Below are 72089 nucleotides of genomic sequence, written 5' to 3'. Positions count from 1 at the left end.
TCACATGCTGCACTATCTCTACGTCTACGTACGTAATACAGCAAGTTTTAAACTTGAGACCAGCCACCCACCCTCACAAAGAACACTTTTTAACCTAGCACAGACTCCAGGAATTTGGCCACAGTATGAGGTGGGCCATATGTTAATGTGTTCGCTGTACGTAACCGGCACCTCAAATCCTCGATACTACTGCTATTATATACTACTACTTGGAGTACTAGTAGGGTGGCATGGGCCAGAACAAAGCATTCACGTCCAGGAGTACGACACACGCCACCAGCACGACTTCCATCTGACACCATATTTCTTGGAGTCCGTGCTACAGCTATCTCTTCAACCTTGTCGTTTCTCTAACTTAGCCATCGCGCGGCGGGCGAGGTGGGGGTTTGCCGATAGTCGGTTTCCTCAACTGCGGTCCCACTTGTAAGGCCAACTCCAACGCACGACCCCAAATGGACCTCCGTTTTGCCCGGATTCTGTTTGTTTGGGTAGGGCAATGGGGTCGTGTCCGGGCCATTTCTCGGATGCGGTGGCCGTGCGCCCAACACGTGGACGCATCCCGACCGCGTACATTTTTCTTTGCAAACACATATCTTTTTTTCATCATTGATTTTTGGTACATGGAAATACATCACCAAAATTTGACTAGAAAAGCAAGACCAAAGAAAACAAGAACCACAAGAATACATTTTAGAAGATATCCAACTTCCATAACTACTCCTGTAAGTTGGATTAGTGCCTTCTCGATGCATTCATTGTTGATCTACGGAAGCTCGATCTTGCGTGCTTATTTCTTTTTGAGTGTAAAGAAGTAGACGTTGCTTCCTCGCATCTAGTCTCATGTCTACCATCTATTCTATCAACAAGTGCACTAGTCTCATCTCTAGCCTCTATGCTAGCTAAAAGTGCTACAACATCTACTAAATTGTGCTCTATCAATATATCGATGTACTCTTCTTCCCAATACCAAAACTTGCATCCATTCTACACAATAAAATTTTAAGTTAGCACAACAAGTCTAATCCGAGAGCACAACCGAAGCTAAAGTAGCACATACCCCATCGGTTGAGCACTTGATGAACATCCATCCGGGATGTTCGGGCGTTGTAGACACGCGGTGCAAGACCTTCTTTGGGCAGTCGTCGCATGTAATGAGTGGCAACGGTGCACCGACGAGCTTTTGGGCCAGCACCAAGCCCGTCCGTCCGCCATTCATGTATCTGTCGACGGACCGCCGACGGTGTAGATCCGAGCGGCTAGAGGAGGAGTCAGTACCTGCATGCGGCCTTGCGGCCTTGCCAGGGCCTTCCAGCCCGGTGCCCGGCCAGTCCATGGCGCGGCGCGGCCTCCCACAACCGGGCAAGCTCAAACCCGACCGGATCCGCTCCAAATCCGGTCGCCGGGTGTGCAAAACACGTAGCCGTGGTTGGGTAGCTCCGGGGCATCGAGGGAAAGGGGGCTGAGCGAGCGCGCGTCCGAGCTGCACGCGCTGGAGTTGGCCTAGCGGCGTGGCGGACCAACCGTGTGGGGGTGCCAAGTGGCTTCGCTCGTGTGGGGGACGGAAGCCATCCCGTAGGGGCACTAGGTCTGAGAGGACGGCCTTGTCGTTAGTGTGTGACCTCTGTGGCAACCGTCCGCTCCCCACTAGCCTCTTTGTCGACATGTGGTCCCGTTCCCACATGTCAGTGAGACGACGGCTAGTCCTTTTGTACATTTCCGAACGGATGTCTATGTAGGCCGGGGTGCCTCTTCGTGTATCGTGGCATGGGCCATAACTAGCATTCACGTCTAGCAGTACGACACACGCCACCCACACGAGTCCCATCCGACACCAATTTTCTTGGAGTCCATGCTACAACCATCTCTTCTCCCTCCTGTTTTCTCAGCCATCGCGCGCTGGGCGGGGTGGGGGTTTGCTAATAGTCGGTTTGCTCAACTGCGGTCCCATTTGTAAGTGAAAATGCAACACAGCACGCATTCCCCCTTGAGCGGCGTGCCAGACCAACCGTGTGGGCAAAAGGTTGCGACGCGAACACGGCAAGCTAGCTTTTCCTTTTGAACTTGTAACTTGTAAAATTTGGTTCTGCTCCATGGTGCGACCGATAGATAGAAATAACAATTTTCCCTAGAGTAATGAGAAGTTAGGTTCTGGCGCGGTTCATGCATGGAGTACGTATAAAAATTATGAAGTTGATGCGAAAGGTAAGATAATTACTAGTAGTACCATATACTACTACATGGATTTGACGGAAAGATAAAGATACATACAGATCCATCAATGACACCCTCACGCCCTAGTGCGCCGGGTCACCAACCGACGTGTGAGGAGCAGTGGCGTTGGCGGCGAGCTCAATGTGCTTCTGAACAATGCCATCCAAGGTTGCCCTGCGGGTCAAGAAGGCCAGCGACCTATCATCCTCCTCTGGCACGTAGTAGTCCTTGTGGACGATTTGCGCGTAGACGTGGGTGATTATGTCGACGGTGTCTTGCTGTGCCAGGTGCTGCGCGGTGAGCGCGACCTCGAGGTGGACATTCTCCGGCGCGACGGTGGGCAGTCGCAGGGCCACCAGTGCGTCGAAGAGGTTGTCAGCATAGAGGCCGTTGAGGGTGGTGGGCATCACAGAGCCTGGGCGCGTGGGCTGGAGGCGTACGTCAAGGTCGTCCGCGAGCTTCTTGACGATGGTGAACTTGTCGAGGAAGCCGACGAGGACCTTGTCGAACAAGGAGACGAAGCTGTCGTCCAAGCGGCCTCTCACCCTGGCGGCCTCAAGCCCGACCTGGAGACGTTCCTCGATGCCGGGCCGCAGGCCGGCGTCGTGGACCATCTGGCACAGCCGGCTGATGCTCGCGCCCATCGCCTCCATGGGTCTAGCTTCTAGTCAACTGATCTTGCAATTGGAGTGATCACTCTTGCCCTTGGTTAGGGTGCGTAGGTGTGTAGGATTTCGTAGATTGGACTGGCGGGGAGCCTTTATATGAGAAGTGCAGACTGCGTTCAATTCACGTGCGTGTTGGCCATCTACTCCTCGGCCTCTACTGCTCCTCCCTTTGGCTGTATGACAGGCGAGCCAACGACCTATTGGGCCCACGTGTCATACAACCAAAGGCAGGTGCAGTAAGTCAATGAAGCTGCGTCCCCCTCCGTGCCGGTGCAGTATAGTCATCTCACTGGACCTCTAGTTGGGGCCAAACGAGAGAACTTTGATGTTTACTGGTTTATTGGTCCCCTTTGCATTTTGCGCCAAGTTTTGACCTTTGATTTAACTAATGTAGCGATCCGACCTCAGATGGTCAAGTCTCTGTGCTTAAGTGTCATCCCTGGATCGGTATGCTGACACACACAGTACTCGAGGATTTATAACAGAGGTAAATCACATGTATAAAGTAACGTAAATACTATTACCTCAATCCAAATAGCAGAAGTAACAATAAGGTTGTGGATTCCCATCAACACCAACGGCAAAGTTGAGTGTAGAAATCATAACCCTAACGTATCACTTACTCGTCGTAAGAATCCTGCAACATGAGACGTTGCAGCCAAGTAGGTCAGTACATTGAATGTACTGGCAAATTCACACTGTAGAGCAATGCTGAATAATGGCTATTAGTACATGCATATATGGCTGGTGGAGGCTCTATGGTTATAATGTTTTTGCGAAAAACCAATTTTTCCCTACATCAAAGGAATATATTTTATTTAACTACAAAATTGGTTGAAAAAATTATTGAGAAGGTTCCTCCAACTCAATCCCAAAATAATAATCATTAACCCAATCAAATTAATTAAATAAAGTGTTGAGATCAACATGATAATTCAAGAACCAGATACTCAAGATGTCCATAACCGGGGACACGACTAATCATGATTAGTTTGTACACTCTGCAGAGGTTTGCGCACTTTTCCCCACAAGACTCGACCTCCTCCATTGGATTTCTCGCACTACATGGTGTTTGAGAAACGGATGACCGAGACACAGTCTTTCAGAAACATTAACTCTTTACTCTGGGTGGACAGTTACACCTACTTTCCCCTACATCTGCTAGCCCACCACTGAAAGAGGTCATGCAATATACTCAACTATGCTAGAGGCCATAATAACTTGTGGCTGCTCACGGAAGTTTCTAGCATGAATAATCTTATGATTCCTTTGAGCCTGGGTGGCATTCCATAGGGTGATCACACGGGTCCTCCGGGATCCCCTTGGGCAAGCACTGGGTTCTCCAGGTGCCCGGGTAAACCACTGGGTGCTCCAGGGTGCCCCTACCATTCCACCCAGATGTGTATTAAAGTAGCCACCTTAAGTTAACCATTAATAATAACTCTCACATCTGTCATGAATCACTCAAACCCAATCCATGTCTACGAGCATAGCATGGCAATATAAGCATAACGTAGAAGTAACTCCCAGGGTTTGATAATAAACAAGGCAATAGGTTCTACCTCATCAACTACTTCCCAAAACCCACAAGTTAATCACATCCTAATCATGCAGTGTTTGAGGATTGTAACTAATGCATAAAAACTGGGTATGAAAAGAGTATGATCAATGTGTTACTTGCCTTGTACGGTTGATGAAGATGATTCGCACTCATAACTCCTGATAGTTCTACTCGTCACACTCCGGTCAATCTATCGTAAGCAAGCAATAGTAACCACACATAACCAATCACTCAAAAGATCGGGAAGAACGAAGAAGACAATTCGGAAAACATAAAAAACCAAGCAAATAACTCTTGAAACATAAAACAATTTCTAACAGTACCAAATTATGTGAATTTGGCCTTATCAGAAAGTTTAGGTCAAGGGATTCGATTTGCAAAAAGAATCAACTCAAACGGAGTTATAAAACTCAAGTTACGATCAAAAGAAGATTCAAATTCAAATATGTTTGAATTCAAATTTTAAACTTTCAAAAAACATGTTTAAGTTGTTTATCTGGATAGAGGGATCATAACGAAGAAGTGGGCGTTGGTTTCGTTGGATTTGGATAAACGAGTAAAAAGTTGTGATAAATTGAAGATCAGGGACTAATCTGCGAAGAAAATATTCATGGATGGGTCCCTGGCCGAAATTAAAAAGAAAAAGAAAAATCCTATCGAACGAACGTTTGCTACAGAAGCATAAGTGATGAATTCGTCCACTACAGAGGCTAAACTAATGAATGTTCGCTACATAAATAAACCTAAACAAAACCGGTTTTTATAAAAAAACGATCTAGGGTTTTTGAAAAGAAAACCTTAGAAAAAAACCAAAGGGGTTTATTACCGGTTCGGGTTTTCGGCGGCGGACCGGGTCGGGCGTCCGGCGGGTCGAGGTGGCGGCAAACTCCGGCAGGGCGGCAGCGTCCGGCGGGTCGAGCGGCGCAGCGGGATCAGCGGCGGCGGCTCTCCGGCGAGGCAGGGCGAGGTGGCGCGGTGGCGAGGGCGGCGCTACGCGGCGGCGGCGCGACGCGGCGAAGTGCGGCAGCGGCGCGGCAAGATCGGCGGCGGCTGGCGGCGGGGACGGGGCCCAGGGCCTTGGTATATAAAGGCGCGGGGAGGCGGCTTCTTGGAGGAGGGGCTAAGGCGAGGCGGTGGAGGAGACCGGGGCGGAGACGGCGGTGCCGGCGGAGTCGGGCGGGAGCCGGTCTCCCTGCTGGAGGTCGGGGGCGACCGGGGTGGGCCGTTGCGGCGCTGGGCTGCTGGGCCACGGCTGCGGTGGGCCTTGGGCCGGCCCAGTCGGCGGAGAGAGTTTTTTTAAAACATTTTTCTAGAAAAAATACTAAGCAAAATAAATAAGAATATTATATAGGCATATAATATATCAAAATTCTCAGAAAAATATTTTCTACAACCTGAACATTTTTCTAGCGTCGGATAAAATCTACAAAAATTCAAATAAATCAAACAATGCTACTGCTCTAATAAAATCCAGTAAAAATCATTTAAATAAATACCAAAATAAATTCAAATTTATTTCTCTCCAATTTTCTATTGTAGGGAATCATTTTACCCTATTTTCCGTATATTTTATTTTTTTGGAGAAAACTAATTTGAATAAAAACCAAATAACCCCAAATTGAAAATAATTCCAATGGGATTTTAAATTTGATTCTTTGAAACTTCCAACTCATATTTCGTATGATTTGAAGAAGTCATTTTATCTTCTCTCATGAAAATCATTGAGTTGCTTAAAGTTTCTGATTTTGAAAATCGTTCCAAATGAAATTCAAATATTTACAAATACCCTTTTCATTTAATTAAATGGAAGAAGTCATGTCATCTTCTCTCTTGGGTTTTGTATTTGAAAAGAATTTGAATTCACGGAGATCATAAAAGAAAATGAAAGTTTGGGAAAGTCCTTTTATTCCCTCTCATTTAACTTTCAAAAAGTCTCAAATTTCACTCACTTTCAGTCAATCAATCACACAACAATCAAACAATCAATAAAAACTATCTATTAAATATAACATTCCAAAATTTAGAATTTTGGGATGTTACAACTAATAAAATGTTAATGCATGTAACCAAAAATGTTGTGTAATCCCAAAACACTTAGGCACGGTAGATTAACTCCCTCCTCATTTCTTATTTCGTGACATATCAACCAATGAGAGATGTGGGACGTGCATGCTTTCAATAACTTGAGACTACCAAACATGACATGCAGTGGTTAGTTCATTGCATGTAATCCTATTAATTAGCAAAAAGACATTAAGTTCTCTCGCCGATAGGAATAAAACAATACACCATGTATTTATTTACAGAGGGAGTAGTACATTTTTGTGACATGCATTACTAGATATTGCTAGTCAAATACTAAATCTAGATGGACGTGGTAGTACTACTAAATCCAGACGGTGGTGCTAGTACTAGTAGTAGTACTACCAATGTACTAGTAGCACTGTACTACCCGTTGGTCAAATTATTACGTGCTGCTCCTCACAGTGAAGTGACAAGACCCTGCGCCGGAGATGACACCTGAGTATAGGCGCCGTGTTCGGCATACCATAGTCAGCCTCACCGTCTGCAGTCACTATCATCATGGCTATAGAGCTAGCCTGCTTACAACTAGCCGTGTTCGACATAATTTCCCGTGCGTAGATGCCCGTGCATTGCACGAAACACCAAGATTGGGGGTGGACGGCGCCGGCAGCGGCCATCGCGCCAGATTTTTCCATGGCCTTCTAGATGTGGTTGGGAGGAGATAAGGCTGATTGTGAGAGACAAGGAGTTGTTTGTAAATAGGGAACAAGTGCGGGCATATTTTTGCAAAACTGGAGAAGTTTGGTTTGTATGCGTCAGATCTAGATCCGACGGCTATTGGTGAAAGATGGCAGGCACAACATCATCACCAACTCAGGACCTCTTTGATTCGCAGGATTTTGAAAATGCAGGAATAGGACACGACAATATTACAAGTTTCAAACTGATATTACAAATGTTAGGAGTAATGCTGCACCTACAAAGAGGGAATTACTAGGAAGTTTATGTAAGAACTTTCGTTACTTTAGGTGGATGCAGCATTATCGTACAAACTAAAATCCACCGCCCTGACAAGTTAGTAATGGGCAAATAAATTTTCGAGTCTCTGGCCACTTGATGTTTCAAAAACAAATTCAGCTTCTGCGGAGACTTTGTCATTTAGGCTTACACGCTTGCGGTGATCAGCACGCCATTCATTGTTGCGCCAGAGAACGCCAAACCTCATTACCTTGAGCACACTTGCCTCCAGAACAAAGAACCTGGCCAATTTAATCTCATATGTGCTGCCTCGGTAGTTTATCAAATCAATTTCTGTAGGATGGAGATCAAGGCATTCGATGAGATTGTTATAGTGCAGCACATTTTTCACTTTTGGGTCTTTTTTATTTGCAAAAGAAGAGAACATATTAGAGCAGCTGGCTGTATAAGATTGCCGTGCCATCAAGAGGTACCAATATCATTCGCTCATATGATAGGGTTGGCTGGCTAGTGATATTTTTTCACTCTCTCTCTCTCTCTCTTTCTCTTTCCTCTCAGTTACCTAGGAGCACGTGAAGAGCTTGGGCATTTGTTGCCTTCCACTATGTGGCCGATGCCATATTTCTCAAAAGTATGCCACATAATACGCATCGATGTCAAATCAAAAGATTTTGGCACCGCTCTCGCGATGTAAGAGAGTTGGCACCGCTGTGCACACAGACCCACATGTATAAACAAATCAATCAAACCAACGACACCAGCCTCTCACTCTCCCAAACAAGTGTTTTGTTATTGCCTCAGTCCTCTCTCTCTCTCCCACGCAAGCGTTTTTTCATTGCGTGAGTTAATTTGGCACCGGAGCAAAGTAGGTGATCCAGATTGGGGCACCAGGTGAGCAATGGAGGGGCATCGATGCCAAATGCATCACAAGTGAATTTGGCATGTGTTTTGGCCTACATAGTGGAGGGCCGTTATAGCCCACTTTTGTACTACCTCCTATTTAGTGTAAAATTTTGACCATATATTTACCTAAGAAAATGCCAATGCATGTCACCAAAAATTATACCATTTTAAATTATGTTCAAATACGAATCCAACGATATAAGTTTTAGTGACATGCATTAACATTTTGTCAGTTAAATCTATGGTCAAATTTTGATACTACAAAATAGGAATAGTAAACCAGGATGGAGGTAGTACTTGCTCTTAGGGTAACCATAGAGTTACTAGTCTAAGTTACTTTCCACTATGACTAGCCTAGGCTACTATAGTAGTACAACAAAATAACGATGCAGGTGATCACGTGAGAAAAAGTACTAAAAACATTTCTTTCGGTGCACTGCGTAGATGCAATTTTGAACACTACACTTGTCATCGTAATTTGGGAAAATTATGAAAAAATCAAGCTACGTTGTGATTACCGTTTACTAATAGGAAAGAAGTTTCACCTCGATGAGTAGCTTGTCCGTGCACGGAAAGCATGTAAGGAATCCAACAACTTGATCCAGATTGGGGCCGATAGATTTTATTGCCAAGATCTTCACTGTGCGCATAGACTGGGTCAAGCTTGTGGGAATCATTTTCTGGAAGACGGTCGTAAATACATCAAGAAGAAATTTAAAAATGTGAATTTCAAGAAGACAGAGAAGAAGATGAGTGTTGTACCTGAACGATTACGGATCCAATAAAGAGTTCAGAGAATTTGGCAGCAAGTACACCAACGTTGTCAATTTCGGCGCGTCAATGACCCAGATTTTTGTTGGACCTTCTAGATCAGATACAAGCAATCTCTCAAGGAAAGGCGCATTCTCAATGACCATAACATGGAACAGCGGAGTGATCTCTTCCTAATTGATGTCTTGTTGCGGGGCAAGCAAGACACAAAAATCCATCGGAGATTCGTCAAGGCGATGTGGAGGCTAATGAACCCGTGGATCTGCTCAAGACGAAGGTACTCGAGCGCAGTATAGCTGCGGAGCAGGTGCTCCATAGCCTGCTTCGAGATGCCAACGTCGAAGAGGTCGAGCTACTTGAGTTGAGGGAGAAGAAGGGCGGGCGCGGCATTAATCTGGGAAGATAGCAGGAGCTGAAGCTGGCGCGGCGCAGCGTTGGCGTGAGGCGGAGCACGGACGGCGGCAGAGACCGACATCGTCCAGCTTCAAAGCTGAGCTCCTTGAGCTGATCTAGGGCGGGGGATAAGAACCACTCATCGAACTTGGCTTGGACCTTGCAGTTGGTACTGAACATGCGGATGTCAAGGCGTCTGGCTGGCCCAGGGTGCGATGAAAGGATCTTGGAGACTGTGGCCATGCGTTTGCAATCCCCGTCGCAGAGGGAGCTGTCAACGATGAGGTTGAGGGTGATGCGGCGCCAGAGGGGGCGCCACCGCCGGGAGAGCAGGGCGGTCCGCACGGCAGATTTGGTGGGGAGGAGGCCGATGATGACGAGCATCATGTCGTCGGGGAGGCTGCTGATGAAGTCCTGGCTCGCCGGATGCGGTTTTGGCTCGAGTCGCCTCTGCTTGTTGGCTGCCTCGCCGTCCATCTCAACCGGCGGCGACGCCGGTGTACAGGTGTGCTGGTCTATGTTGTGTGCTGGCCTGCTGGGTGTGCGCGAGTGCGTCCTTCTGTGCATGCCGTCGTGAAGTGGTGAATTGTGCGCGGGTGCGTCCTTCACGCGGAAGAAGTGTGTCCTCAATATGCTTATGGACGTGAGAGAGTCCCTAACTAGAGAGAGAGAGAGAGTGTGTGAAATAGAAAGAGTGAGTGAAAAAAGTGTGTGTGCGTGTGTGAAAGAGACATGGACAACACACAATAAAAGTAGAGAAAAGGTGTGTGTGTCTTATGCAAACATATCACACATGCATCTTCGACAACGGAAGCAAGGTGAGGAGATAGTGTGTGGTTGTTTGCAACCGAGAGAGAAGACTCCTAGCACGTGGCCAACAAGGGTCTGACAAGCAAAGGAGAGAGGTCGAGAGAGACGTACGGAGAAAATGCAGACATGGGGAGGAGAGAGTGTATGTTCGTGATAGAGAGATCCCCTGGAGATCGTGATGGGACTACATGGGTGGGAGATTGAGTGACAAGGTGTGTGCGTGATAGAAGATACCACGAGAGATATCGAGATAGACGTATGGATGGAAGGAGACAATACGTGTGTTCCTGATGGCTAGTGAGAGATAATTACACTTAGGGGGGGGAGTGTGTACGCCTATGATGGAGTGAGGGATTATGGTACTTAGGGGGGGAGTGTGTACGCCTATGATGGAGTGAGGGATTATGGTACTTAGGGGGGGTGCGTGTCACATAGAGAGAGAACAAGGGCGGAGAGTGTTGGATGGGTCTATATGTAGCGTGAGCGAGACATGTGTATGTGTGAACCAGGGAGATATAAAGTTTGAGAGAGATAGAGGAGCCCCAATAAGGCTGAGTGGTGCGTCAGATAGCTGAGAGGGGGAAAGAGATATTCCATCCGCTCGATAATGCAGTGCATGTAAATTTTTTTAGAAGTCGAACTTTGGAAACATTGATCAGGTTTACACAAATGTTATTTATATCTACAATACCAAAGATACATCATATGAAACTACATCTCATGATGAATCTAATGGTATATGTTTGTCGTTCTAGATGTAAATGTTTTTCTCCATGTACATGGTCAAACTTTGTGATGTTTGACTTTTCAATAAATCTATATGCTATGGACCGAAGAGAGTGCCTAAGTCGAGAGAGATCAAGTGCGTGTGAAGGAGAATGAGTGAGTGTGCAAAAAGAGTATGTGTGTGAAAGAGAAAGGGACAACAAACGATAAATTAGAGAGAGAGAGAGTGTTTTTTCGTTTCTTATGCAAACATATCACGCATGCATCTCCGAGATAGAAAAGCGAGGTGAGGAGATACACGAAGATAGCTAGTGCGTGATTGTTTGCAACGGAGAGAGACACCCCTATAGCACATGTCCAATAGAGGTCTGGCCAACAAGGAACAAAGGTCGAGAGGGACACATGGAGAACATGGACGCATGGGGAGGGAGAGAGGGTGTGTTTGTGATAGAGAGATCCCCTCGAGATCGTGAGGGGACTTATATGGGTGGGAGATCGAGGGAGGTGCGTGCGAGATAGAAAGATGCCCCGAGAGAAATCGAGATAGACCATGCACATGTTTGTGATGGAGACTAAGATTAGCTAGTCATATACATATAGGGGGGACTGCGTGTGCCTACATTTGAGTGAGAGACCATCATACTTGGCTAGGCATGAGATTGTGTGTATGTGCGTGTGAGATGGAGAGAGAACGAGGGAGAGAGATAAAGTTTTAGATGGGTCTATCGAGTGCGAGTGAGATATGCATGTTTATGTGTGACCCAGGTAGATGGAGAGTTTGAGAGAGAGAGAGGGAAGAGCTCTGAGACGACAGAGTGGTGCGTGAGAGAGTTACGGGCAACGAGCCAAGGAATTTGTGTGCGTATAATGAGTGCACCCAAGATATTTAGCTTGGACTAGAGAATCATACATAGTGTGCGAGAGAGACCTATAGATGGAGTATATATGCATGCGAACTAGAAAGATCCCCCCACACACACACAGAGAGAGAGAGAGAGAGAGAGAGGGAGAGACAGAGAGAGACGGAGAGAGAGGGAGAGGGACCAACAAGGTTTGTGTGTTGGATGCGTGCGACAAAATTGAAGATTGTCGACGAGAGAGAGAGAGAGAGAGAGAGAGAGAGAGCAGGAGTCCGGGAGAGGGGAGGTCACGTTTTATGCATCAAAGACTGATATAAACCATGTTTCCATAAAAACTTGCATTCAAATATTCAAATTGGAGAACATGTTGTCTGCAATCCACACATGAATGTAGATATGCGTATATCAAACAAGTTCATTAATTTGACTCTCAACATGTTCATGGAGTACTATAATACTGTACAACATGCTACTCGATTGAGGTGTTTAATTTTGGATTTAGTTCACTATTTTGACCTGGTGAATGAGCTATTTCATTGAATCGAGATATTTAATTTTGGGTTTGATTCCCGTTTTTGAGTGGGTCAACTATTTGTCATATAGTAAATCGCTAGCAACGAGCATGTAAAAACACATTACTCCCGAGCATCATCTCTCCATCTAAAAAAGAAGTGGCAAGCTAGAATTTCAAAATTTGATTCGAATCGACTTGGTAAGGTAGACGTGGATGCTCGTTCTCCCAAAATTTGAACGAACCGTTAAACACCCTCTGCTCGGTGGAATTCGCCAAGCAAATAAATGGGAGACGCGAAATTACCGGCCTATGTGGGACACACATCAATTGGCCCGTTGTACATCGAGGGTAGGTTCATAACTTCATCCAAGCGCGCCTTCTCCTCGGCCGAAATGACATGTGCCGAATAATTCATAAACCATGGTCGGCAAAACACCCTCTCCTCGCCTGAAATAGCTCGCGCTCATTGTTTCAAAACACGCTCTCCTCGCCCGAAATCACTCGCGCCCACTATATTTCAAAACACGCCCTCCTCACCCAAAATCGCTCGCGCCCACTATATTTCAAAACACGCCCTCCTCGCCCGAAATCGCTCGCGCCCAGTATATTTCAAAACACACCCTCCTCGCCCGAAATCTCTCGCGCCCACTATTTGGGAGAAGCAAAGTTACTCTACTATCCCCGACCCTCAGTACACAGACCCAAGCCGAGAAGCCTAAAGGCAGGGGTAGAACTGTAACTCCCCCCCACATTTCAGATAAATGTGTCCGTCAGACATGGTTCCCCCTCCCAATTCCCCATTCATACCTCGTGGGTGCCAAATCACCTTCTCCCCGGAAGCTCCCTTCTCCCGAGCCGCGAAACCTCAGCCCCTCCTCCATGGCGCTCCCACCGCACCAAATTCACAGCCGCCCTCCTCTCTAATCCCGGTGACGCTGTCCATTTGCCGTCATGCACTAGGCCGTGTGCCTCTTACTCCATGCTGCCGGAGCTGCCTCGACGACGGTCGCGTGAACCGTACCGGAGCCGACTCACCCCCGCCATTGTTCATGGCGTCGGAGCGGCTCCAACTTTGGACCCGTCCAGAGCCCCGGCGCTGCTTCCCCATAGCCGTCGACCATCACGACATCTCTACTTCCCTGCCGCCGGTAGCCACCGCAACCGCGCCGGCCTCACCGACTAGGCAGCTGGAGCTGCCTACTTCACCGGGCCGCTAGATAGGTCGCACCCTCATCTCAAATCACTTTATTTAGGCGTCAGTTGTCTGAATTTTTATTCTGGGCCAATCGATTCCCAATGGGAAGCAGCACCCCTCGAGCCGGCAGAGCTCCTAGGCTGCTGGTTGGCTGGTGTCTAACATAAGGGTGCGGGGGCGCAAGTTTGCCACGGAAGCAGTGCTTAGATGGCTATCTTAGAGTTGCGTGGGTTGAAGGTACTGCCGCCGCCGGATCTGGATGACGGCGATTCTTTGTGGATTGGCTCGGGGGCGGCGCAACCACGGCAGTGCGATGGGGCGGGGAGCGGGGTTTTGGTCGGGGCCACGGACGGCGGAGGCAGGCTGCTCTGCCGGTGGTCGCTGGCTCTTCGGGGAAGATTCCGAATAGTGTCAGCCGGGAGGCACAAGACGGCCATCAAGCCATCCGGCATAGATCGGACAATACCAAAATAAAATAAAATCATGTGACGCCAATTTAGTCTTCAGTGAACAGACGTGTGACCACTCTCGTACCTTGCTGTCGATCTCTTAGGGTATTTCTTCAGATCAGAGAGATGTGTCGTTCTTAACATTATGCGTTTTCTACATCTTCAGCCACACTGTCTTCCGACTCACCGCAGCTGCTCCAATAAGGGAAGCATGCACCAAAAGGGAGCTATAGTCCCCACTCAACAATTCCCTGCATCGAATGCGCGTGCCCGACATGGACAGCCACAACAACTGCAGGGCCATCGACAAGTCAGCAAATGATGCTCACTCCTATGGATGGCGGCCAGATAGGTTGTACCCTCATCTTACTTGTGTGCAACATTTATGGCTTTGTTGTTCATCTAAGCATTGAAAATAGATTATCACATTTCACTGTATATTCATGCTGATCTCTTACGGGTCTTGTTCAGGAGTTAACGTTGTTCCATAGTTCAGCTAAGAGACTTGTTCTTTAGGTAACGTTGTTCCATAGTTATCATCCATTAGCCAATGCTATCCCACAGGCTGGCGATTATAGTATTATACCACTTCTAGTATAACCTATGTTGTTCCTTAATACTTTTGTGTGCCATCTACTTAATCTCGAGTACAAACGATACATATTCTGTATCTTTCATATGTGTTCTCCCTTTAGTTTTTGAGACCTGTTGCTGCTAGTTAACCCTAGTCCTACTATTTATGTCGTCTCCTACAGGAACTCATTACATAAATCTAACTACTAGTTGTCTTCCATGCATGTCACATATAATTGCACACACTGATTTATCCACAAGAACCTCACGGAGCAATGTAACGGCCAACAAACTTGACATCAATGATACCAAATATGATGGAACATGTAAAGGCAGTTCTTCACAAGACTTGCAGAAAGATGATGAATCCTATTCACCCCATAAGGTCCTTGCTCTAACTTGGCCCTTGATATGGGTACAACATGCATATAATGTCCTGGAGTGCATCTACTCTGTTGCAATGCCTTGTGCTTAGCCTGCTGATCATGCATGTAAATATGGCATGCCTTCCTGTTTCTCAGTACCTATTCCATTCATGATAACATGTTTTCAAATTCAAGTACTATCATTCTACTCTATCGCAATGCCATATGCTTAGTTTGGACATCATGCTTCTCAATATCTTATGCATTGTTATTCATCAGTATGTACTTCATCTGTCTACCATACCATGTTTTTTTACATTGAAGTGCTGTTCTAGTGGTCTCTTGCAATGCCATCTTAGTTTCCCAATCATACACGCATATGTTGCCTTAGTGTTTTTCTGTATGTATTCCGCTAGCATACAGTTTTACATTCAAGTAGTGTTTTTTACACTGTTGTCCTGTCGTATCCCTAGCTCTTACATCATACTCCCTCCGTCCGGATTACATGTCGCGGAAATGGATAAAACTGGATGTATCTAGAGCTAAAATACGCCTAGACCCATCCATTTATTTCTGGATGGAGGGAATACATGTCAATATGTCATGCCTTTCTATTCTTCAGTACCTATTCCATCTCTGTTGTAGCATGTTTTATAATTGAAGCACCATTCTTCTATATAAGGCATGCAAGGCGAAGACGTCTATGTTAGAATTTGAAGGGTTACAAACCAGGTCTTTGCAAAAGATCCAAACGCCAGGAGATAATAAACCAACTCCAGTTTTCATAGATACCGCTCCAGGACAGAGAAACCCAACTCCCACTGATAATAAGCACACTCCAGTGGCCAAAGAACTAGTCCGCTCCAGCCCAGCAAAAATATGTCAACTCCATTCTAAGAAGCGTGTGCGTATCCTCGCATCATGAAATTTTATAGCCTTTTGATCATATTTTCTGTTTCTTACCCATCTTTCTTTTAGAAAATAAGCCTAAATGATAGAAGAATTTCTGCACTGGGATCGTATTCGAGGAAACTATCTTGCGGGAATTCTCTGTGCTCCAATGCTGATGTAAGTACCTGTTGAATATCACTATATTTTTACATCAGCATGTATTTTGTTAATCGGCATGAATCCAACCTTTATCTGATCTAAATTTAGTTGTAGCAAAATGTATAATTAAAGGCGACAATGTTGATTTTTGTAAGGAAAACTGCCTGGTAGTTTTGCATACTGAGCTGCATGAGTTTACTATCTCATATCATGCACATTACTGAATAGTAGTGCTGCTCTGGTTGCCCATTCATTCATTCATTGTGTCAATGTTGCTTTCGTATTACCTTACCTGGCTAATGATAGTTGTGCCATATTGTGTTAATTTGGTGTAGGCTGGTGTGGTCTGGTTGCCCAAATGTTCGTTGTGTCAATGTTGCTTTCCTATTATCTGACCTGGCCAATGATAGCAATGCTAGTGTGTTAATTTGGTGCAGGCTGCTGAAGATAAGAAGACAAACTCTGAAAACAGCAAGGCAGCCCCATTGTTTCTTTCCAATAAATCTAGGCCAAGTAATATGGTAATAACTCTTGATTAATCTGTTCGGTTCCCCTCCTAATTTATGTTATGATGCCGTGGTCAAGACACTCTCCACTATCAATAATACAAGCCTGCCAAAACCGCCATCTGAATCTGTTCAGTTTCCTCTGTCTCGAATGCCATGGAAAAAATGTATGTTTGTGAACCAATTAATGGCTGAAGCAATGATGGAAATGGTGGAGGAATTAGAGGTGCACATTCGTGCGCAACAACAACTGATCAATGTTTTCAGAGACAATGTAGCAAAGCAGCAAGAACTTGCCCACATGCTTATGGGCGTCCAGATCGTTAGGTTCTGTTCATTTATTTGCACTAGCATCAATCTTTGATTGCCCAGTGGATGTAATTTCCTGTAATATATGCTGGATGTGCAACGTGTTTTCCCGTATGCCGTACCTTTGCTTGATCGGTTTTGGTCCTGTGCATAATTGCTCGTCGTAATGGGCTCAAATTATCTAATTGGGCCTAAAGACATGTACGAACTTTAGTGGGCCCATTAAGTTAATGGGCCATTACCAGGCCGAAAGTTAATGGTCGGCCCTCTTACCTCCCGGGTCGTTAACAGGCCGACATCGAAGTGGGCAACAGGTGGGCCCATTTGATTGCACGGGCCGTTAACAGGTCGTTACTAAGGCCGGGCTACATATGGATGATAACCCACAAGTATAGGGGATCAATTGTAGCATCTTTCACTAAGTAAGAGTGTCGAACCCAACGAGGAGCTAAAGGTAGAACAAATATTCCCTCAAGTTCTATCGACCACCGATACAACTCTGCGGACGCTTAACGTTCGCTTTACCTAGAACAAGTATGAAACTAGAAGTACTTTGTAGGTGTTGTTGGATAAGTTTGCAAGAATATAAAGAGCATGTAAACAAAATCTAGGGGCTGAATAGATGAAGACACAACTAAGTTAGTTTTAGTAGAGAGCTTTTTTGTCACACAAGAAAGTTATTTGTCCCTAGGCAATCGATAACTAGACAGGTAATCACTATTGCAATTTCATATGAGGGAGAGGCATAAGCTAACATACTTTCTCTTCTTGGATCATATGCACTTATGATTGGAACTCTAGCAAGCATCCGCAACTACTAAAGATCATTAAGGTAAAACCCAACCATAGCATTAAAGCATCAAGTCCTCTTTGTCCCATACGCAACAACCCCCTTACTCGGGTTTGTGTTTCAGTCACTCATGCAACCCACTATAAGCGAATCATGAACGTATTGCAACACCCTACAGCAGGAATCCCTCACGCTTGCGCGACATGGAGAGCACCATAGGACAGCACCAATAATAAAACATGCAACTCAAAGCAATCACGATCATCAATTAACCCATAGGACAAACCAGATCTACTCAAACATCATAGGATACCCATACATCATTGGGAAATAATATATAGCGTTGAGCACCATGTTTAAGTAGAGATTACAGCGGGTAAAAGAGGGGTTACACCGCTGCATAGAGGGGGCAAGAGTTGGTGATGATGGCGGTGAAGTTGTTGGTGTAGACTGCAGTGATGATGATGGCCCTGGCGGTGTTCCGGCGCCACCAGAAGAGAGGGGGAGAGGGCCCCCTTCTTCTTCTTCTTCCTTGACCTTCTCCCTAGATGGGAGAAGGGTTTCCCCTCTGGTCCTTGGTCTCCATGGCATGGGAGGGGCGAGAGCCCCTCCGAGATTGGATCTGTCTCTCTGTCTCTCTCTGTTTCTGCGCTCTCAGATCTGGCCTTTCACCGTTTCTTTTATAGCCGGAGATCCGTAACTCCGATTGGGCTGAATTTTGGACACGATCTCTATCTAGATATTAGCTTTCTTGAGGCGAAAGAAGGGCTCCAATCGCCTTACGGGGTGTCCACGAGTGTTAGGGGCACGCCTGCCCCCTGGGGCGCGCCACCTGCCTCGTGGCCCCCTCAGGCATCGTCTCGCGTTGATTCTTCTTCCCAAAAATCATAAATATTCCAAAAAATCTCCGTCAGTTTTTATTCCGTTTGGACTCTGTTTGATATGGATTTTCTGCGAAACAAAAAACATGCAACAAAAAGGAACTGGCACTGGGCACTAGATCAATATGTTAGTCCCAAAAATAGTATAAAAAGTTGCCAAAAGTATATGAAAGTTGTATAATATTGGCATGGAACAATCAAAAATTATAGATACGACGGAGACGTATCAGCATCCCCAAGCTTAATTCCTGCTCGTCCTCGAGTAGGTAAATGATAAAAATGATAATTTTGATGTGGAATTCTACCTAGCATAATCTTGATCACATAATCTAATCATGGCATGAATATTAAGACACGAGTGATTCAAAGCAATAGTATATCATTTGACATTAAGACAATAATACTTCAAGCATAGTAACCAAGCAATTATGTCCTCTCAAAATAACACAGCCAAAGAAAGCTCATCTCTACAAAATCATATAGTTTGGCCATGCTTCATTTTCGTCACACAAAATGCTCCCATCATGCACAACCCCGATGACAAGCCGAGCAATTGGTTCATACTTTTTAACACGCCCCAGCTTTTTCAACCCTCATGCAATACATGAGCGCAAGCCATGGATATAGCACTATAGGTGGAATAGAATATGATGGTGGAGGTTGTGTGGAGAAGACAAAAAAGGAGAAAGTCTCACATCGACGCGGCTAATCAACGGGCTATGGAGATGCCCATCAATTGATGTCAATGTGAGGAGTAGGGATTGCCATGCAACAGATGCACTAAGAGCTATAAGTGTGTGAAAGCTCAAACTGGAAACTAAGTGGCTATGCATCCAACTTGTTGCTCATGAAGACCTTGGGCATTTGAGGAAGCCCGTCATCGGAATATACAAGCCAAGTTCTATAATGAAAATTCCCACTAGTATATGAAAGTGATAACTCAAGAGACTCTCTATATGAAGAACATGGTGCTACTCTGAAGCACTAGTGTGGTAAAAGGATAGTAACATTGCCCTTTTTTTCTTTTTTTTGCGGGCTTCTTTGGCCCCTTTTTTTATTTAGGCTTCTTTGGCCCCCTTTTTTATTTAGGCTTCTTTGGCCTCTTTTTTTGGGGGCAATGCTCTAATAATGATTATCATCACACTTTTATTTACTTACAACTCAATGTTACAACTCGATACTAGAACAAAGATATGACTCTATATGAATGCCTCCGACGGTGTACCGGGATGTGCAATGATCTAGCGTAGCAATGACATCAAAAAACGGACAAGCCATGAAAACATCATGCTAGCTATCTTACGATCATGCAAAGCAATATGACAATAAATGCTCAAGTCATGTATATGATGATGATGGAAGTTGCATGGCAATATATCTCGGAATGGCTATGGAAATGCCATGATAGGTAGGTATGGTTGATGAAGATATAATGAGGCTTATGTGTGATAGAGCATATCGTATCACGGGGTTTGGATGTACCGGCGAAGTTTGCACCAAATCTCGAGGTGAGAAAGGGCAATGCACGGTACCGAAGAGGCTAGCAATGATGGAAGGGTGAGAGTGCGTATAATCCATGGACTCACATTAGTCATAAAGAACTCATATAATTATTGCAAATGTTTATTATCCCTCGAAGCAAAGTACTACTATGCATGCCCCTAGGGGGATAGATTGGTAGGAAAAGACCATCGCTCGTCCCCGACCGCCACTCATAAGGAAAGCACTCAAAGAACACCCCATGCTTCAAATTTTTCACACAACGTTTACCATACGTGCATGCTACGGGACTTGCAAATCTCAACACAAGTATTTCTCAGTTTCACAATTACTCAACTAGCACGACTCTAATATCACCACCTTTATATCACAAAACTATTGCAAGGAATCAAACATATCATATTCAGTGATCTACAAGTTTTATGTAGGATTTTATGACTAACCATGTGAATGACCAATTCCTGTCATCTCTCTAAATAGATATAAGTGAAGCAAGAGAGTTTAATTCTTTCTAAAAAAGATATGCCCGCGCTCTAACAAATATAAGTGAAGCAAAGAGCATTCTACAAATGGTGGTTTTCTATGTGAAGAGAAACAGGCAATCCAAACTTCAAAAGATATAAGTGAAGCACATGAAGCATTCTATAAAGCCATACTCAAAAGATATAAGTGAAGTGCAATGAGCATTCTATACATCAACCATGGACTATCTCATACCAGCATGGTGCATAAAAGAAAAGTGAAAACTAAATGCAAAAGACGCTCCAAGATTTGCACATATCGCATGAACGAAACGAATCCGAAAACATACCGATACTTGTTGAAGAAAGATGGGATGCCTTCCGAGGCATCCCCAAGCTTAGACGCTTGAGTCTCCTTGAATATTTACTTGGGGTTACTTGGGCATCCCCAAGATTGAGCTCTTGTCTCTCCTCCTTCTCCTCATATCGAGACCTCCTCGATCTTCGAACACTTCATCCACACAAAACTCAGCAGAAAGCTCGATAAGATCCGTTAGTATAATAAAGCAAATCACTACTCTAAGTACTGTTGCAAACCAATTCATATTTTTTTTGCATTATATCTACTGTAATATAACTTTTCCATGGCTTAATCCACTGATATAAATTGATAGTTTCATCAAAACAAGCAAGCTATGCATCAAAAACAGAATCTGTCTAAAACAGAACAGTCTGTAATAATCTGAACATTCACCATACTTATGGTACTCCAAAAATTCTTCCAAAATTAGGAAAAATAAAAACTTTGTATATAAAGACAGTGCAAAATATTTCAGAACTATTTGACATTCCAGTAAAAAATGTAAAATCGCGCACTACAGCCAAAGTTTCTGTCCTGCACCGTACAAACCAACAAGTATTGTAAACATCCTAAAGGCAAACCTTGGCACATTATTTTTATTATACAATGGAATTGTACAAGGGGATAATTATTTTTGTTGAAAATTTTCTGTAATCAAGATTCACAAAGTTTCTGTGAGCATGAACAAAGTGCAAGGCTAGCTCCCACTTTAACAATGCTCGTCTTTCTCAGTTTCACTTTCCTTTTTTGAAAAAGTTTTAGGTTCCCCTCTTTATTTTTTTGGTTTTAAAATTTATAAAAGCACACAACAGAAATAATTGACTCTCTAAAACTTCCGGGTTGTCTCCCTGGCAGCACTTTCTTTAAAGCCATTAAGCTAGGCATATAGTGCTCAAGCAATGAATCCACCCGGATCCCAAGGTATATCAAAGCCAATTTTAATTAACAATGATTTGTAATTTAGTAGTGAGCACAAAGTAACATATATCATGTAATGACGAAGTCTAACTCTCTTCCTATGCATAGGCATGTCATAAAAGAACAATTCATGCACACCTAGTAAAGGCCAATGGATAGTATAAACAGTTTCTTGCAATTTTATCATATGGGAAACACAGAGAGGTGGACATATAGTTCCTCTCTCATAATAATTGCAAGTAGGAGCAGCAAGCACATGCATATTATATTCATCAAAATCATCATGTGTAGTAGTAAAACGCAACCCATCAATATAATCCTTAATAAGGGCAAACTTCTCCGATATAGTGTGGTTTGGAGAATTCAAAAAGATAATAGGACTATCATGCATGGGTGCAATAGCAACAATTTCATGTTTGACATAAGGAACTATAGCAAGTTCATCTCCATAAGCATAATTCATATTGGCATCTTGGCCACAAGCATAGAAAGCATCATCAAAAAGGGATATTTTAAAAGAATCTACGGGATCATAACAGTCATCATAGCAATCATCCTTCGGTAAGCACGAAGGGAAATTAAACAATGTATGAGTTGAAGAGTTACTCTCATTAGAAGGTGGGCACGGGTAGCTAATCCGCTCTTCCTCCTTTTGTTATTCGCTCTCCTCATCATCTTTTTCGTCCAATGAGCTCACAGTGTCATTAATTTCTTCTTCCATAGACTCCTGCAAAATATTAGTCTCTTCTTGGACAGCGGAGACTCTCTCTCAATAAAATCATCAATATCAGAATTGAATTCATAATTCTCATGGCAATATTGAAGGATAGCTAAATTTTCAGGTCTATAAACTGAATCATCAAAATTTTCACTCTTTAAACAGAGATTCAATTTCATAAGCACCCATAAAAGCAACGAATTCTTCTATTTGTTCCACATCATAGTAATCATATATACCATTAGCATAAGAAGCCAAGGTTTTATCATCATTACATTTGCATGAAAAGGGAAGGTGTGGAGCCTTCATCCTAGAGCAACAAGTATAATCATATCTCAAGCATAGTTCCCGAGCATACCAATGCAACATATGAATTTGATCCCATAATAATTTCCCTTTTTGAGTCAAGCGATAATCCCTAAAGTATTCACGTTGATCCAACATGTCTCCCATTACATAATTGAATGGGGTTTTCTCGGGATTATCAAAGTAGTACATAATATTTTTCACATAACTAGCATCGAGGATTTTAGGAGGTTCCCCATCTCCATGAGTAGCAAGTACACCTAAGTTTTTGGTATTTCGTGTTCCATATCCATAACTAAGGATAGAGAACAACTTAGACCAGCAAATAAAAATTACTTAGTGACAAAGCAAACAAGCACACACGAGAATATTCACCCCACGCTATGACTCCCCGGCAACGGCGCCAGAAAAAGGTCTTGATAACCCACAAGTATAGGGGATCAATTGTAGCCTCTTTTGATAAGTAAGAGTGTCGAACCCAACGAGGAGCTAAAGGTAGAACAAATATTCCCTCAAGTTCTATCGACCACCGATACAACTCTGCGCAAGCTTAACGTTCGCTTTACCTAGAACAAGTATGAAACTTGAAGTACTTTGTAGGTGTTGTTGGATAAGTTTGCAAGAATATAAAGAGCGTGTAAATAAAATCTAGGGGCTTTTTAGATGAAGACATAACTAAGTTAGTTTTAGTAGAGAGCTTTTTTGTCACACAAGAAAGTTATTTGTCCCTAGGCAATCAATAACTAGACCGGTATCATTATTGCAATTTCATATGAGGGAGAGGCATAAGCTAACATACTTTCTCTTCTTGGATCATATGCACTTATGATTGGAACTCTAGCAAGCATCCGCAACTACTAAAGATCATTAAGGTAAAACCCAACCATAGCATTAAAGCATCAAGTCCTCTTTGTCCCATACGCAACAACCCCCTTACTCGGGTTTGTGTTTCAGTCACTCACGCAACCCACTATAAGCGAATAATGAAAATATTGCAACACCCTACAGCGGGAATCCCTCACGCTTGCGCGACACAGAGAGCACCATAGGACAGCACCAATAATAAAACATGCAACTCAAACCAATCACGATCATCAATTAACCCATAGGACAAAACAGATCTACTCAAACATCATAGGATAGCCATACATCATTGGGAAATAATATATAGCGTTGAGCACCATGTTTAAGTAGAGATTACAGCGGGTAAAAGAGGGGTTACACCGCTGCATAGAGGGGGGGAGAGTTGGTGATGATGGCGGTGAAGTTGTTGGTGTAGATTGCGGTGATGATGATGGCCCTGGCGGTGTTCCGGCGCCACCGGAAGAGAGGGGGAGAGGGCCCCCCTTCTTCTTCTTCTTCCTTGACCTTCTCCCTAGATGGGAGAGGGGTTTCCCCTCTGGTCCTTGGTCTCCATGGCATGGTAGGGGTGAGAGCCCCTCCGAGATTGGATTTGTCTCTCTGTCTCTCTCTGTTTCTGCGCTCTCAGATCTGGCCTTTCACCGTTTCTTTTATAACCAGAGATCCGTAACTCTGATTGGGCTGAATTTTGGACACGATCTCTATCCGGATATTAGCTTTCTTGCGGCGAAAGAAGGGCTCCAACCGCCTTATGGGGTGTCCACGAGGGTCAGGGGCGCGCCTACCCCCCTGCCTCGTGGCCCCCTCGGGCATCGTCTCGCGTTGATTCTTCTTCCCAAAAATCATAAATATTCCAAAAAAAATGTCCGTCAGTTTTTATTCCGTTTGGACTCCGTTTGATATGGATTTTCTGCGAAACAAAAAACATGCAACACATAGGAACTGGCACTGGATCAATATGTTAGTCCCAAAAATAGTATAAAAAGTTGCCAAAAGTATATGAAAGTTGTATAATATTGGCATGGAACAATCAAAAATTATAGATACGACGGAGACGTATCAATGGCTCAACTATACTGTGGGCCTTTAGCAGGCCGGAAGAGACAGCGGGCTCGTACTGTACCATGAAGAGCATGGGCCGCTAAGAGGCCGAAAGTCAGGTCGTACTGTAAATGGCCCAACTGTGTTGTGGGCCTTTAGCAGGCCGAAAGAGAAACCGGGCCGGTATTGGACCATGAAGAGCATGGGCCGTTAAAAGGCCAAAACTCAGGTCCGAACACAAATGGCCCATATCATTTATGGGCCATCAACAGGCTGAAAGACACACCGGGCCGGGAATTGGCCCAACACTTAAATGGGTCGCTAAAAGGCCAAAACTAAGGTCCGACTACAAATGGCCCAACTCATTTATGGGCCGTCAACAGGCTGAAAGACACACCGGGCCGGAAATTGGCCCAACACTTAAATGGGTCGCTAAAAGGCCGAAAGATGTACATCCTGAAAATTGGCCCATCCCTTGAATGGGCCGTTAACAGGCTGAAATCACATCGGGCCGATATCGAGCCCAAATATATAGCGGGTTGTTAACGGGCTCGAACTGACGATGGGCTGCAATGGTGTCAAATCTTTAACGGGCCATTGACGGGCCGAATTGGTACATCTCGTATGGGCCATGGGCTTAAATGGACCTGACACAAGTAGGCCTTATATGGGCCGGCCTGCTAATTTTTACTGGGCCGGCCTTGTTCACCGGAATGGGCCATTGTTGGGCCGTGCCACGTGTCGACCTATCATAGGCACCTCCTGTCCAATGAATGGATGACATCTGTCCCAACGGTTAGCCAACACGTGTTTCCTCCGGCCAATGGGAATTTTACACGTGGAAAATCCTCATTGGTCCGGGCCGTTAGCGGGTTATCGGATCCAAAACCGGACTCGATAGCTTAACGGTGTTCCGTTACGGTGGATGCCACGTGTCGGTCACCCTTGACGAAAGCACTTCCATGACGCGTGATTTATCGTCATGGAAGCGGACACTTTCATGATGATAATTTTGGTAATATCATGGAACACTTCTACGACAGCACATGTATGCCTATCTTGACTCTGCCATAAAATTGTCATGGATGTACATGCATGATAGAAAACGTGACCTACTGCGACAAACACGTATCATCACGGAAGTGTCTTTTTTTTGTAGTGGGAGGATACCATACCATCATACTACATCACAATCATTTTAATGCAATGTTGATATCCAAGATAAATCATTACCCACTCCCAGCTACTTATGCATGGCATGAGAAACTATAATCTCTAATTGTCATTGCAAACATGTGTAATCATAATGGGCTAAATCATGAATACTAGGTTAAACATATTTACACAAACGGAACAAGTCGAGTTCATACCGGATTCTCTCTGCCACGACCAGTTCATCGTATATCGTCATTATTACCTTTCACTTGCACGACCGAACGATATGAAAATAATAATAGTGCAAGAGTGCCATGGACTAAGCTGGAATCTGCAAAACATTTTACTCAACAGGAGAAGACAAGGTAAAATGGGCTCTTTATTAGATCAACAATTACTCATATGAGAGCCACTCAACACTTTCATCGTGGTCTTCTCCTTGGTAAGACTCGAATAAAAAGAAAATAAATTCTGAGAAACACACTGAAATATTTTTGGGGTTTTTGGTTTTCTTGAAGAAAGCAAATAAAAGGGGAAAGCAAAAATGAGAAAAACTATGTATACGGGAAAGCTCCCAACAAGCAAAAGAAGAACAAGGAAATCTTTTTGTGTTTTCTTTTTAGTACTACAACTTAAGCATGCATAGAAAGTAAACTAACTACAACTATTTTTTCGTTTTTCTAAGGTTTTTCAAACACACAAGAAAAAAGCAAGAAAATAAATTTAAGCATGGATAATACAATGAGAAAGTGTGAGCACCGACAAATGGAAATAAGTGAACATGAATGTAATGTCGGTGAGAAACACGTACTCCCCAAGCTTAGGCTTTTGGCCTAACTTGGTAATCGATCAGTAGCCTGGATAGTGTTTGCATGGTAGCTCACGGAAGCTCTCAGTGCGGATGCCTCGACCTGTCGTGCTGCCTCCACTGCTGCGTTGTGATCTCGGGCCTCACTTTCAAGAACAAAGTATCTTCCTTTGCTATGATAGTCAAAAAGAGCAGGCGCAGGCAAATATGTGTGCACAATAGATTTTTGGTTAAACAACAGATTGTAAGTGAAATTATGGACTTTTCCTGTGAGGATCTTATGACTTTTCAAAACATCAAAGTCTAAATACTGCGTGGGTAGGATAGGGTCAAAGGGCAAAGGTGAAACACCCAATCCTCGTGCTAAGCGCGTGGCATATATTCCGCCATAGAAATAGCCACTGTTAGCATTATGTTGAAGTCTGCGTGCAACAATTGCTCCAAGATTATAACTCCTATCACCGGTGAGAGCGGTGCGTATGAGGCTCAAGTCTGGAGCACAGAGAGTACTACAATCTTGCTTGCCTACTATACATTTCCCGTTAAATAATGCAAAGTACTGAATTGCGGGAAAATGAATGCTCTTTATTCTACCTTGTGTCACTCCTGTCGCCTCACTGTAGCAAAGACTAGTCAAGAATGATTGGTACTCAGCCCTTGGCGGTTCTTCAAGCGAACCCCAGAACGGGAGTTTGCAGTGGTGAGCAAAACTCTCCAGTGAAATGGTAAATGAATTTTCATAAAGTTTAAATGACGCCCTAGCCTCTTGGGGATGGAATTTAAATCCTTTGACAAATGATTCAGTGAGAGTGTGGTGTTGTTCACCTCTGCAATGTAGGGACCGAGACCGACATTGTGAACATATTGGTCAAATTCCTCCATAATGCCCACACGCACCACATAATCATCGCAAGGCCATAAGCATGTTTTGGTGGCTGCATCTCAAATGGAACTTTCACTTGGTTCAACATAAGACCGGCGAGCGGAATTGTCGCTAGAAGATGCCTCCGAGGATCTCCTCCTCGAAGAACTCCTTCCAAATAGGTTCATCATGTTCGCGTACAATTTTTCTGAAAATTTTTGGGTGACAAAAATTTGTCAACAAAACTTTATTAAATTGATAGCAACTACTCATAGAGATACATAGAGGCCATAGGAAGCATTCAAACTACTTAGAACTCTAAGAATTCAACATGCAAGCTCATCTACAGCAGCACCAAGAGTAGCTAATTATTCAAAATATAAACCACTAAAACAAAAACTAATTGGACAAACAGTGGAGTCACATACCAAGCAACAATCCCCCGAAACAGTTTCGGAAACGGAGCGAGCAAAGAGATCGAAATCTGCGGGTTTGAGAGCAAGAACACGAGAGAGAGAGCAATGGAGATTTTTTTCTGGAGGTAAGTGATGATGTGGTGTAAAGAGATAAGTGAGGGGGCCCACGTGGGGCCCACAACCCACCAGGGCGCGCCTGGGGGTCCTGGCGCGCCCAGGTGGGTTGTGCCCACCTGGTGCACCTCCCTCTGATATTATTTGCACCAAAAATTCTTAAATATTCAGAAAAAACGTATTAAATTTTCAGAACATTCTGAGAACTTCTATTTTTATGTCATTTTTTATTGCACGGGAAATTCAGAAAACAGACAAAACATGGCATATTATTTTATTTAACTAATAAAACAGAAAACAAAAAGTAGGGACATAAGGTAGTGCTTACTAAATTCATCAACTTCATACCGCTAAAAAATGATTCATTAATAAGGTTGATCAGGTCTTATTAACAAACACTTTCGATTAGCATGAAACCGAAGAACTTTCGTAAATGACTAAGTTACCTCAAAGGGGATGTGAATATCACCAACAATAAGTATTTCATATTTCTTTTTGAAAGTAGGTAGAGGTATTTGAAAACTTCCAATAGTGATTGTCGGAGATTTTTCAATAACATTAATACCATTCACTTGAAATTGTTTCTTCGAAAAGTGCACCGTATGCTCATTACCATTGATATGAAAAGTGACCTTGCTTTTATTGCAATCAATAACAACCCCTGCAGTATTCAAGAAGGGTCTACCAAGGATAATCGACAAGTTGTCATCCTCGGGCATCTCAAGTATAACAAAGTCAGTCAAAATAGTAACATTAGCAACAACAACGGGCACATCCTCACAAATACCGATAGGTATGGCCGTTGATTTGTCAGCCATTTGCAAAGATATTTCAGTAGGTATGAGTTTATTCAAATCAAGTCTTTTATATAAAGAGAAAGGCATAACACTAACACCAGCTCCCAAATCACATAAAGCAGTTTTCACATAGTTTCTTTTGATGCAGCAAGGTATAGTTGGTATTCCCGGATCTCCAAGTTTTTTAGGTACTCCATCTTTAAAAGTGTAATTAGCAAGCATAGTGGAGATTTCAGCTTCCGGTATTTTTCTCTTATTTGTGATGATATCTTTCATATACTTTGCATAAGGAGGCATTTTCAAGATATCAGTCAAGCGAGTACGCAAAAAGACTGGCCTCAGCATTTCAGCAAAGCGTTCAAATTCTTCATCATCTTTCTTTTTTAGTTGACTTAGGTGGAAAAGGCATAGGTTTTTGAACCCACGGTTCTCTTTATTTACCGTATTTTCTAGCAATGAAGTCTCTTTTGTCATACCTTTTATTCTTAGGTTGTGGGTTATCAAGATCAACTGTAGGTTCTATCTCAACATCATTGTCTGGTTCTTTTTCATTATTTGGTTGAGTGTCTTCATGAACCTCATCATTATCTTTTTCATTATCAGAAGGTGAGTGTTCATTACCAGACCGAGTTTCAGCATCAAAGATAGAAGTTTCATTATCATTATCAGGAGGTTTTTCTATTTCAGGTTCACTAGAAGCATGCAAAGTCCTATCATTTTTCTTCTTCTTTTTCTTTTTAGAAGGACTAGGTGCATCAGTGTTAACTCTTTGTGAATCTTGTTCTATTCTTTTTGGGTGTCCCTCGGGATAAAGTGGTTCCTAAGTCATTTTACCTCCTCTAGTTGCAACTCTAACAGGAAAGTCATGTATATTATTATTCATTCAATCAAGCAATTCTCTTTGATATTTAGCAACTTGTTCTAACTGAGTTTGAACCACAGAAGCATGTTTTCCAACACCTCTAACATCATTTGAGATTCTAAATAACAAGTCACTCAAGCGAGCAATCATATCAGAACTATATTTCAATTGTTTCACAACATTTGCATTGAAGTGATCTTGTTTTCTAATATAGTTTTCAAACTCATAAAGGCATTGGCTAGGATGCATATTGCGAGGATTATCATTATCATTGAACTTCATTAAAGAATTTACCTCTACCACCTTAGGTAGTGGTGGTGTATTAAGCCCATGTATTTCTTTAATAGGAGGTAAATTTTTGACATCCTCAGCTTTAATACCTTTTTCCTTCATAGATTTCTTTGCCTCTTGCATATCTTCAGGACTGAGATATAATATACCCCTCTTCTTCGGAGTGGGTTTAATCGGTTGTTCGGGAAGAGTCCAATCATCATAATTTTTCAATATGTTATTCAATAATTCTTCAGCTTGCCCAACAGTTCGTTCCCTCAAAACACAACCAGCACAACTATCTAGGAAGTCCCTAGAAGCATCGGTTAGTCAATTATAGAAGATATCAAGTATTTCATTTTTCTTAAGAGGATGATCAGGAAAATCATTAAGTAACTGGCAAAGCCTCCCCCAAGCTTGTGGGAGACTCTCTTCTTTAGTTTGCACAAAGTTAAATATTTCCTGTAAGGCTGCTTGTTTCTTATGAGCAGGGAAATATTTTTCGGAGAAGTAATAAATCATATCCTCGGGACTACGCACACAACCAGGAGCAAGAGTATTGTACCAAGTTTTAGCATCACCCTTTAATGAGAACGGAAATAATTTGAGAATAAAGTAATAGCGAGTTTTCTCATCATGAGTAAAAAGGGTGGCTATGTCATTCAATTAATTTAGTAAGATGTGCCACAACAGTTTCAGTTTCATAACCATGGAAAGGATTAGATTCAACCAAAGTAATCAACTCTGGGTCGACAGAGAATTCATAATCCTTATCATCAATAAAGATCAGTGAAGTAGCAAACTTAGGATCATATTTCATAGCATTCAGAGATTTTTCTTTATACTTGCATAATAATTTCTCTAGATCATTTCTATCCTTACAAGCAAGAATATCTCTAGTTGTCTCCTCATTCATAACATAATCTTACGATACCTTAGGCAATTCATATCTATGAAGGCTAGTTCAAGCAGGTGTTTCAGGAGTTTCAGTTTCAAGCTCATCATCAGATTCAACAACATCATGTTGTATTATCTAGCAATTTGTTCATCAAGAAATTCACCAAGTGGCACATCATCATTATGAAGCAAGGTAGTAGCATCATCATAAGCATTATCCATAGCAGAAGTAGCATCATCAATAACTTGCGACATATCGGAATTGATAGCATGAGGTGGTGTTGCAAGTTTACTCACAACAGAAGGTGAATCTAAAGCAGAACTGGATGGCAGTTCCTTACCTCCCCTCGTCTTAGAGGGAAAAATCTTAGTCTTAACATCCTTCAGATTCTTCATAGTGATAAATTGATAATAATCCCAAGTGACTCAACAAATATAGCTATGCTCCCCGGCAACGGCGCCAGAAAAAGGTCTTGATAGCCTACAAGTATAGGGGCTTGCAACAGTTCTCGAGGGTAGAGTATTCAACCCAAATTTATAGATTCAACACAAGGGGAGCCAAAGAATATTTGAAGGTATTAGCAGCTGAGTTGTCAATTCAACCACACCTGGAGATTAATTATCTGCAGCAAAGTGATCAGTAGCAAAGTAATTTGATAGATTTGATAATAGTAGAAGCAAAAATAGTAACGGTAACAGTGATAGCAGTGATTTTGTAACAAGTGCAACAGTAGCGATAGCAGTAGTAACTTAGCAAGAACAATATAAGATAAATTCGTAGGCATTGGATCGGTGACTTGTTGGATGATATTCGTCATCAGACAGTTATAACCTAGGGCGATACGGCACTAGCTCCAGTTCATCAATATAATGTAGGCTTGTATTTCGTAAATAGTCATACGTGCTTATGGAAAGAACTTGCATGACATCTTTTGTCCTACCCTCCCGTGGCATCGGGGTCCATATTGGAAACTAAGGGATATTAAGGCCTCCCTTTAATAGAGAACCGGAACAAAGCATTAACACATAGTGAATACATGAACTCCTCAAACTACGGTCATCACCGGGAGTGGTCCCGACTATTGTCACTCCGGGGTTGCCGGATCATAACACGTAGTAGGTGACTATAACTTGCAAGATCGGATCTAGAACATGGATATAATGATGATAACATAAACGGTTTAGATCTGAGTTCATGGCACCCGGGCCCAAAGTGACAAGCATTAAGCATGGCAAAGTCATAGCAACATCAATCTTAGAACATAGTGGATACTAGGGATCAAGCCCTAACAAAACTAACTCGATTACATGATGAATCTCATCCAACTCCTCACCGACCAGCGAGCCTAGGAAGGAATTACTCACTCTCGGTGGGGAGCATCATGGAATTGGCGATGGAGAAGGGTTGGTGATGATGAAAAACGAAGATCCCCCTCCGGAGCCCCAAACGGACTCCAGATCTAGCCTCCCGATGAAGAACAGGAGGTGACGGCGGTTTCGTCTCGTGGATCACGATAATTCTTTCTCCCTGATTTTTTCTGGAAAATAGGATTTTATAGCATCGGTTTCAGGGTCTGCGGGGCCACCAGGTGGGGACAACCCACCTGGGCGTGCCAGGAGGGGGGCGCGCCCTGGTGGGTTGTGCCCACCCAGGTGCCCCCTCCGGTGGGTCTTGGCTCCAGAAATTCTTATTTATTGTATAAAAAATCCTCGCAAAGTTTCATTCCATTCCGAGAATTTCTATTTCTGCACAAAAACAACACCATGGTAGTTTTGCTGAAAACAGCGTCAGTCCGGGGTTAGTTTCATTCAAATCATGCAAATTAGAGATCAAAACAAGAGGAAAAGCGTTTGGAAAAGTAGATACGTTGGAGACATATGAACTCACATTAAACTCGGCTTCATAGAAAACTTGAAAAGCATAAGTTAAGCAATTTCATACATCTCAATGATTCATAGAACATAACAAACATATACTAGTTCACAGCAAAGGACAAAGTTGTGAGAGGGTTTACAAATCAGGAAAAAACAAGCAAGGCTTCTCTGAGCAAAGGGCCTCCCGGCAAGCTTAAATTTCCTAGAGTTCACTCTGGTTTTTTCTTGTTGCCACCATACAGGGTTAGGTTCTCTCATTCTAGAATAAACAATTATAATTGTGTTCTCAGCTGGAATGCCGAACTGAACCATGTAGTGTACTGAACATCTGAAACCTTGTGCATTCCACTAAATTTAAGCACCGCTATTTGCAGAAATAAGCAGACCACAATGCCTCTTGTCCGACCTGTCCCAAAAACCTCCGTGCAGCCATGCCAGCTAGTCCTCGGTCCATGGATGAACTGGTATAACGTGCATTCTGGACTAGGATGCAGTTGTTTTCGCTCGTGCCTGCACTGCAATCCGGAAGTAAAACATACGAATCAACTTCTTTTAGATTGCGTTGGTCATTCTACATAGTTACTACCAATGTAGGAATACCTGGAAGACGGGTGGTTAGAGGACGACAGCTAGGAATAGCCATCTCATTTTGTGTAGTTGTACTAAAACTAAGGTGTGTACTTTTGATTGCACAGATAGAAACGATATGGAGACAGACATCCCTGTTTGCGCAAATACGAAATACGGTTATTTAAACAGTGACAGTTATTTGTAGTGGCGTATAATTAACAGTAGCACCTATTGTGTTATAGTTGGCACGACATTGATGATGTCTACTACGCAACCTTCTTATTATAGACGTTGTTGGGCCTCCAAGTGCAGTGGTTTGTAGGACAGTAGAAAATTTCCCTCAAGTGGATGACCTAAGGTTTATCAATCCGTGGGAGGCGTAGGATGAAGATGGTCTCTCTCAAACAACCCTACAACCAAATAGCAAAGAGTCTCTTGTGTCCCCAACACACCCAATACAATGGTAAATTGTATAGGTACACTAGTTCGACGAAGAGATGGTGATACAAGTGCAATATGGATGGTAGATATAGGTTTTTGTAATCTGAAATTATAAAAACAGCAAGGTAACTAATGATAAAAGTGAGCACAAACGGTATTGCGATGCGTTGAAACAAGGCCTAGGGTTCATACTTTCACTAGTGCAAGTTCTCTCAACAATAATAACATAACTGGATTATATAACTATCCCTCAACATGCAACAAAGAGTCACTCCAAAGTCACTAATAGCGGAGAACAAACGAAGAGATTATGGTAGGGTACGAAACCACCTCAAAGTTATTCTTTCTGATCGATCTATTCAAGAGTCCGTAGTAAAATAACATGAAGCTATTCTTTCTGTTCGATCTATCATGGAGTTCGTACTAGAATAACACCTTAAGACACAAATCAACCAAAACCCTAATGTCACCTAGATACTCCAATGTCACCTCAAGTATCCGTGGGTATGATTATACGATATGCATCACACAATCTCAGATTCATCTATTCAACCAACACAAAGAACTTCAAAGAGTGCCCTAAAGTTTCTACCGGAGAGTCAAGACGAAAACGTGTGCCAACCCCTATGCATAAGTTCACAATGTTACGGAACCCGCAAGTTGATCACCAAAACATACATCAAGTGGATCACGTGATATCCCGTTGTCACCACGGATAAACACATGCAAGACATACATCAAGTGTTCTCAAATCCTTAAAGACTCAATCCGATAAGATAACTTCAAAGGGAAAACTCAATCCATTACAAGAGAGTAGAGGGGGAGAAACATCATAAGGTCCAACTATAATAGCAAAGCTCGTGATACATCAAGATCGTACCACCTCAAGAACATGAGAGAGAGAGAGAGATCAAACACATAGCTACTGGTACATACCCTCAGCCCCGAGGGTGAACTACTCCCTCCTCGTCTTGGAGAGCGCCGGGATGATGAAGATGGCCATCGGTGATGGATCCCCCCCTCCGGCATGGTGCCAGGACGGGTCTAGATTGGTTTTCGGTGGCTATAGAGGCTTGCGGCGGCGGAACTCCCAATCTAGGTTTCTTTCTGGAAGTTTGGGGTTATATAAGAGGTGTTGGAGTCGGGAACAAGTCACGGGGGTCTCCGAGGCGGCCACGAGGCAGGGGGGCGCGCCCAGGGGGTAGGGCGCGCCCCCACCCTCGTGGTGGCATCAGGGACTCTTCTGGCCCACTTCCGGTACTCCATGGGCTTCTTCTGGTCCAAATATGATCTCCGTCAAATTTCAGCTCAATTGGACTCCGTTTGGTTTTCCTTTTCTGCGATACTCAAAAACAAGGAAAAAACAGAAACTGGCACTGGGCTCTAGGTTAATAGGTTAGTCCCAAAAATCATATAAAATAGCATATAAAACATCCTAGAAGGATAATATAATAGCATGAATACTTCATAAATTATAGATACGTTGGAGACGTATCAACATCCCCTAGCTTAATTCCTGCTCGTCCTCGAGTAGGTAAATGATAAAAGAAATAATTTATGAAGTGTGAATGCTAGCAGGTGCACAAGTTTGATCAATGATAATTTCAATCACCTTTTCTAGCATCATTATATGTCATAACAGTAGCTCAAATCATAAAGCTTCTGATGATCAAGTAACAAGCTATTCACATGTTAAAGTATAGATCATAAACTTTCTTGAAAACTAACAAACAGTTCTCAGTCATCAAACAATTGCAATTCATATTATTTTCAGGAAGGATCTATATGTAAGAGCTTTGATTTAGCAAATCCCACATACTCAACTATCATATAGTCTTCCATGATTGCTACCACTCAAAGCATATTTTGAGAACAAATAGCATCCATCAAACACAGAGAAAGATAGGGGCTTCACATTTCGCCTCCCAACTTATTTATCATATAGATAATTGTCAACAATAATAATTCATGATCAAATATATTTGAATGGCCATATATGCTTAGATCTTTCTCCACCACATGATGCTTGCCAACTAAAAAGTAGGTTGGAATGAGAAGGAATACTACTGACTCTTGCATAAAAGTAAAAGATAGGCCCTTCGCAGAGGGAAGCAGGGATTTGAAGAGGCACCAGAGCTCGAAGCTAAAACATAGATGAAAATAATTTTGAGAGGTATGCTTTCATTGTCAACATAACGACCAAGAGTTCCCAATATCTTCCATACTAGATACATTATAGGCAGTTCCCAAACAGAAAGCTAAAGATTTTACTCCCCCTCCACCAACAATCACACTCCACGGCTTGTCCGAAACAACGGGTGCCGTCCAACTATCAACAATCCCGGGGGAGTTTTGTTTAAATTAATTGCAAATTTGTTTTTGATCTTTTGATCATAGGACTGGGCATCCCAGTTACCAGCCATTTTCTCGTGAATGATGAGCGGAGTCCACTCATCGTGAGAATAACCCACCTAGCATGGAAGATACTGACAGCCCCTAGTCGCTACATGAGCGATTTGGGCATACAAAACAGATTATTATTTGAAGATTTAGAGTTTGGCACATGCAAATTTACTTGGAACAACAGGTAAATACCGCATATAGGTACATATGGTGGACACTCATGGAATAAACTTGGTTCAAGGAATTTGGATGCACAAGCAGTATTCCCGCTTAGTACAGATATTTTGGCTAGCAAAGGATTCTAAATAGCAAGCACCACATGTTAGAGGATCCATAAGAATATAACTTCTATACAAATATACCCAAGCATAACTCATTATGTTGTCTTCCTTGTCCAACTTCAACTAATTTGCTCAGGTTTGAAAATAATTAATGGGGATCACAATCATAGAAGATGTCCAAGATAGTATATTTATATGTGAAATCTCTCTTCCTTCAATATTCTTTCATGAATTGTTCAAGTGACCAATACAATGTTTGCTAACCTTCAAAAAATTTACCACCTCTACTTCTTATATGTGAAGGCATTACTCCCCATGTGAAAGTCATATGAAACATATATAATTTCAGATTTATGACATTCAAATCATTCAACCATTTACTCATAGGATATAAGTGAAGCACACGAGTAAATAACAAACTACTCCAAAAAGATATAAGTGAAGATCAAGGAGTAGTCATATAATTATTTAGCTATGTGAGGACTCTCTCTCTCATTTAAGAATTTCAGATCTTCGTATTTTATTCATACAGCAAGCAAAACAAAAGAAAATAAAATGACGCTCCAAGCAAAACACATATCATGTGGTGAATAAAAATGTAGCTCCAAGTAAAGTTACCGATGAACGAAGACGAAAGAGGGGATGCCATCCTGGGCATCCCCAAGCTTAGGCTTTTGGTTGTCCTTGAATATTACCTTGGGGTGCCTTGGGCATCCCCAATATTAGGCTCTTTCCACTCCTTATTCCATAGTCCATCGAATCTTTACCCAAAACTTGAAAACTTCACAACACAAAACTTAACAGAAAACTCGTAAGCTCCGTTAGTATAAGAAAACAAATCACCACTTAGGTACTGTTTTGAACTCATTCTAAATTCATATTGGTGTAATATATACTGTATTCCAACTTCTCTATGGTTCATACCCTCCGATACTACTCATAGATTCATCAAAATAAGCAAACAACACAATGAAAACAGAATCTGTCAAAAACAGAACAGTCTGTAGTAATCTGTATCAAACGTATACTTCTGGAACTAAAAAATTTATGAAATAAATTGGTGGACCTGAGGAATTTGTATATTAATCATCTGCAAAAATAATCAACCTAAAATCACTCTCCAGTAAAAAATGGCAGCTAATCTCGTGAGCGCTAAAGTTTCTGTTTTTTACAGCAAGATCACAAAGATTTCACCCAAGTCTTCCCAAAGGTTCTACTTGGCACAAACACTAACTAAAACATAAAACCACATCTAAACATAGGCTAGGCGAATTATTTATTACTAAACAGGAGCAAAAAGCAAAGAACAAAAATAAAATTGGGTTGCCTCCCAACAAGCGCTAACGTTTAACGCCCCTAGCTAGGCATGATGATTTCAATGATGCTCGTATAAAAGATAAGAATTGAAACATAAAGAGGGCATCATGAAGAATATGACTAGCACATTTAAGTCTAACCCACTTCCTATGCATAGGGATTTTGTGAGCAAACAACTTATGGGAACAATAATCAATTAGCATAGGAAGGCAAAACAAGCATAACTTCAAAACTTTTAAGCACATAGAGAGGAAACTTGATATTATTGCAATTCCTACAAGCATATGTTCCTGCCTCATAATAATTTTCAGTAGCATCATGAATGAATTCAACAATATAACCATCACATAAAGCATTCTTTTCATGATCTACAAGCATAGAAAATCTACTACTCTCCACATAAGCAAAATTCTTCTCATTCGGAATAGTGGGAGTATCATAAGAAACTCGAATACTATAAATTGTTTCCACATTGAAAGAATAAAGTTCAGAAAAAGGGTAATCATAATCATGACAAGTTCTATAAATATAATCATCAATACTTTTTATAGCATATGTATCATGACAATAATTATCATAAATAGCAACTTTGTTCTCATCATAATCGATTGAAACCTCTTCCAAGATAGTGGAATCATCACTAAATAAAGTCATGACCTCTCAAAATCCACTTTCATATTTATCACAATAAGATTCAACATCCTCCAAAATAGTGGGATCATTACTTCCTAAAGTTGACACTCTTCCAACCCCACTTACATCAATATAATCATCATAAGTAGGAGGCATGCTATCATCATAATAAATTTGCTCATCAAAACTTGGGAGGCTAAAAAAATCATCTTCATTAAACATAGCATCCCCAAGCTTGGGACAAACATTAATTGCAGAAAATATATTCTCAAACATGTCATTCTCATCAAACATAGCATCCCCAAGCTTGGGCCTTTTCATATCATAAGCATAATCACTCTCATCATTAATAGTATGGATAGCACCAATAGTATAGCAATTATCAGCATCACAACGAGTAATAGTAGCAACATCATTTGGGAGGGATACCTTTCTACCTTTGCTTCTCCATCTTTTCTTTTTCTTCTTCACATCATGTGTGGGTTTAACCCTCTTTTTGGAGCTCCTTATTAATGAGATTGGTTGAATAGAAAACTCCTCCTCGTCACCTGATTCATCATAAGAAAGAATAGGAGGATATTGGGAAATCTCTTCCCTTTCATTAGTATTCTATTCATCTTCTATTTGTTTCATTTTCTTTATGTATGGAAATAAAAGGATTTTCAATGCAATTCACCGCACAATACATAAAAATTTCTTCTAGATCAAAATCAAGAACTTTATCAAGGACAAATTCTGGCATATCCTTAGTTATACGTTTCATTTCTTCATAACCCAAAAGCAAACTAAGTTCATTATGATGTGTAAGGGAAATCAAGTCATCACAATTTTTGGACACGATACGATCATGAAACAATTTGCATTGGGGATTTAAATGATCACGTTCATTGCAAAGTTCACAAGGATGGCAAAGAAATTTTAAATTTTCACACAGGCATCTAGCCTCTCTTGCAACCATTTAGTTTCTAAATACTTATGCCTCTTGCAAAATATATCTTCCCTATTTGGTGTGTACTTGCTAACTCTATGCACTCCACAAAAATTGACATGCTTATAAGAGACATTTTCATCATGACTAGTGCAATCATCATTAGTACTATGGATATTCAAAGAGTTCATACTAACAACATTGCAATCATCCTCATCATTCAAAGATTCAGTGCCAAACATTCTAATGCATTCTTCATCTAGCAATTGAGCACAATTATCGGAATCCTTATTTTCACGAAAGATATTAAAATCATGAAGCATATGAGGCACCCTCAATTCCATTTTTTGTAGTTTTCTTTTATAAACTAAACTAGTGATAAAACAAGAAACCAAAAGATTCGATTGCAAGATCTAAAGATATACCTTCAAGCACTCACCTCCCCGGCAATGGCGCCAGAAAAGAGCTTGATGTCTACTACGCAACCTTCTTCTTGTAGACGTTGTTGGGCCTCCAAGTGCAGAGGTTTGTAGGACAGTAGCAAATTTCCCTCAAGTGGATGACCTAAGGTTTATCAATCCATGGGAGTCGTAGGATGAAGATGGTCTCTCTCAAACAACCCTGCAACCAAATAGCAAAGAGTCTCTTGTGTCCCCAACACACCCAATACAATGGTAAATTGTATAGGTGCACTAGTTCAGTGAAGAGATGGTGATACAAGTGCAATATGGATGGTAGATATAGGTTTTTGTAATCTGAAATTATAAAAACAGCAAGGTAACTAATGATAAGAGTGAGCACAAACGGTATTGCAATGCGTTGAAACAAGGCCTAGGGTTCATACTTTCACTAGTGCAAGTTCTCTCAACAATAATAACATAACTGGATCATATAACTATCCCTCAACATGCAACAAAGAGTCACTCCAAAGTCACTAATAGCGGAGAACAAACGAAGAGATTATGGTAGGGTACGAAACCACCTCAAAGTTATTCTTTCTGATCGATCTATTCAAGAGTCTGTAGTAAAATAACATGAAGCTATTCTTTCCGTTCGATCTATCATAGAGTTCGTACTAGAATAACACCTTAAGACACAAATCAACCAAAACCCTAATGTCACCTAGATACTCCAATGTCACCTCAAGTATCCGTGGGTATGATTATACGATATGCATCACACAATCTCAGATTCATCTATTCAACCAACACAAAGAACTTCAAAGAGTGCCCCAAAGTTTCTACCGGAGAGTTAAGACGAAAATGTGTGCCAACCCCTATGCATAAGTTCACAATGTTACGGAACCCGCAAGTTGATCACCAAAACATACATCAAGTGGATCACGTGATATCCCATTGTCACCACGGATAAACACATGCAAGACATACATCAAGTGTTCTCAAATCCTTAAAGACTCAATCCGATAAGATAACTTCAAAGGGAAAACTCAATCCATTACAAGAGAGTAAAGGGGGAGAAACATCATAAGATCCAACTATAATAGCAAAGCTCGTGATACATCAAGATCGTACCACCTCAAGAACATGAGAGAGAGAGAGAGATCAAACACATAGCTACTGGTACATACCCTCAGCCCCGAGGGTGAACTACTCCCTCCTCGTCATGGAGAGCGCCGGGATGATGAAGATGGCCACCGATGATGGATCCCCCCTCCGGCAGGGTGCCGGAACGGGTTTAGATTGGTTTTCGGTGGCTACAGAGGCTTGCGGTGGCGGAACTCCCAGTCTAGGTTTCTTTCTGGAAGTTTGGGTTATATAAGAGGTGTTGGAGTCGGGAACAAGTCAGGGGGGGGTCCCCGAGGCGGCCACGAGGCAGGGGGCACGCCCAGGGGGGTAGGGCGCGCCCCCACCCTCGTGGTGGCCTCGGGACTCTTCTGGCCCACTTCCGGTACTCTGTGGGCTTCTTCTGGTCCAAAAATGATCTCCGTCAAATTTCAGCTCAAGTGGACTCCGTTTGGTTTTCCTTTTCTGCGATACTCAAAAACAAGGAAAAAACAGAAACATGCACTGGGCTCTAGGTTAATAGGTTAGTCCCAAAAATCATATAAAATAGCATATAAATGCATATAAAACATCCTAGAAGGATAATATAATAGCATGAATACTTCATAAATTATAGATACGTTGGAGACGTATCAATTGATTGTATGAAAGTGCCATTAAGTAAGTAGCATCACATCACATCAACACTGGCACTAGATTAACATGCAGAACAATAGCATTAGTATTACTGTCATGAGAGTAGCACATGGTCAGTAAATGTGCAATCAAATTTGTGGAGTTCCACTGGGATGAAGCAATGTTAGCGGTGTGAGATTTAAGTGTAACAAAAACACAATTCATGGGAAATAAAGCAAGATGGAAGCACTTCATAAAATGGTGGTGGCATTGCTTCAATTTATCGACGGCACTAGACCATTACTTATAGTGACATTAGGTGGCATTGCTTAATGCTTCATGTGATTTTACATTAACGGTAGCGATATGGGCGTAGGGACAGCAGGGGCATAAAGTGGTGAGGCAGATGTGGTTGCCGAGAGCGGCAAACACTCAGGCATCATGTCTGCATTTGACCCATTTTTTATCTCCTCGGCGACATTTTCCTATGCGAGCATAGGAAATCTAGACCTGCTCATTCTCATTTGCATTGTCCCCCAACACCCCTCACTTTCTTTCCTTTTTCGACCAAGAGACAGGTCCACATACCCTACCCTTCGCCATCCACCATGCTTTCTTCGCCTTTTCAACCAAGAGACCGGTTGGGTAGCCAGTATCTACTACTTTCCCCCGTTTCCTCTTAGAACCAAGTCCTAGATTCATGCTACAGCTTTCCCACTTTCTTCCTTGTTTGAACCAACTCTTAGATTCGACTGTATGAACTAGCTTTACCTCTAATAATAGTAAAATTCTAGGTGGCTTTGGAACAGCCGACGGAAGTAGAAAAAGATCCACACGCAGCCACGTGGGGAGCTAGGGCAGTAGAGCAAGGCAGGTTTTGAAGGAATATATACCTGAGGGTCGTCGGCATGTGGCAAAGACGGCGTCGGGAGGCTGCATCTTGGCCACAATACCGCAGGGACGAAGAAGTGGTCGGAGGCTCTCCCGAGCCGGCGCTCTCTCGGAGAGAACGGCACGGCCGCCGATCGGGACGCACGGGCAGCCGTTGGTCTCCTCCCTCGCCGCCGACGACAGCATGAACGATGCACCTACACCCCTGCCCCAGTCGAGGTAGTCCGGCCGGATTTGTGACCAGCCATGAGCAGACAGAGAGTGTGGCCACCTATGTCTTGCTTAGATCTGGAGAGCATGAGAGAGTGAAAGAGAGGAACCCTAGTAAGCAAGCGCTAAGGCTCCTGCTTATATATATAGTGGAGTGATTTTTTTGTACCAGCTTCAAAAAAATGCGCTCCTACGTGTACCCGCGAGTCGGTGTGAGAGAACTAGTTCGTGCGTGCACCGCTTCTCTTCGTGAGAGTACAATATAATATGCCCAAAGAACGTTTGCCACAAGAGTAATAGTATAAGTATGTGACGTGTGAGTTAAAATAAAAAGTGCGCGACGTCTTTTGTTTTTAGAAGTTCTGAGGGTAGGATGTGAAGAGCACATATGTGTGTGACGTCTACCTGCAGATAGATGGTGGGTGCGAGAGGACTCGGGAGAGTCGTGACTCGTGAGGGTGCGTGTGTGCGTGAGAGAGAGAGAGGGGGCACGTATCAATGTAATGCATGTGTCCGTAAATCATTATTCGACAAACGTTCACCACAAGCCATTTCCTGACGAACGCCGTAAGACCCGTTAGATCGGCATCCGACAATGTCAGTTTGGTGATACGTCTCCAACGTATCTATAATTTTTTATTGTTCCATCTATTATCTTATCTGTTTTGGATGTTTAATGGGCTTTATTATACACTTTTATATTATTTTTGGGACTAACCTACTAACCAAAGGCCTAGTGCAAATTGCTGTTTTTTTTGCCTATTTCAGTGTTTCGTAGAAAAGGAATATCAAACGGAATCCAAATGGAATGAAACCTTCGGGAGAGTGATTTTTGGAACAAACGCAATCCAGGAGACTTGGAGTGGAGGCCAAGAAAGAAACAAGGAGGCCACAAGGCAGGAGGGCACGCCCAGGGGGGTAGGCGCGCCCCCACCCTCGTGGGCCCCTCGTGGCTCCCCTAACCGACTTCTTTCGCCAATATATACTCATATACCCCGAAAACATCCAAGAGCACCACGAAACCCTATTTCCACCGCCGCAACCTTCTGTACCCATGAGATCCCATCTTGGGGCCTTTTCCGGCGCTCCGCCGGAGGGGGAATCGATCACGGATGGCTTCTACATCAACACCATAGCCTCTCCGATGATGTGTGAGTAGTTTACCATAGACCTTCGGGTCCATAGTTATTAGCTAGATGGCTTCTTCTCTCTCTTTGGATCTCAATACAAAGTTCTCCTCGATCTTCTTGGAGATCTATTCGATGTAATTCCTTTTGCAGTGTGTTTGTCGAGATCCGATGAATTGTGGGTTTATGATCAAGATTATCTATGAACAATATTTGAATCTCCTCTGAATTCTTTTATGTATGATTTGATATCTTTGCAAGTCTCTTCGAATTATCAGTTTGGTTTGGCCTACTAGATTGATCTTTCTTGCAATGGGAGAAGTGCTTAGCTTTGGGTTCAATCTTGCGGTGTATTTTCCTAGTGACAGCAGGGGCAGCAAGGCACACATTGTATTGTTGCCATCGAGGATAAAAAGATGGGGTTTATATCATGTTGCTTGAGTTTATCCCTCTACATCATGTCATCTTGCCTAATGCGTTACTTTGTTCTGATGAACTTAATACGCTAGATGCATGCTGGATAGCGGTCGATGTGTGGAGTAAAAGTAGTAGATGCAGAATCGTTTTGGTCTACTTGTCACGGATGTGAGGCCTATATACATGATCATGCCTAGATATTCTCATAACTATGCACTTTTCTATCAATTGCTCGACAGTAATTTGTTCACCCACCGTAATACTTATGCTATCTTGAGAGAAGCCACTAGTGAAACCTATGGCCCCCGGGTCTATTTTCCATCATATAAGTTTCCAATATATTTTACTTTGCAATCTTTACTTTCAATCTATATCATAAAAGTACCAAAAATACTTATCTTATTATCTCTATCAGATCTCACTTTTGCAAGTGGCCGTGAAGGGATTGACAACCCCTTTATCGCGTTGGTTGCAAGGTTCTTATTTGTTTGTGTAGGTACGAGGCGACTTGCGTGTAGTCTCCTACTGGATTGATACCTTGGTTCTCAAAAACTGAGGGAAATATTTACACTACTTTGCTGCATCACCCTTTCCTCTTCAAGGGAAAACCAACGCAGTGCTCAAGAGGTAGCAAGAAGGATTTCTGGCGCCGTTGTCGGGGAGATCTACGCCAACTCAAAACATACCAAGTACCCATCACAAACTCTTATCCCTCGCATTACATTATTTGCCATTTGCCTCTCGTTTTCCTCTCCCCCACTTCACCTTTGCCTTTGCCTTTTCTTCGCCCTCCTTCCATTCGATCTTGTGTTACCATGTACCTTCTTTTTGCTTGCATCTTTGCTTGCTCAAATTTTATGGATCCCCATCCCCTTGCTAATCTTTTTAAGAGATCCAATTATGATGAACCAATTTCTAGTGATTTGAGTGCACTAGATTATCTTTATGAGGTTTTGCTTGAAATTCGTGAATCTGGAAATTGTGATGAAGAAATTTATGAAGAGATTCACGATAGCTCCTTGAATAAAAAGCATGATTGCAATGATGTTATTATAAATTATCTTGATGTCAATTGTGCTAATAATATGCAAAACCCTAAGCTTGGGGATGCTAGTTTTGCTATGTCTACTACTTGTTGCAATGATCATGATTGGGGTGATTCTTCTTATGATCTTGAAAATTTATTTAAGCCCCATGATGAATATGAGATTGATAATAATGTTTGCCATAATATTGAAAGTGGGTTTGGAAGAGTGTCAACTTTAGATCCCACATATTTGGAGAATGTTCAATCTTATGAAGTTTTTGATAAAAGTGGGTTTGGAGAGGTCATGACTTTAGTTAATATTAATCCCACTATTTTGGAAGAGTGTCAACTTCGCATGCATGTGGATCGTGTTGAAAATATTTTATGTGAGAACTATTTTGTTGAATTTGCATATGATCCCACATGCAATTATTATGAGAGAGGAAAATATGGTTGTATAATTTTTCATGTTACTAAATTACCTCTCGTTATGTTGAGATTGCTATTGTTTCTTTCCGCTTCCTTGGATAGGCTAGTTTTTGCTTGCTATGATAATTTGTTTGCCTATAAGATGCCTATGCACAGGAAGTATGTTTGACATAGATGTGTTTATCATGTGTTTCATTATGCTCTCTTCACGCTTCAATTCTTGTCTTTCATGTGAGCATCAACGAAATCTCAATGCCTAGCTAGGGGCGTTAAACGATAGCGCTTGTTGGGAGGCAACCCAATTTTATTTTTGTTTCTTTTTTTTGGTTCTGCTTAGTAATAAATAAGTCATCTAGCCTCTGGTTAGATGTGGTTTTATGTTTTAATTAGTGTTTGTGCCAAGTAGAACCTTTGGGAAGACTTGGGTGAAGTCTTTATGATCTTGCTGTAAAAAACAGAAACTTTAGCGCTCACGAGATTAGCTGCCATTTTTTACTGGAGAGTGCTATTAGGTTGATTATTTTTGCAGATGATTAATAGATAAATTCCTCACGTCCACCAATTTATTTCAGAATTTTTGGAGTTACAGAAATATACCTTTGATACAGATTACTACAGACTATTCTGTTTTTGACAGATTCTGTTTTTCGTGTGTTGTTTGCTTATTTTGATGAATCTATGGCTAGTATCGGGGGGTATGAACCATAGATAAGTTGGAATACAGTAGTTTTAACACCAATATAAATAAATAACGAGTTCATTACAGTACCTTAAAGTGGTGGTTTGTTTTCTTGCACTAACGGAGCTCATGAGATTTTCTGTTGAGTTTTGTGTTGTGAAGTTTTCAAGTTTTGGGTAAAGATTTGATGGATTATGGAATAAGGAGTGGCAAGAGTATAATCTTGGGGATGCCTAAGGCACCCCAAGGTAAAATTTAAGGACAACCAAAAGCCTAATCTTGGGGATGCCCCGGAAGGCATCCCCTCTTTCGTCTTCATCCATCGGTAACTTTACTTGATGCTATATATTTATTCACCACATGATATGTGTTTTACTTGGAGCGTCTTGTATGATTTGAGTCTTTTCTTTTTAGTCTACCACAATCATCCTTGATGTACACACCTTTTGGGAGAGACACACATGAATCGGAATTTATTAGAATACTCTATGTGCTTCACTTATATCTTTTGAGCTAGATAATTTTGCTCTAGTGCTTCACTTATATCTTTCAGAGCACGGTGGTGGGTTTATTTTATAGAAATTATTGATCTCTCATGCTTCAATTATATTATTTTTCGAGTCCTTCAGAACAGCATGGTAATTTGCTTTGGCTATAAAATTAGTCCTAATATGACAGGCATCCAGGATTGGTATAATAAAAACTTTCATAAAAAGTGCATTGAATACTACGAGAAGTTTGATACTTGATGATTGTTTTGAGATATGAAGATGGTAATATTAGAGTCATGCTAGTTGAGTAGTTGTGAATTTGATAAATACTTGTGTTGAAGTTTGCAAGTCCTGTAACATGCACGTATGGTAAACATTGTGTAACAAATTTGAAACATGAGGTGTTCTTTGATTGTCATCCTTATGAGTGGCGGTTGGGGACGAGCGATGGTCTTTTCCTACCAATCTATCCCCCTAGGAGCATGTGCGTAGTGCTTGGTTTTTGATGACTTGTAGATTTTTGCAATAAGTATGTGAGTTCTTTATGACTAATGTTGAGTCCATGGATTATACGCACTATCACCTTTCCATCATTGCTAGCCTCTTCGGTACCGTGCACTTCCCTTTCTCACCTTGAGAGTTGGTGCAAACTTCGCGGGTGCATCCAAACCCCATGATACGATACGCTCTATCACACATAAACCTCCTTATATCTTCCTCAAAACAGCCACCATACCTACCTATTATGGCATTTCCATAGCCATTCCGAGATATATTGCCATGCAACTTTCCACCATTTCATGTATTATGACACGCTTCGTCATTGACATATTGCCTTGCATGATCATGTAGTTGACATCGTATATGTGGCAAAGCCACCATGCATAATTTATCATACATGTCACTCTTGATTCATTTCCCATCCCGGTACACCGTCGGAGGCATTCATATAGAGTCATATTTTGTTCTAGTATCGAGTTGTAATCATTGAGTTGTAAATAAATAGAAGTGTGATGATCATCATTAATAGAGCATTGTCCCAAATAAAAAAATAAAAAAGGCCAAATAAAAAAAGGAGGCCCAAAAAAGAGAAAAGAAATAAAAAGGGACAATGCTACTATCTTTTTTTCCACACTTGTGCTTCAAAGTAGCACCATGATCTTTATGATAGAGAGTCTTTGTTTTGTCACTTTCATATACTAGTGGGAATTTTCATTATAGAACTTGGCTTGTATATTCCAACAATGGGCTTCCTGAAATGCCCTAGGTCTTCATGAGCAAGCAAGTTGTATGCACACCCACTTAGTTTCTTTTGTTGAGCTTTCATACATTTATAGCTCTAGTGCATCCGTTGCATGGCAATCCCTACTCCTTGCATTGCCATCAATTGATGGGCATCTCCCTAGCCCGTTGATTAGCCGCGTCCACATAACCCCCATCATTATACTCTATTCCACCCATAGTGCTATATCCATGGCTCACGCTCATGTATTGCGTGAAGGTTGAAAAAGTTTGAGATTACAAAAGTATGAAACAATTGCTTGGCTTGTCATCGGGATTGTGCATGATGAGAGCATTCTTGTGTGACGAAAATGGAGCATGACCAAACTATATGATTTTGTAGGGATGAACTTTCTTTGGCCATGTTATTTTGAGAAGACATGATTGCTTAGTTAGTATGCTTGAAGTATTATTATTTTATGTCAACATTAAACTTTTATCTTGAATCTTTCGGACCTGAACATTCATGCCACAATAAAGAAAATTACATTGAAAAATATGCTAGGTAGCATTCCACATCAAAAATTCTGTTTTTATCATTTACCTACTCGAGGACGAGCAGGAATTAAGCTTGGGGATACTTGATACGTCTCCAACGTATCTATAATTTTTGATTGTTCCATGCTATTATATTATCTGTTTTGGATGTTTAATGGGCTTTATTATACACTTTTACATTATTTTTGGGACTAACCTACTAACCAAAGGGCCAGTGCCAATTGCTGTTTTTTGCCTATTTCAGTGTTTCACAGAAAAGGAATATCAAACGGAATCCAAATGGAATGAAACCTTCGGGAGAGTGATTTTTGGAACAAACGCAATCCAGGAGACTTGGAGTGGAGGCCAAGAAAGAAACAAGGAGGCCACGAGGCAGGAGGGCGTGCCCAGGGGGTAGGCGCGCCCCAACCCTCGTGGGCCCCTCGTGGCTCCCCTGACCGACTTCTTTCGCCAATATATACTCATATACCCCGAAAACATCCAAGAGCACCACAAAACCCTATTTCCACCGCCGCAACCTTCTGTACCCGTGAGATCCCATCTTGGGTCCTTTTCCGGCGCTCCGCCGGAGGGGGAATCGATCACGGAGGGCTTCTACATCAACACCATAGCCTCTCCGATGATGTGTGAGTAGTTTACCACAGACCTTCGGGTCCATAGTTATTAGCTAGATGGCTTCTTCTCTCTCTTTGGATCTCAATACAAAGTTATCCTCGATCTTCTTGGAGATCTATTCGATGTAATTCTTTTTGCGGTGTGTTTGTCGAGATCCGATGAATTGTGGGTTTATGATCAAGATTATCTATGAACAATATTTGAATATCCTCTGAATTATTTTATGTATGATTTGATATCTTTTGCCAGTCTCTTCGAATTATCAGTTTGGTTTGGCCTACTAGATTGATCTTTCTTGCAATGGGAGAAGTGCTTAGCTTTGGGTTCAATCCTGCGGTGTCCTTTCCCAGTGACAGCAGGGGCAGCAAGGCACACATTGTATTGTTGCCATCGAGAATAAAAAGATGGGGTTTATATCATATTGCTTGAGTTTATGCCTCTACATCATGTCATCTTGCCTAATGTGTTACTCTGTTCTTATGAACTTAATACTCTAGATGCATGCTGGATAGCGGTCGATGTGTGGAGTAATAGTAGTAGATGCAGAATCGTTTCGGTCTACTTGTCACGGACGTGATGCCTATATACATGATCATGCCTAGATATTCTCATAACTATGCACTTTTCTATCAATTGTTCAACAGTAATTTTTTCACCCACCATAATACTTATGCTATCTTGAGAGAAGCCACTAGTGAAACCTATGGCCCCCGGGCCTATTTTCCATCATATAAGTTTCCAATCTATTTTACTTTGCAATCTTTACTTTCAATCTATATCATAAAAATACCAAAAATATTTATCTTATTATCTCTATCAGATCTCACTTTTGCAAGTGGTCGTGAAGGGATTGACAACCCCTTTATCGCGTTGGTTGCAAGGTTTTTATTTGTTTGTGCAGGTACGAGGCGACTTGCGTGTAGTCTCCTACTGGATTGATACCTTGGTTCTCAAAACTGAGGGAAATACTTACGCTACTTTCCTGCATCACCCTTTCCTCTTCAAGGGAAAACCAACGCAGTGCTCAAGAGGTAGCATTTTGCCATGTCATTTAAGAGAACAGCCACTCCTCCTACACACAAATCTTCCACGTGAGTGTTAGCAACTGCCGTATGCTCCTCCCTCCGTTCCCAAATGCAGTGCATAAAGCTTTATTGAAAATTTGAACCTCACAAACTTTTACCGAATTTTCGTGTACCAAAATGCACATATAGAATACCCGGTATATATCATTTGATTCATCTTCGAGAGGTAACTATAAAGATGGGGGAGGAGTCTACAAAGAAAGACCGTCGTATCACCTGCAGCAATTTCAACCATCCTTTGGTGTGGAGGAATATCATAGGAACTCTATATGATATGATTTTCATAGGATTTTTTTCCTTTAGAGCCAATTGGTTCATAGGAATAGATTCATATACTCCACATTTCAAAGGAAATAAACATGATATCATTTTTATAGCTTTAGAGCCACTTGGTTCATATGAATGGATTCCTATACTCCCATAATTTCAAAGGAAAATAAACATTAGCATATATTCAATAGAAAAGTTCCTATGATGTGAACCAAATGACATATATTTTCTAATCCCTCCTCATAGGAATTGAGATACATGTCATCTCTAGATTCAATAGAAAAGTTCCTATGATGTGAACCAAATGACATTTCTTTTCCAATCCCTACTCAGAGGAATTGAGATACATGTCATCTCTTTCCCTACAACTTCCATGTATACATCTTCTATTCCTAAATAGCTAGTACAACCCACTAGTAGCTTTTTTCCTAGACATGCAACTATGGCACAAGAACACGTCATGCATGCAAGTCATAAATCACATTGTTTTTGTACTCTATGCATGCAAGCACCACATCATCAATCCGTGCATGTTACTCATAATCTATTTCTTGCATTAGATTTTGTATTGACAATGTATGTGTTGGTCACGTGCACACATATGTAGTTCACATTTTTGTTAGAAATGTCATTCTTTTAACTGCAATTCATTTTTTCTCTTTGTACTCCCTCCGTCTAGGTGTGTAAGTCATCTTCCGAAAACCAAATAATCCCAAAACACTTAGGCACGATACATTAACTCCTCCTCGTTTCTTGTTTCGTGACATATCAACCAATAAGAGATGTGGGCCGTGCATGCTTTCAATGGCTTGAGACTTTCAAACATGACATGCAGTGGTTAATTCATTGCATGGAATGCTATTAACTAGCAAAAAAAACCTAAGATGACTTATACACCTAGACGGAGGGAGTATTACATTTTCATTTTAAGCATACATTCACTTCCCATTAGTTATAGATGTTTTTGGAGGAACTTTTATGCATTATTTTGAGTAGAGTAGCAAATTTCACGCGGCCGCGGGTATATCAAAATGCAGGGCCCATGCATCATTGCCTTTCGGTTGAACCTACGTCCACAATTTGTTGTACGTATATCTCCACTGGTCCCCGAACCCAAAACGCTCCCTCATTTCCGTAAAACCAAGCGGCCCACACATATTAAGGCATTGACTCGAACTCAATCCCTCTCTTGTTTACTATGACGTGGCCCGCACGTCGTAGTACTCCTACAAACCCTAACGCCACATGCATCATCGGTTTTATTCAAGAGGACGAGGGAGAAGCGGATTTGTAGTGGAGGCGCTTTCAAAAAAAGGATTTGTAGTGGAGGCCCCTACCCTAGGGTGCCCTAGGTAGCTGCCGCACGCATAATTGGTTTTCTCTTTTCTTTATGCTCTTGCGCCCTAGAGTGAAATGATGGTTGCTTCGTCCGTCCAGCTTAATGCGGGAAAGGTGGGGCTTTGTGATTTGACCCCTCATCGCTCATTTAGTACTACTGCGGTGCTACGACCGGGGTGCCTCCAAGTCCAACCGCTGCTCCAAACTGTAATTTGGTGCATTGCACGTGGAACAAGACGGTGGATGAGCCACATGTCGGCCAAAGGGGTGCTGTTAAGTGTGTCGCCATTTCGTGTGCGGACTGACCCTGCTTGAGTTGCTACGCCAACACAACAGGAGCAGCCTACCACTTGGTTTTTCTCCTTGGTGAATCCCGACTATATTGATCTAAAAAGATACTACCCTCTCCGTCTCGGTTTATAGGGCATGCACGTAGTTCTAGGTCATCCATTTGACTAACTAAATACGAGTTACTATGTCACAAAAAGTATATCATTGGATTCTTAAGCGGATATAGTTTCTAAACATATAATGTTCATCACATATATAGCTAGTTAAATTCTCAACCTAGAACGACGTGCATGCCCTGTAAACCGATACAGAGGAAGTAGTAAAAATGAGGTGATTTTACCGAGCGATGGGCGGGGGAGCATGTCCTGTCATGCGGTCCCACGTGTCATGATGTACCAAGGCGATGCGCGTCCCTCTTGAGGCAGAACAATGGCAGAAGCAATACGTGGTTTTCTTGAAGGAGATGATGGTGAAGCGAAGTGTGAAATAATGGTTGCTTCGTTCGTCTGGGAAAGTGCGGCATTGTGATTTGACGTCTCATTGCTCATTACTACTACTAGCGCGGTACGACTGGCGTGCGTCCCCCTACTGTTCTGCACAGTTATTTGGTGCATGACACGTCGACCCAGTTGCTATTTGTCCCACATGTCGGTGAGAGGAAGTACATAATTCATGAAAGCGAGCGTCGACGGAGGAGTACAAGACACGACTTGGTTTTTGCTGCTTCGTGCGATCCATCGATACAAACCCGGACTAAAAAAGGCGAGGGCGGGTCTTTTCCCGCGCGGCAGGTAGGGGAGTTTGGCATAGTCTGTTTGAGGCAACGAGGCAGGAAGGGAAACAAGCAAATAAAGGTTGAGCGACTTAGTTTTGGGAAAATCTGATTTTACAGAGTACGTACCCACTATGGAGGTAGTACTACTTACTACTCCCTCCTTTCCGGTTTATAGGGCTCATCTAAAAAAAATCGTTTTTCCATTTTATAAGTCTCAATTCTACTAGTAGTAGTAGTACCATCACATGTTTGAATTTCGAGGTGCGTTAAATCACCCGATGCAAGCAGTGTCAAGAGAAAACTCACCAATGCATGTAGAAGTTCATGGAAATTTAGTGGTCATGCATGCATTCATTCTAATTAATGCCTCTGTAAACATAACTTCTTGCGAAAAACGAGCGTACTAATTACTTGTGCAAACTACGAAATTAATTCCACCACTCACCGTCTACCTTGGTTGGAGAGATTTTGAAATTGAGCCATAAACCGGAAAGGAGGGAGTAGTAACATAGCCTAGGGTAGCTTGCTGCACCACGGACTCCAAGGAAATTGTTGTAGTACTACTCCTATTGTGACGCCGGTATACTTAAGCTACAATGAACCTCTGCTAATGATGCCATGTCACCTCGATTACTATTGCTAATCTCGCGTTAGTTCGAAACCGATTTGAATCCAAATTAAAAATCAGGCAAACAACAAAAGTTTTCAAATAATGAAACTAAAATGTTCGGGTCATGCCGGATAACGCATAGGTAATATTGGTTGATAAACCACACTTTTATAAAGTAACTAAATGCTCCAAACTAAATAAACAGTAACTAAAACAATTATGTAGATGCCCCTTGCTAATTAAAATTTCTGTAAACTATTTAGTTAACTACCAAAATTTATTGTGGCAGTGGAATGTTTGGTGTTACTAGTTTAGGTGTAGTTCTTGTAATTTATAGAAATAAAAATAAAATGAAAAAGAAACTACAAAAGGACAAACCCCCTCCCCTTGGTCCATTCGGCCCATTTGGCCAACATCCAGCTGGCCCACTTCCCCTGGCCTATATGGCCTGCCCCACCACCTAACCCTAATCCCCTCCCTCACAACCCCCCCCCCCCGATCCAGTCCCCTTCCCACTCCTCCCACTCGCGCCCCCACTCTCCCTCTCCCCCGATCCAATCGGGATCGGGCTCGAACGTCGCCGCCGCCTGGAGCCATATAGCCGCCTGGAGCCACATGGCCGGAGCCCCGTGCCATCCCGACCCCGTCGCCTCGTCCCCGCCGTCGTCGACCCCATCGCCGTCCTCCTCCTCGACCGCCTCCTTGCGGGACCTCGCGTCTTCGCCCTCTTCCCCGCCGGCCGCTAGCAAGCCTCGGCGCCCCCTCTCCCCATCAACGCCGGTGAGGCCCCCCTGGCCTCTCCTCCTCTCTCTGCCATCGCACACGACCGCGGCCATCACGCCCCGGGCCGCGTCCAAGCTCGTCGCCCGCGTCGTCCCGCTGCCTCACGCTCTGGCCTTGCCCTCCTCGCCGCTGCTCCGCCCGGTCACCACGACCCCGTCCCGCCTGGCGTGTCACCTCGCGCGCTCGCGCCCGTGCTGTGGCCGGCTACCGTGTGCTGCTGCTCCTGCGGCTGCGCCGCCCCCGCTTCTCACGACCACCAGCGTGCCATCACCCCCGCCTCACCCGCCTGCTCCCCTCGCCCGTGCTGGCCTCGCCCACGCCGGCCTGGTGACCTGCCAGGTCCGCCGCCCTCCCCCGCGCCCCTGGGCATACACCTGCTCGGGCCGCGCCCAGCGCCCGCGCCCGCGTCGCCTGTTCGGGCAGCCCCTGCGGCACCCGAACCCACTATGGCCCTTAGGGCCTATGACATATGGGCCCCGCCCACCTAAGAACGTTTTATTAAAAAAAGAATTAAATAAATAAATAAATATATAAGTAAATAAATAATTAAATTAATTAATTAATTAAGTTAATTAATCATGTTTAATTAATCTAATTAACTAGTTAGTTTAATTAAACCATAATTAGATTAGTTAAACCCTAATTAGACTAAATAGTCAATGACGAACGGGACCCACACGTCAGTTGACCAGTCAACTCCTCTGTTGATTGCTGACGTCATGCTGATGTCAGCGTGCACTGTTCTGGATAATGTTGTTTTAAAATAATTAAATAAATCCTAAAAATGATTTAAATCTTTTAAAATTAATATAAATTAAACCGCAGCTCGGATGGAAAAACTTTGTACATGAAAGTTGCTCAGAACAACGAGACAAATCCGGGTACGCAGCCCGTTCGCCCGCCACACATCCCTAGCATAGCAAACACGCAACTTTCCCCCTCCGATTCATCTGTACGGAAACGCGAAACACCAGGGATACTTTCCCGGATGTTTCCCCCCTTTCCCGGTACCACCTCCTACCGTGTTAGGGCACACCTAGCACCACGCATTGACATGTCTTCCATCGTCATGCTTATGTTTGCATTATATTTATTGTTTCTTCCCCCTCTTCTCCGGTAGACTACGAGACCGACGCCGCTGCTGGGGCCCCGGCCGACTACGCTGTTGACGACCCCCCCTTCTTGCCAGAGCAATCAGGCAAGCCCCCCCCCCTTGATCACCAGATATCGCCTATTCTTCTATATACTCTTGCATTAGAGTAGTGTAGCATGTTACTGCTTTTCGTTAATCCTATTCTGCTGCATAGCCTGTCCTTGCCACTACTGTTGTTACCTTTACCTGCAATCCTACATGCTTAGTATAGGATGCTCGTTTTCCATCAGTGGCCCTACATTCTTGTCCGTCTGCTGTGCTATACTATCGGTCCGTGATCACTCGGGAGGTGATCACGGGTATATACTATATACTTTATACATGATACATGTGGTGACTAAAGTCGGGTCGGCTCGTGGAGCACCCGCGAGTGATTCACGGATTGGGGGCTGAAAGGACCTTTGTCCCGACGGCCCTCTGGGTGGATCTTTGTGGCGGAGCGACAGGGTAGGTTGAGACCGCCTAGGTGAGAGGTGGGCCTGGCCCTGGTCGGTGTCCGTGATTACATCAATTAACACGCTTAATGAGATCTTGGTATTTGATCTGAGTCTGGCCATTTGGTCTATACGCACTAACCAACTACGCGAGAACAGTTATGGGCACTCGACGTCGTGGTATCAGCCGAAGCCTTCGTGACGTCAGCGACTGAGCGGCGCGCCGGGTTGGACCGCGTAACGTGACTTCCTTTGAAATGGAGGTTGCTAGGTCTGCTCTCCGGCCGCGTACGCAACATGTAGGTGTGCAATGGGCGATGGGCCCAGACCCTTGCGCGCATAGGATTTAGACCGGCGTGCTGACCTCTCTGTTGTGCCTAGGTGGGGCTACGACATGTTGATCTTCCGCAGCCGGGCATGACCCAGAAAAGTGTGTCCGGCCAAATGGGATCGAGTGTGTTGGGTTATGTGGTGCACCCCTGCAGGGAAGTTTATCTATTCGAATAGCCGTGTCCCTCGGTAAAAGGACGACCTGGAGTTGTACCTTGACCTTATGACAAGTAGAACCGGATACTTAATAAAACACACCCTTCCAAGTGCCAGATACAACCTGGTGATCGCTCTCTAACAGGGCGATGAGGAGGGGATCGCCGGGTAGGATTACGCTATGCGATGCTACTTGGAGAACTTCAATCTACTCTCTTCTACATGCTGCAAGATGGAGGTGGCCAGAAGCATAGTCTTCGACAGGATTAGCTATCCCCCACTTATTCTAGCATTCTGCAGTTCAGTCCACCGATATGGCCCTTTACACATATATCCATGCATATGTAGTGTAGCTCCTTGCTTGTGAGTACTTTGGATGAGTACTCACGGTTGCTTTTCTCCCTCTTTTCCCCCTTTCCATTCTACCTGGTTGTCGCAACCAGATGCTGGAGCCCAGGAGCCAGACGCCACCGTCGACGACGACTCCTACTACACCGGAGGTGCCTACTACTACGTGCAAGCCGCTGACGACGGCCAGGAGTAGTTTAGGAGGATCCCAGGCAGGAGGCATGCGCCTCTTTCGATCTGTATCCCCGTTTGTGCTAGCCTTCTTAAGGCAAACTTGTTTAACTTATGTCTGTACTCAGATATTGTTGCTTCCGCTGACTCATCTATGATCGAGCACTTGTATTCGAGCCCTCGAGGCCCCTGGCTTGTGTTATGATGCTTGTATGACTTATTTATGTTTTAGAGTTGTGTTGTGATATCTTCCCGTGAGTCCCTGATCTTGATCGTACACATTTGCGTGCATGATTAGTGTACGATTGAATCAGGGGCGTCACAAGTTGGTATCAGAGCCGACTGCCTGTAGAAATCCCCCTTCCAAACTCTTTGGCCGAAGTTGGGTCTAGACATTGAAAAACTTTTACTAACATGGCTGTGCGGCTTACGGGCCCACGTTGCCATTGGGTGGTATTAGGATCTTTTATTCCTCGTCTATACTCTGGAACTCTTATCTCTCTTCTACTCGGGTCAAATGGTTTTACTAACTCTAACTCTAGGTTCTCGTAACTACTTCCTCCCGGAGAGCCACTCGATACAGATGATCACTTGATGCACTAGAAGATTCCGAAGTTACTCTTCGATGTTCCCATGATACTTTGTGCCATCGGTTTTGCAATTCCATTCCATCGATAAACCCCAACGGATAACCAAGTACACTTTCCATTCATACAATCATTCCCCGTTGATCTTGTTATTATGAAATTATCTCTATTGTTCCGGGTATACTTTGTGCCTACTGCCTTGCAGTTCCTTGCCACCTGAATACCCCTACGGATAATTTCTCGCCCTTATCGAGTATCCGTTCATCCCCAGTTGTTCATGTGTTTCACAATGGTCTTCGAAATACTATTCGATCCTCCAAAAATCCTTAGTAGCTTATTGCCCTGCAATACTTGTCTGCTTGCATTATGGATGCTTTCCATATGTCTGGCAATATTCGTTAGTATCCTTAGGCATCGTCATTTTGATCCTATTGATTCAACATGAGTGCGAATGCACGCAATCATCAGTTGATCCTTTTAAATTATCTTTCCGGTTCAGACGTCATTTTAAACATGAGCTTGTTCTCGACCAATCTATTTGCCGTCAATTGTACCCTTAGGTCTATTGAACTTATCCACCCTTGATCAGAGCGTCCTCTTCTGATCCTTCGATTTGGAAATCATAATTCCTTTGATATCTAAGCATCGAATCATTCAGATGTTCTAGAATATGATGTCCTTGCATTCTTTCTTCAACTGGGTGTGTGCCGATGCTCACATCAGCTCCGCTATCGACCGTCAAATCCTTGGTTGGATTATTATTCGGCAATGTCCTTCATATTTAATCGCCTTGTGAATTCTTCCTTGATACATAATGCCATTAGTAAATCCTATTCTCTGATTTGGCCAACCCTGCTCTGCTTTCGAGCTGGTGATATTTACTCTTGGAACTTGTGGTACCTTATGCCTTCCTTAATCTGTGTGACCCGAAAACTTTTCACGGGTCATACTCCTCTAGTAATTCACTCGGTAGGTTTTCACACTGAAATCATTTTTATTAGAGCAGTGAATGAATGGTCTCGCATTGGAGAAGTGGGAGTCGACCTTGAACGGTGTGTTCATGCCCATGGAAATGATGTAGATCGTATCATTAAAGCTTCTCTTCAAATAAATATTTCCTTGGTATAAGTTTATCTTATATCTGGGATCTGGCATTTTGCAATCGTTGTTCCGGCCATGTTCTTCTTTTAAATACCATTTCTCGGACAAGTTGAAGTACTTGTCTTCTGTAGATCATCGCACCTATCCAACCCTTACTTTGATCTACCGTCGAGCATTACACTCTGGTATCTCAAGAATACCACGGAACTACATAACTTCTTATGAGTTCTTCATCAACTATTATTCTCGCCAATTCCAATTTCCCTCGGGTTCTGAGTTATTAGTCACTCGAGAACACCGTTAAGTGAATCGATTCCGCACTCCGATTCAATAACTCTAAGTAATTTCCGTTGCTTATGATTTAATAACCCTTCAAGTCATTCCTAGCCTGATCGGCTGTATCATTATCGTGCAATTTTTTAACTGTGCTATCTGGTCCTTCTTTCCGAAGCACAATTTTCGACGATGAGCTAAGCTTACGTCGACTTTCCTCGTCATATCATTTCACCTTGAACAATAAGCTTGATTCCGAGTTTGTGTCGTATCCGTGGTTTCAATAACTTTTCGCTCCATCCTTCCTTTTGCTTGATGTCGTCGATGAGCGATTATATCTTCATGAAACCTCTCAACAAATGTGTCAGGATCATCATCAACATTCTGAGCTCCTCAAGGATATCAATTGAATTCATGATGAGAAATACCATCCTTGCCCTCGATGATTTGTGTTATCATCGACCACTCGATTGCCTTTCGTTCAACACAAACTTTTTCGTGTTTTGTGTTATACCTTGAGATCCTTGCTATCCAGCATTCGTTCTTCTTTACCTTGGAGTATTACCATCTTTTATGTCAAGAATCTCGTGAGAATTTCAGCACCTCTTAAGAATTCTTGATGCAGGTGATACCTTTTTTTTCCATATCCGTTCATTCATTGGTCCCCGTGTTATTTCTAACCGGAAAACCGACAATCGAACTATGATGTGCGACTTCAAAACTTCTAGAAACCCTATTGCTTTGAAGTTAATGGTCGATATTTCATTCTTAGACCATTGGTCATCGGATCACCATTCTAACATTGATCATGCTACCTAAGCCCATATTTCGGGTGCACCTTTCAACCAATGTTTAACTGTGTATGTTTTCCTCCAGCATACCTCATTATATCATTTCATCTGACAAATGCATTCTCCTTGTTCACATAAGTGTGGAAATCCATCTTTTGAAAATCTAAATTAATTGTAGCTGAGTCAATTAGCCACCTCCTCACCTCTCCTTGATTTAATGATAACTCGTGTGTCGGAACTCGCTCCATAGTTCATTTCCCGAGAATCTTACATTGTCATCTCATCAATTGTGCTACACCTTTTCTTCCTAGGTATCCTGCCACCAATCAGAACTAAATCTCGGTCTGATATGATGGTTGGAACATATTTCCAAGAGATATAACACTGGTCTTTATGTGACTCGGTAAGGTGATGTCATGCCTAGCACACCTGACCGGAGGACCTATTGTTATAATTTCCTTTTTAGCAAGGATAACCATTCTTCCATGAGGAAATTGAATGACTTGTTTTATAAATTTTTCCTGAAGGATCCTTTGTGTATCCAACGTCCGACCTTGCTCGAAGACCATGTCAATGCTATCTCGAAGCATGTCTGTGGTACTCCGATTTTCAACAAGAACATTTGAAGTCCAATGGTAAATGTTTCTCGCTCAATTATCCAAACACAGTTGCATGGGTAATGTCATGAAATTTCTCTCCCCTTACCTAAAGGGTTTTCTACATTGTATCCTGTCATGGATATCATGCTCTGCTTGTCCTTGTGAAGGATACACCCCTGAAATATGTGTTTAACCACATTTTTCCCTTTCCATTGTTCTGTATAACCTGATGATCACATTTTCCTTTCCATTGGGTTGTTTGAACTTTCTTGTGATCTATATAATCTAAGCAGTAATAATTCACTGCTTATGTAAACACCTCGGTGTACAACTCTGTCAGTGAGACCCTGTTTCTACCGTTGATGACATTCCGGTAACCGCCGATGGACGAGAACTTTGCCTAATGGCCCGCGTCGTTCAACGAGCAGGAAAATGGTTCTCTTCGTCCCTCGCCCTTGGTACCGATGTTGTTGCCGACATAACCGACAGACTATCCTCTGACATGCCTTGCTTACATGATCATGCAAGATGTCACCACCCTTCCTACTTTTAACCCACATGGTGGGCCCATAACCCACAGTTCCACATGATCGAAACCTGACTCTCCTGTGCACCCTTGTTGCCAAAGTTATTCCTCGTGCTTGGCTTCGTATGCAATTCACGAGCTACATTCCTAGTGATCTATTCTGGTTTCAGATGCAATACTTATTCACGTTGCCCCGAAACCCTTTCACCTTCTGTCTAGGCATTGAACGATTGCCTGACTGCTTGAAACTTCTTATTGTACCTTCAAACTTTACTCTTGATGTGCTTTATTTGTTCAATTCGAGAGGTACTCACATGCTCATTCATGGGTTAATCCCAGATTATCACCCTTATAGAATTTTGTCGTTGCCGATCTGCCCCGTTACCTATTCGTAAGTACGATGGAACCCCCGAAGAAAGGATGACGACTTCATAATGATGACCTGAAGCAGTGGAATGAAGACATCAATGTAATGGGTCAATCTCTTCGAGAAGAGCAGCCAAGATCGAGAAGATCCGTTAGGATTTCGTAACCAGACCTTTTCCCCACCTTACGCCTCTTAAATCTCGGGACGAGATTCGGAGGAGAATTGTGACGCCCGTATACTTAAGCTACAGTGAACCTCTGCTAATGATGCCATGTCACCTCGATTACTATTGCTAATCTCGCGTTAGTTTGAAACCGATTTGAATTCAAATTAAAAATCAGGCAAACAACAAAATTTTCAAATAATGAAACTAAAATGTTCGGGTCATGCGGGTTAACGCATAGGTAATATTGGTTGATAAACCACACTTTTATAAAGTAACTAAATTCTCCAAACTAAATAAACAGTAACTAAAACAATTATGTAGATGCCCCTTGATAATTAAAATTTCTGTAAACTATTTAGTTAACTACCCAAATTTATTGTGGCAGTGGAATGTTTGGTGTTACTAGTTTAGGTGTAGTTCTTGTAATTTATAGAAATAAAAATAAAATGGAAATGGAAATGGAAAAGAAACTATAAAAGGACAAACCCCCTCCCCTTGGTCCATTCGGCCCATTTGGCCAACATCCAGCTGGCCCACTTCCCCTGGCCTATATGGCCTGCCCCACCACCTAACCCTAATCCTCTCCCTCACAACCCCCCGATCCAGTCCCCTTACCACTCCCCCACTCGCGCCCCCACTCTCCCTCTCCCCCGATCCAATCGGGATCGGGCTCAAATGTCATCGCTGCCTGGAGCCAAATCGCCGCCTGGAGCCACATGGTCGGAGCCCCGTGCCACCCCGACCCCGTCGCCTCGTCTCTGCCGTCGTCGACCCCGTCACCGTCCTCCTCCTCGACCGCCTCCTCGTCGGACCTCGCATCTTCGCCCTCTTCCCCGCCGGCCGCCAGCAAGCCTCGGCGCCACCTCTCCCCATCAACGCCGGCGAGGCCCCCCCCCGGCCTCTCCTCCTCTCTCTGCCCTCGCACACGACCGCGGCCATCACGCCCCGGGCCGCGTCCAAGCTCGTCGCCCGCGTCGTCCCGCTGCCTCGCACTCTGGCCTTGCCCTCCTCGCCGCTGCTCCGCCCGGTCACCGCGACCCCGTCCCGCCCGGCGTGTCACCTCGCGCGCTCGCGCCCGTGCTGTGGCCGGCTACCGCGTGCTGCTGCTCCTGCGGCTGCGCCGCCCCCGCTTCTCGCGACCACCACCATGCCACCGCCCCCGTGTCACCCGCCTGCTCCCCTCGCCCGTGTTGGCCACGCCCACGCCGGCCTGGCGACCTGCCAGGTCCGCCGCCCTCCCCCGCGCCCCTGGGCATACACCTGCTCGGGCTGCGCCCAGCGCCCGCGCCCGCGTCGCCTGTTCGGGCTGCCCCCGCGGCACCCGAACCCACTATGGCCCTTAGGGCCTATGACATATGGGCCCCGCCTACCTGAGAACGTTTTATTAAAAAAAATTAAATAAATAAATAAATATATAAGTAAATAAATAAATAATAATTAAATTAATTAATTAATTAAGTTAATTAATCCTGATTAATTAATCTAATTAACTAGTTAGTTTAATTAAACTGTAATTAGATTAGTTAAACCCTAATTAGACTAAACAGTCAATGACGAACGGGACCCACACGTCAGTTGACCAGTCAACTCCTCTGTTGACTGCTGACGTCATGCTGACGTCAACGTGCACTGTTCTGGATAATGTTGTTTTAAAATAATTAAATAAATCCTAAAAATGATTTAAATCTTTTAAAATTAATATAAATTAAACCGTAGCTCAGATGGAAAAACTTTGTACATGAAAGTTGCTCAGAACGACGAGACGAATCCGGATAAGCAGCCCGTTCGCCCGCCACACATCCCTAGCATAGCAAACACGCAACTTTCCCCCTCCGGTTCATCTGTCCGGAAACACGAAACACGGGGGATACTTTCCCGGATGTGTTCCCCCTTTCCCGGTACCACCTCCTACCGTGTTAGGGCACACCTAGCACCGCGCATTGACATGTCTTCCATCACCATGCTTATGTTTGCATTATAGTTATTGTTCCTTCCCCCTCTTCTCCGGTAGACTACGAGACCGACGCCGCTGCTGGTGCCCCGACCGACTACGCTGTTGACAAACCCTCCTTCTTGCCAGAGCAATCAGGCAAGCCCTCCCCCCTTGATCACCAGATATCGCCTATTCTTCTCTATACTCTTGCATTAGAGTAGTGTAGCATGTTACTGCTTTTCGTTAATCCTATTCTGCTGCATAGCATGTCCTTGCCACTACTGTTGTTACCTTTACCTGCAATCCTACATGCTTAGTATAGGATGCTAGTTTTCCATCAGTGGCCCCACATTCTTGTCCGTCTGCTGTGCTATACTATCGGGCCATGATCACTCGGGAGGTGATCACGGGTATATACTATATACTTTATACATGATACATGCGGTGACTAAAGTCGGGCCGGCTCGTGGAGCACCCGCAAGTGATTCACAGAGTGGGGGCTGAAAGGACCATTGTCCCGACAGCCCTTTGGGTGGATCTTTGTGGCGGAGCGACAGGGCAGGTTGAGACCGCCTAGGTGAGAGGTGGGCCTGGCCCTGGTCGGTGTCCGTGGTTACATCAATTAACACGCTTAACGAGATCTTGGTATTTGATCTGAGTCTGGCCATTTGGTCTATACGCACTAACCAACTACGCGGGAACAGTTATGGGCACTCGACGTCGTGGTATCAGCCGAAGCCTTCGTGACGTCAGCGACTGAGCGGCGCGCGCCGGGTTGGACCGCGTAACGTGACTTCCTTTGAAATGGAGGTTGCTAGGTCTGCTCTCCGACCGCGTACGCAACGTGCAGGTGTGCAATGGGCGATGGGCCCAGACCCCTGCGCGCATAGGATTTAGACCGGCGTGCTGACCTCTCTGTTGTGCCTAGGTGGGGCTGCGACGTGTTGATCTTCCGCGGCCGGGCATGACCCAGAAAAGTGTGTCCGACCAACTGGGATCGAGCGTGTTGGGTTATGTGGTGCACCCCTGCAGGGAAGTTTATCTATTCGAATAGCCGTGTCCCTCGGTAAAAGGATGACCCGGAGTTGTACCTTGACCTTATGACAACTAGAACCGGATACTTAATAAAGAACACTCTTCCAAGTGCCAGATACAACCCGGTGATCGCTCTCTAACAGGGCGACGAGGAGGGGATCACCGGGTAGGATTATGCTATGCGATGCTACTTGGAGAACTTCAATCTACTCTCTTCTACATGCTGCAAGATGGAGGTGGCCAGAAGCGTAGTCTTCGACTGGATTAGCTATCCCCCACTTATTCTGGCATTCTGCAGTTCAGTCCACCGATATGGCCCTTTACACATATATCCATGCATATGTAGTGTAGCTCCTTGCTTGCGAGTACTTTGGATGAGTACTCACGGTTGCTTTTCTCCCTCTTTTCCCCCTTTCCTTTCTACCTGGTTGTCGCAACCAGGTGCTGGAGCCCAGGAGCCAGACGCCACCGTCGACGACGACTCCTACTACACCGGAGGTGCCTACTACTACGTGCAAGCCGCTGACGACGGCCAGGAGTAGTTTAGGAGGATCCCAGGCAGGAGGCATGCGCCTCTTTCGATCTGTATCCCCGTTTGTGCTAGCCTTCTTAAGGCAAACTTGTTTAACTTATGTCTGTACTCAGATATTGTTGCTTCCGCTGACTCGTCTATGATCGAGCACTTGTATTCGAGCCCTCGAGGCCCCTGGCTTGTGTTATGATGCTTGTATGACTTATTTATGTTTTAGAGTTGTGTTGTGATATCTTCCCCTGAGTCCCTGATCTTGATCGTACAGATTTGCGTGCATGATTAGTGTACGATTGAATCGGGGGCGTCACACCTATGTACCAATGTACTACTCCTACTACTAAAAGACATATATTTCAAACAATATGATAATCTCTCTAACCAAGGTAGGGATGAGGAGTAAACGGAGGGAGTAGTAAGCAAGCTTCACCTCGTCCTATGAGCCACCACGCCCGTGGGCGGGGGAGACAGCGTGCTAAGAAAGCTTCTCCTCGTTCTGCGAGTTGACGGGACACATCAAAAGTACTCTAGTGTATAGAGCCTTGCCTATAAGGTAGGCCCCACATGGTTTGCTTCTTTTTTAACATAACGCGTCAAGTCGCAATTTGTTTGTTCATCCGTGGTACACGATCCTCCATCAAGTGTACAACCAGTACACGTGTCAAATTACCACGTGGGCTGCCTTTTCATACAGAAATGAGCTCCACCCTGTACCCGCGCGGGTGTGGTTGGGAAAGAGACGGAGTACGTGCACCGTGCGTGCACCTCTTCTCTTCGTGCACATCCCCCACCTACGTGGGTGTGTGTGTGAGAGAGATACAAACCTAGACATAATGCGCCGTCCATCCCCATGCCTCCGCCCAGTCCGACCACCAGTCACCACCATGCCCCACTCCTCACCTTATCTCTCATCTTTCTCGAGGTATCATTTTTTCGATGAAATTCTCGAGATACCATTTTTCCGATAAAATTCTCGAGATATCATTAGTTTTTAGACATGGGATTACTCCTGCATGGGTCAATCACAATAGGTGTTTTGTAAAAAAATGCATCTTGATGTTCCGTGCAATGCACGGGCATCTTGCAAGTCCATGAAAACAACACATGGCAAAATTTCATGGCGAACGAGGGATTTGAATGTGCTGGGAGGGGCTGTTTTGATCTTGCCCTGGGTAGCCAAAATATTAGCGACCCTTTTTTCCACCGGTGCCTTTGCCACCGATGAACGAGGAATGGCTCGGGTGCTCATGCATCCTCCAGCGCGCACGTTGGAGACGAGCTCGCACGAGCTATGCTTTTTTCTCCCACCATGCCACCGAGCCGGCCGCAGACCGACCGGCGACCCGCAAATTACACCATCCAACCGTAGCCGCACACATTCTGACAGCAACTCAACCAACCGGACGAAATTCACGCAAACACGGTGATATTTCATATAAACAATGACAGAATTCATATAAAATACCGGATTTTCATACAAACATGACGGATTTCATTACATTCAAATCAACTAAGGGGTGCTAGTTCTGGACAGCACATGTACATAATACCTGGCCTGAATGGTCGCCCGCTGATCCATTTGTGTTCCTCATGTCTGGCAGCACGATCACCGGACTGCCGGGAGCCCCGGAGGTATATGCTTCAGCGCAAAGGACGGCTCGCTTCCCCATTGCCCAACTGATATCGTTGGCTGATGCCCAAGATGAAGGTGGAAGGGGGCTTCTCCGCTTCCGTGGAGCCCCTGCGGGGTCGACGAAGGTCCTCGCAACAAAAGGATCCATCAAGACACCTGTTGTGTATGCCAGCGTCGCCTCCACGGTGGCCTTCATGGGACCCAAGCGGCGGCGGCCTCCCATGTTCTACTTCTCGTCGATGATGGCGGCGGCGCGGAGGCGCTGGCCACCGACTCGTCGCTCTCCGTGCACCCGGCTTCTGTCTCTGCTTACATGGCGCGACCGCCGTCATGGGAGTCTCGGCCACAGAAACGGGAGACGCGGTCGCAGACACAGGAGGCGCGGTACTAGGCGGCGGCGTGGACATCAGCGACGACGCCCGTGCGCCGCTCCTCGTCGAGCTGGCCTGGAGCGGCGAGTTGCTGAACCGCGCGCCGGCTTGGGGCGGCAACTGGCTCTGTCGGGAGAGGGGAGGGAGGTGGATCAGGGAGCTGCATAGCTCGTATCCGGCGGGCTCGGCGGGCCACCCAGCCAGCTTGGATGCGGGATAACTACTCTTCGTAAGCCATTGTAAGAGTGGACAAAATGGTGAAGGAGGAGATAGGGGAGCGGCGGAGGTGTGCGATTCTTGGCCGGCGTCTGGCCTCGTTTAAATAGACGGCGGGCGGGAGGAGCTCGGCCGGCTATGCGTTTAATGCCGGCCCGGTCATGAACGGACGTGTGTCCAGAGTGGGTTTCTCAGCTTCCCCATAGGTTTCATGGAGGCGTTTGAATGCGGCAAGGAGGCATGTTCAGCCGGGTGTGCAGCGAGTGGCGCCCTCGACTCTGACGTATGACACCGCGCCGTTCTTCCACTGACGTGTGGGCTCTTTGGGTACATGGCCTGCATGTTAGTGACCCAACGCAGGCAGCACACAACAGAGGAACTTTTAGTGGGCCAGGGCGGTTAGAAGCAGGCATTTCATAAACTGATGATTGTTCATTGAGTGTGACATCATCTATTTCATGTAGATAAGCCTACTATATAATGTAAGAGAATTTTAAAATTTTCATATATACGGTTATAGCCCGTTCGATATGTTGTGATTCATAAAGACCGCTGCAAACATCAATGTTCTGCTTATCACAGATAAGATTGATTAATACCCATAACAATCCATGTCCTTAACAAAGGGTGCATGCACGTATAGGTTGAGCGTGTGTCTTGCGTCGTGTGCTGTGTGCATGCAGGCGTGCGAGTGTTGCGTGCGTGCATGTGTACGTTTCAGTGTTGCATGCATGTGTGCGTACGTGCGTGTGTTCGTGAGTGCATGTGTACGTGTCAATGTTGCACGCCTGCATGCGTGCGTGTGTTCGTTATGTGTACGTGTCAGTGTTGCACGCCTGCATGCGTGCATGTGTACGTGCGGGGTGAGGCTACACGTCAGTTGACTGACTTTTTCATCTCTGGTCAGTCGATTTTCTAGCCGTTGGATACGAAATCAAGGGCCTGCTGGCCCGCGCCGCCACGCCGCCCCGAAACCACTCCCCACTGCGGGTCCGCCGCCGCCCCGGCCATCCTTCTAGCCCCCTCCTCCCCCGCGTCGAGCTTTTTCTCCGGCAATCCCCACGCCACCGCCCAATCATCGCGCCCCCACCGCCGACGACTGCCAACCAAAGGTCTCACGACTTTGAATCCCCACCGACCACTAATTTATTACCATTTCTGTCTTTCATATACGCGCTGACGGGTGGGCCCTATGGTAATGTGCGGTGCTGAATGTGGACCGTTTGGCTGGTCAATTGATCGTGTCATCAACAAATTACGGAGCTGTATGGTGAGCCAGTGACCGTATGATCACCCTAAAATGTATTTTATTAACACAGTACAGACTCAAACTACCATTTCTTTTTTCATATACGCACTGACAGGTGGGCCCCATGATTACGCGCCTCGATGGTGCAACACAAGTTGCGCCACGTGGAACGTTTGACTGGTCAATTGATTGTGTCATCAACAAAATACGGAGTTGTACAGGTGAGCCACTGACCGTATAATCACGACATGTATTTTTTTTAAGACGGTACATGATACGTCTCCAACGTATCTATAATTTTTGATTGCCCCATGCTATTATTTTATCCATCTAGGATGCTTTATATGCATTATGATTTTTTAATATGATTTTCGGGACTAACCTATTAGCCTAGAGCCCAGTGCCAGTTTCTGTTTTTTCCTTGTTTTTGAGTTTTACAGAAAAGAAATACCAAACGGAGTCCAATTGATGTGCCAATTTTTGATGATTTTTTATGGACCAAAAGAAGCCCCCGGAGTGAAATAGTTGGGCCAGAAGAGTCCTGAGCCGTCCACGAGGGTGGAGGGCGCGCCCTACCCCCCTAGGTGTGTCCCCCTGCCTCGTGGACGACTCGGAGACCCCCTGACATGAGATGGACGCAAAAATTCCTACAAATATAGAAACCCCTGAAAAGAAACCTAGATCGGGAGTTCCGCTGCCGCAAGCCTGTGTAGCCACCAAAAACCAATCGGGGCCCTGTTCCGGCACCTTGCCGGAGGGGGATCCATCACCGGTGGCCATCTTCATCATCCTGGCGCTCTCCATGACGAGGAGGGAGTAGTTCACCCTCGGGGGTGAGGGTATGTACCAGTAGCTATGTGTTTGATCTCTCTCTCTCTCTCTCTCTCTCTCTCTCTCGTGTTCTTGATATGGCACGATCTTGATGTATCGCGAGCTTTGCTTTTATAGTTGGATCTTATGATGCTTCTCCCCCTCTATCTTCTTGTAATGGATTGAGTTTTCCCTCTGAAGTTATCTTATTGGATTGAGTCTTTAAGGATTTGAGAACACTTGATGTATGTCTTGCGTGGGATACCGTGGTGACAATGGGGTATTCTATTGATTCACTTTATGTATGTTTTGGTGATCAACTTGCGGGTTCCGTGACCTTGGGAATCTATGCATAGGGGTTGGCACACGTTTTCGTCTTGACGCTCCGGTAGAAACTTTGGGGCACTCTTTGAAGTTCTTTGTGTTGGTTGAATAGATGAATCTGAGATTGTGTGATGCATATCTATAATCATACCCACGGATACTTGAGGTGACATTCAAGTATTGATACGTTTCCAACGTATCTATAATTTTTGATTGCTCCATGCTATATTATCTACTGTTTTGGACATTATTGGGCTTTATTATTCACTTTTATATTATTTTTGGGACTAACCTATTAACCGGAGGCCCAGCCCAGAATTGCTGTTTTTTTGCCTATTTCAGAGTTTCACAGAAAAAGAATATCAAACGGAGTCCAAACGGAATGAAACCTTCAGGAACGTAATTTTTAGGAAGAATATGATCCAGGAGACTTGGACCCTACGTCAAGAAACAAAAGAGGAGGCCACGAGGTAGGGGGCGCGCCTACCCCCTTCCCCCAGGGCGCGCCCTCCACCCTCGTGGGCCCCCTGTTGCTCCACCGACGTACTCCTTCCTCCTATATATACCTAGTACCCCCAAACGATCAAATACGGAGCCAAAAACCCAATTAACCGGAGATGCGAGTCTCGCCGAGCAGATCGGCGAGGCAGCTCGCTGCGCAGGCGTCGTCGACGCCTTGCAGCGCGTCGAGGCAAACGCCATCGGGCGCAGCAGGCTGGCTGCGCTCGCGGGGGAGGAAGAGGGTTCCCGTCCAGAACAAGTCTCCGGACGACGGTGCACCTGGCCCCACGGTGGGCGCCAAATGTCGGGTGGTTGGTGCGACATATGCCAAGGGATGGCTTATCATTGTGGGAGCCAATAAAACGTCGCCGGTGCCCGGAAACGGGATGAGGCGAAGACATGCACGCCGGCGGATCTTACCCAGGTTCGGGGCTCTCCGAGGAGATAACACCCCTAGTCCTGCTCTGCGGGGTCTCCGCATGATCACTAGATCGAGAAAGGGTAGCTACAATCGCTCCTAGAGCTGTTTGGGATCAAGGGGGAAGAAGAACAAGGCTAGCTCTTGCTTCCCTCTATCTATGGTGTGTGTGCTATGTTTTGAAGCCAACTATGCTCAGAGGCCAACCCTTTGCATGGGTGCTCCGGGGGGTTTATATAGGCCTACCCCCCGGGGGTACAATGGTAATCCGGCTGGGCTCTGGTCCCAGCCGTCAGTGTCTACGCTCGCCGGCTTCTCCGCCGGCTGCTGGGTCCCGCCGGCTGGTGGGTCCCGCCAGCTGCCGGCTACTTGGTCGACAGGCCGGCCCCACCGCCTAGGGTCTTGTCGGCGGCTGCTTACTGTAGCCGCGCCTCTGATGACGAGGGCTTTGTCGAGGTAAGCGTGGCTACAGTGGGCCGCCTCGGGGGCTCTCACTGTAGCCTTACCTCGTCTTGTCTCCTTAATGGGGCTCCTGCTTCGAGGAAGGGAGTAGCCGGCTTCTGGAGGCCGGCTACGCTCTTGGCCGACTGGGAAAGGCCGGGCCGCCTTCACGCCTCTCTCTGGCTGAAGGGGCCCGCCGCCCGCGGGCCGTACGGGAGTCAGTCGTGGGTGACGTCGTGGCCAGCATGGCTACAGTGCCGAGCCGCACGGGAGACGGCCGTCCCGTACGGCCTCCTGTAGCCATGCCCGCCTCGGGCTTTGGGGGTAGTGGGCCGCACTGTGGCCACACCCTGTCGTGTCGCCGTTATGTGGGAACAGCTTTGGTGGTTATGGTCTCGGCCGGCTCCTAGGAGTCGGCGTCCTTCTTGGCCGGCTTCTTGGAGTCGGCCACCCCGTAGTCGCCCTGGGGAGGAGTTGGTGAGGCTGGGTCGCCTTCCGGGAGTCGGCTTCAGAGGTAGCCGGCCAGGGAAGGCGGCCCAATGCTCTGAGTGCTTGGAGGCCCGAAGGCCTGATAATTTTTTCAGAAGAACCAGGGGTAGTCGGTTAGGCTACCCGTGGCCATTTACTCCGACAGTAGTCCCCGAAGCTGATTGGGCTTCGAGGTGGAGTGGGGGTTGAGAAGCTCGATCAGCTTCCTATTGTGACAAGCCGGCAGCTGGGAGCCGGCCTTGGTCAGGCGCGCCGCCTGAGTCGAAGTCTTCTGGAGTCGGAAGGCGGGAGCCCGCTGGCACGTGCCCCGGGCCGCGGGCCGGCCACGGGCCGTCGGTGAACCACGTGGCCGGAAAGCCTGCCAGCCCACGCGCGTGACGGGACGTCGCCGCAGGGAGGGGGCCCGCCACGTCCGCGCCCCGGCCCAGGCGCGGATCCTTTGTATCCCGAAACCGCCCGCACGTTCCGTGCGGCAGTTTCGGCTCGCATTTATGCGGAATAATCGCGAGACGTGGGGGGAGTGGGCGTAGTTAATCCCACGTCCCCCCCCCACGTTCGGCCTTTTCGGCCTCGTGAGGCTATAAGTAGGGGGAGGTGGAGGGCGGCAGGCCCTCGCACGCTCCTCCTACTTCCACCGTCTTCTTCCTCTTGCCAGTTCTTGCGACAGCGCCTCGCCGCCGCGCTCTTCCACCGCACGCTCCTCCGCCGCCGTGCTAGCTTTCGCCATGCCTCCCACCGTAGAGCAGCTTGGCGGGGATTGGGACGGCTCCAACGTCCATGACGACCACGTCGACTTCCTCCGCGACACGCGGCGGCTGCCCAGCGCGGACAAAGTGGAGGTCCGCCTCGC

This window comes from Aegilops tauschii, chromosome 5 (genome assembly GCF_002575655.3).
Source record: "Aegilops tauschii subsp. strangulata cultivar AL8/78 chromosome 5, Aet v6.0, whole genome shotgun sequence".
In the NCBI taxonomy this organism is placed as follows: domain Eukaryota; kingdom Viridiplantae; phylum Streptophyta; class Magnoliopsida; order Poales; family Poaceae; genus Aegilops; species Aegilops tauschii.
This window is presented reverse-complemented; position numbering follows the sequence as displayed.